Genomic DNA, 72,089 nt, shown 5'->3' on the forward strand with positions numbered 1-72,089 from the left:
CCTGGGCCAAGTGATTTGTCTTGGTGATATTACCATCTCAAGGTGTTGAGAGCTCCTTGAGATAGCAACACAAAGACTAAGACTCTCGGCTGCCCCCCCCCCCCTGTCTCCCAGCTGACCACCCCTCTCTCTCTCTCTCTCTCTCTCTCTCTCTCTCTCTCTCTCTCTCTCTCTCTCTCTCTCTCTCTCTCTCTCTCTCTCTCTCTCTCTCTCTCTCTCTCTCTCTCTCTCTCTCTCTCTCTCTCTCTCTCTCTCTCTCTCTCTCTCTCTCTCTCTCTCTCTCTCTCTCTCTCTCTCTCTCTCTCTCTCTCTCTCTCTCTCTCTCTCTCTCTCTCTCTCTCTCCTCTCTCTCTCTCTCTCTCTCTCTCTCAACTAATCATTCCAAGAGACAATTTCTTGATATCAATATTTATTACAGGTTTGATGACTGATTAAAATGAAGACAAAAAAAAAATTAAAAGAGCAGCGAAAATGATGACTAGACATCTATAATATAGACTTTTTTTGCACATGGATGTAGAATACACAAAACATAAAATATTTTACATATATCAGGACACTTTTCTCTTTTTTTTTTCCACAATAACTTTACATTTAAACCAAACTGTCTCTATCCCTTGTTACATAAACAGCTGAACATAAAGAGCTGCCCTTAAAAAGAAAAATACACGAGATAATCTTTCTTCCAATAATTCTTTTTACAAGAACTTTAAACACTGATTTCAGACAAAAAAGATTAGAGTGAGATTCTTGGCAAAAGTTTATGATTTTTTTTTTCCATATTTCTTTTTTTAAATTTAATCTTTTTTTAATAAAAATGTACGTGGAGAGATAAAGGAAACCATAATGTGTGTAGTGCACTTGCTTTCATAACCACCATCCATCAATAGAGGGGGCTATAAGTGTCTATATTTTTAAAGTGAAAACTGTCGTTCCGAGTACTTCCACAACATCAAAGTCTCTGACTGTTCGACAAATTTCCTCTGAAATGTTGAACTCGGCTGAGAATGAAACTATTGTGCTCTGAATTCATACTCAAAGCAAAGAACATAGTACAAATAAGTTTTTTTTCTCACAATATTCCAGAGCCATAACACTGTACAAAAACTAAAATTTGAGAGAGATGAAAAAATTGCAAATTTCATTTGAAATTATGGTGTTGCACAACACCAAATATATCAACATTGCAAGGGTGTCCACTATTTTCTTGATGAGGTCATAGAACAGAACAGGACAGGTTGCAGGTAGGACAAATTGTTTGTTATATGTAAAGCTATCCAGGTGTACTCCGAACGACAGTACCACTTTTTGAGGTGACCATGTACTGAAAATGATTTTGGCTGAAGCAAAGGATAGTGTGTGTCTTGTATTGTGTAATATATTGTACTGTACTGTATTATATTGTATTGTATTGTATTGTGATGTCTTTGGTTGTTCAAAACTTGTTTTGGTAAACCTACAAACTTTTGGGTGTTTTGCATTTTCCTTTTTACAAGACCCGTATAAATTGTGTATTGGTGCCAAGGAAAGGCAGAAATTACTACTAGAGTCACAACACTGACAAAATTCTCCCTCTTCCCCTACTGTTTGGGTGTGTATGTACACGGTGCAAACCGTCATGGCTGAAGACTAAGAACAAACGAACTATTTACAATGTTACACTTTTTGACATGGGGGGGGGGGGTGTTGTTATGAAGTACATTACTCCGACAGTTGGAGGAAATAATTAACAAAACAAGAAAATTACAAACATAATAGTACTACATGAATAAAATGGGAACATCACCAGTTTTGAAAAGAATATCGTAGCTGCTTAGAAAGTGCTTATTATGTTTTTATTTAATTTTTTTTTTGCTCTTGCCATGAATAAAATTAACAGCAAAAAAAAACAGTAACATGCAAAAAATACATTAGGCATACTCCACATGTTGACAATGAAATATGGAGCACGAAAAAAAATGACAAAATTTGTTTCTGATTGTGAAATATTTACTTGCCTTGAGGCCTTCAAAGGCATGATTGTTTGTTTGGTGTATACCCCCTCCAATGCATCTATAACATTTTTAAAGAAAGTCAGATTTTTTTTTTGGGAGGTTTGGTTTTAAGGTCAGTGATTTTTATAATTTGAATAAAGCTCAATGATTTCATAATTATCTCCATTACATGAAGATCCTATATCTACACAGATTACAGATATTCTATTTTACTGATTCAACACTCTCTCTCATTTTTCAGGGAAACAAATTTCCAACATTCATGAGAAATTTCCACTAATTCTCCGCAGACTTTTTTGATTTCTGATTTCAAGCCCACTCTCTCCCACCCCTCTTTTTAAGGCATCAGCTAACAAAGACGCCATAACAGATGATTACATAAGCTGGAGGAAAAAAAAAATATACAAATACTTTCACTGTCATAGTTAAAAATCCCTTTAATCAGGGACAAAGCTTCTGACTGAATTTTTAACTTCAATCAATACAGATCTGTACATAGAATGTTTCTAGTGGCGGTGATGAAAACTCAGCTCTTTGACACTTTTTCTCATATATACCACTCACTGAACATGCATCTTAAAAGTCGCTCCAAATAGTAGCCCTTCTTTTGAGCACTTTACATTAGTCTTCAATAGAACACAATATAGCAAGGGGTAGTTTTTGTATTAAAACCTTATTTTGACTCCCAATCCTACCCCTGTCCCGCATCCTACCCCCCCCCCCCCCAAAAAAAAAAAAAAACCCTCAGTCAAAATTCAAATCCCCACTATAGTTCATTTCTGATTAGTCTCTGTGAATGCTAGGTAAATGGTGATCAAACAAGTGATACTTCTTTGCTTCTTTGCCATATTTGTTGTCAGGTGCAGGCGATACATTTGTTACATTAAGTGGATTTCCCGTCAGTTGTGGCAATGTACTATGATGATTGGTCAGCTGTTGAGATAAAACAAAGAAAGACACCACTTAACAAACTGTATTTTCATTTCTACAAATTTTAACACATATAATTTTTTTCAGACAATCAAGGCAAAAATTTTATACCACACAAATCTACTGTCCACATTTCTTACAACATCTTGACAGTACTCAGACATTCTGCATCATATTGTTACACTTTCATTCATTTTCCTCGCAGCTCCAAATGCACTTGCCCATATTTATAAGTTCAAAGTTTCTTGTGTGTAGACAATGTGCCAAATACTGCATATTATTAGAAGTACAATACACACAAATATGACATCTCTTTTGTACATCTATTTCCTTGCAGTTATATAAGGTGCTAGCCACACATAGTAAATTTCCAGTGGCAAATTTCAGTAAGAAGGCTGTGCCTAACAATAACAATGTGGTACAATCATTGTACAAAGTGATCTACTGAAAGCATTTATGAACTGTGTCTTGGTCTTTGCTTGGGACACTGCTATATCAAATACTCAAGCTATATCGCCAACTTGACAACAGATTGAACAAATCTAGTTAAGATTCAATTTCAAGATGACAGTCATTGACTAAACTGTATGAATCAATATAAAGCATGCTCTCTGTCTAGAATGGTAGACAACCCATGACCACTACCTGTTTTGTTTTTTTGACAGATGCTATAAACATGCATCAAATACTTACTCTAGAACGGTCTCTTCTGGTGGGTCTCCTTCTTTCTCTCACTTCTTCCACATCTTCTCTGTAATACTCAAAGTATCGATGGTCTATCAGTTCTTCACAACTCAGCCTTGCATCAGGATCCATTTGTAGGCAGCCCTGTAAATAATGTATCGCATAAATAAGTATTTTGAGTAACTAGAGAAAGGTCAAAGTGTGGCTGACTAGTCAGATTGCTTCTGTTTTCATTTGTCAGATATTTTGACAATTGCCCCTTGTTCGTTACTGTGTTCATGGTGGTGGTGGGGGTGGGGGTGTTGTTTGTATGTTCCTTGTAATCTTGTATCCTATGTTTACACTACCATAGCATAGTATTGATGCTGTGTTTGTATGTGGTGGGGGGGGGGGAGGGGGAGATTGTTGTATGTGTATCTCCCTTGTAATCATATTTTCTCTGTCTTCCATTTAAACTACCACAGCATTATTCTACACTCGTAAGATGTACAACTTATACAATCTAACAATGTACGCACCATGAAAGCAAATACCACCACATTTATACTGCCTTGAAATAGACAGACAAGGTATAGAGAAAAAAAATAAATATACAATTGTAAACATACCTTCATAAAACTGAGTGCTTGAACAGATATGCCCTGAAATTTCACTTCTAAGGGTTCCTACAACACATCAAAACATAAACAACATTCTTCAGCAAATAATCTCTAAATTAAACATCATCAAGGAAAAATGCGAACTATCTTCTGTTTTTTCCCCCTCAGGGAAATTCCCCAAAAAGACCTAATGATCTCTTCCTCCCCCTTCTTTACAGAGGAGATTACTGCAGAACAGGTGTATGACAAATGAAGCAAAAGACAGCAACAAAAGACTCTTTTACACTGCCTTGTTAGTAGAGAGTGATAATCCGACAATAGAAATCGGTGAGATGGGATTGATCTACTAACCTTAGGCTAGAGATTTAGAGATAGCAAAACATAGTAGTGAGCACAAATGGAATAATAAGACAAAACATGAGATTTTTGTTAGTTGACTAATTAGATTAATTCAACAAATGATTTAAGTCTCTTGATAATGTTTTCAACTGTGCATTGTTTATTTAATGGGCCATAGCATGCTACATGCATTGAAACTTTTGACAAATGGTTTTCTTTTTTTACGCTATGTTTACTTTCCAGGTGTTTCATGTCCAGCTATTTACCATCTAGATAGCATTCCGTGTTGTTTTCCCATCACCGATTATTTGGGGTACAAATATTATGAGCTTATATGATGCATGCACTCGGGGACATAGTTAATCATTCGTGGTCGGTTTGTTAATATACATTTGGATGCCATGCAATTGTCATTAACGAGTGATGTATGATAATTGCATTCATAACAGTATACCAATCACGCTCCATTAAAAAAATGTTGTGCTGACCAGGTTTTAGGACCGTATACAAACATTGTTCCATTACATTTAACAGCAGGCATTACAAAAACATGAAATCCTGTGAGGCAAATTCCGTAATAAAATACAACCAGCCAACACCCTTAAACTTGAAATCTACACCCCTGGTAATGTACACTGTAATTACATTTCAAACTTTATAGTACAGTTCAAATTTGAGGAAGAAATTAACAACAGTTTTACAACCAAAACAGAGTGACTATAGACTTTCAATTAGGTGGCACAACCTTTTTTATGTCTCACACTATGTTTTTTGTTTCAAATTACACTGTAAACAAACTGCAGTCACTGATAGTGTTTTGCACATGAAATGTTATATTTTATCTCACTGTGAACACAAATAAATAGTTTTAAGTTTGAATCTTCCTTGTTTCATCCGACAGTGATGTTGATTTCTGTTTACGCTGAGATAAAATGTATCAGTTCATATGCTTGCTTGTTATCAGTTTATGTATTTTGTTTTTATGTAAACTGCAACAAAAAATGTGTAAGTTGTAAAAAAAAAAAAATATCTTGCTGCCCAACTGAAACTCTATGGTCACTCTGATTTGGTAGTATTTACCCTGTGAAAGAAATAATCGTGCAAGAATGATTTTTTTTCTCTTTGTCTTTACAGATCGTACCAAGAGAGCTGTGATTAAACTTACAGATTTAGAAAGTCTGATTTAATATTTAGGTGTTGTGTGGTGAGGTAGTCACCCAATCATATATCTTATAGCAAACACTGAATTAACAAGTTATCCAAAAAAAAAAATGATGCAAATTTTTTTGATCATCGTGAGTTGTTTCGGTATTTACCACAATGACGAATCGTTTGGCTGCACAACGGGTACTGTATTTGGCTTTCTGTATGAATAGCAACAATTTTTATCAGTTTTTCAAATCATCTTCTCTCTTATTTTTTTTTTTTTTTTTTTTGACGAACCATGCCATTATTATTTATTTATCATTTAAAGTAGTGTTATTGTTTTTAGTGTTTACCTTCTATCTCCTCTTAAAAGTGAATTTTGTTAATTTTTTATTATTTATCCAGAAACGTTGAGATTAATAAGTCTATACACCAGAAGTAGTACAAGTAGAAAGTATATGTCAAAGGTTATAGGCAACAGAGAAAAGAATGCTTATCAAGAAATCCGAGAATGGTAATTTTTGTTTAGCTATAGAGTACATTACAATAACACCTAAATCAGTTCTTATGTGAACATTGCCTCCTTAACTCCTGTGGACACTTATCTGATTTTTTTTCTTGGAATAAAAAAGTAAAAAAAAAACCTTTTAACTTGTATCCCAATACACCTTATGTGAAATAGATTTTTTTTTTATGTGATAATCTTTTGAACATTATTGATTGTGTTTATTTATTAATTTACTTGTTTATTTATGTTTGTTTGTTTTGTTTGTTCGTTTGTTTGCGATATCTTGATTTTACAACTCACCATTATATCTGGTTCTGGAATCGTCAAACCCTGAAAGAACTGATTTTGACTGAATATCTGTTGATGGCGTGCTATCAAGTCACCTAGAAATAAACAACACAAACAGAATATACAGGATGTATTAACAAGACTTTTGTTTGTGTGTGTGTGCGTGCGTGTGCCGTGAAATCTCTTTACGAAATCTACACCTGTCAAAGTCTCACACAACATCCTTGCATTCTAGATATATGTAAAGACATTAAGCGTCAATATGAGAGATAGAGACTACGAGATTAGGAATACAGAAATGTCTGGTTGAGTGACTGACTGCTTCAATACATTACTTATACAATTTGTACAGTGCACTTCCAAGGTGACATCGATTACATCAAATTGCTTTATTTCCTCGCTGATTATTCCATGGCCATACTTCTTCACCCACTGTCATTTCACTAACTGTATTAATACAGAAGGGCAGTAATGCTGAAAACGCATCCATTTTCAGAACTGTCATTTGTTTCAAATCGCCCCAATAAGGAACATCATTTTGTCTGAACTTCCACAAGCAGTAACTTATCGTCTTGACTGAATGAGGACCTATCAGTTATCCCATTAACTATATTAAATACACAAATTAAAAGAAAACTTTTGTGCCTACTAATCAATTTATAGGCCTTGGTGAACATTTTATAACTGATTAGATGTTGCCAAGCGTCTCCAAATGACAGTTTTAAGGCACCCCATTCATCACCAAGCAGTTGCCTTGCCAACAATCGTATTTACCTCTAAAGAGCACAGATGGTGCTTCATTCAAAATAACTAGTTAAGCATCAAACGTACTCACTACTTGCTAATTTGGTTTCTTGTTGCGACATGAAAAGGGTGGCAAACCTAGCGTCTCTCAACACCTCAGACCTGTATAGTATCTCAATGAGTATATGTGACAAATTTCCATCTGATCTGATCATCTAGTATTGATAATATCAGTCACATCACGACACGCAAATATCTCGTATTGTTCACACCTCCGTGTATGACACAAACATTTATCTCCTTTCAGTGACACCTACACCCATACTTTGATATCTCCTTACAATCACAGCTGAGAGAAAAATATTATGATATCTCGTGACTCTGTTCTCACCTAAAGTCTTCCTTATTAGGTATAGCTGGTCGACATCTGACTTGCCAGGCCACAAAGCTAGCCCAGTTAACAACTCTGCAAAAACACAGCCAATTGCCCACACATCGACTGGTGGACCGTACTGCGTGTCGCCAACTAGCAGTTCTGGAGCACGATACCATCTTGTTGCCACATAATCTGTATAATCATCACCTGGACCTGCAATAAACAAGGAAAAAAAATACATCAGATTCCACTTGTGACTTCACTCTTTATTTTGTCTTTTCCCAATACAAATAAGGAATACCATGCACAACCAAGTTGAAAAAAAAAATACAGAATTTATACCCTGGCCATTCTGCATCACGACAATGTGTGTCTATGTCACAACAACCCATGTCTATGTCATTGGTTCGGCTGTGTTCGAAATATGAGTCAAAACATTCAAAATTGCCATTTCTTTCCCCGATTTTTCTTTAATATATAGGTGCTGATATAATTATATTATTCTCCAAGTTCTTCATTCATCCGGAAAATACTTGTGACCTACGGATTTTGTCACTATGAGCCGCTAGACAACGTGTAGTGACAAAAGCCCCTTTCGGCTTCTCATATTTTCCTTTGGCTGAATGGAAATAACATCTAAGTGTGGCTCTTTCAAATTGTGATTCTAGATTTTTTGGGGGACATGATTATCCATTTTGGGTTTGAAAAAAACACAAATGTTGCATGTTATTAAGAAAAGATATTCATTACCAACAAATTTATAAACTTTAAATACTATATGCGTAAAATCAAATATAAAAAAAATAAACATCTGCAAATCTTTCCTTCAAAAAACACTTAAGCATAAGATTGAATTTAGACAGATCAAAAAATTCCATTATGTTCAAATCTTGGCTGATCTCAGTAAAAAAAAAGATGCATGAATCATACCGACACTAGAGATATACATTTCAATTTTGAAATGTACACTACTTTAACTGATAATTCTACAAGCCGAAATCACATACCGAAGAATTTTCTTATCTTAAACATCACTTGTATAACAATTTATTTAGTTTGGCTGTCAAGTGCAGCTGTTACAAATCAAGATCCATATCAAATCCTCTTTGCACATAATTCACCTACTTCTCAGTGAGGTATTCTGTTACAAATGCTATGCAAAGTATGAAAACTTTTATTTGTCACAAACACATTTCCTTGTAACTAAGGAGTGGGAGGGGGGGGGGGTGACTGATGGTAGTATTTTCATGTACAATTAACGATTCTTTTTGTCAGATAGGACAGCAGTGATGAATCATGACAATTTTTTTCTCATCACTAGTCTGTCCGTAATCTAGGTCTTTTGTTGACATTTCCGCTTTCCTAAACTAAAGCTGGTAATGACATTTGGAAATTACAGGTTGATGAAGCAAAACTCTATCTTAAAAAGCAGAAGCCTATCTTAGATTCTGATTGGCGAGAATGATTACGTACATTCCTTTTAAGTCAAACTGATAGAAAAAAGAATGCTATCCAGAATCTTACTAGCCATAAAAAGGTAAAACAGAACCCACAATCTGATTGGTCAAAAGATGAAACAGAATGTTATCCCAAATCCTATTGGTCGGATAATGAAGCAGAATGTTCTCCACAGTCTTATTGGTCAAATGTTATCCCAAAATCTTATTTGTCAAATGTTATCAAAAATCTAATTGATCAAGCAATGCAGCAAAATGCTACCCCAAATTTTATTGCCCAAACGATAAAACACAATCTTTATAACAAAATATGGCAGCACATGTCGCAACTAATTTTTGAATGCGAGAGAAAAAGTGGCAGAGACAGTAAACAAAATGGTCATAACTTCTTTTTTATCTAATTTTTCAAATGATAGTCTTTTTAGTTGTAAGTTTATCACCTCCTAGTCAAGAATGACATCTGTTACAGTTTGTAAACAAAGACTAAAAAATTCCTGTCTCATACAATGACCCTGGTGAGATCAGAGGTTATCAACATCACTAGTTGCCACTGAGGTTATCAACATCACTAGTTGCCACTGTCGACCGGACCAAGGAATTACTGCAGCGTTGTCACGCTATTTTTCTACAAATCATACTCCCACATATGTGCCTCTAACAATAATAACTTGCAGTGGTTTTGTTAGCTAACGAATTAAAAGATTAAGTGAAGATTACTTGCCCGGGTGGCTGTTGTTATTGGAGCACAGATGGCACTACAAGCGATGGTTGAGAATAGTGGCAATATTAAATTTCCTGGCAATTTTTCTTTCTGCCTTTTTCATTCAAATGAAACATTCTAATCTACTGATACTCGCAAGGTTGCCATGGTAACATCACAAAACAAAAATACACACTGAAGAGAAAATGAGTCGTGTGTGTATAGATTCTAACGTTATAAATGCTACACAAACACAGCTGTAACATATGTTTGTTTTTTTTGGTACAATAATCGAAACGTAAAAAAAAAAAACAATCGCAAAATTGTAGCAATATAAAATATGGTGCAAAGCAAACACGAAATCTGTTCATACGCAAACTTTTACACCGATTCATCATTTTCTGGTCGACCTGCCTTCTTCTTCAGTAATGTGTTGCCATGGCAATGTTAGCGATAACAAACCGAGCAAAATGTCCCTCTCAGAACACATCTACCAATTATCTTTACAAGGTTACTACTAGGTTTATGTCTAACTAACAAACTCTGGTTTTTCACATAGGATTGTGTAACTGTTACATTACAATACAATGTTGACATAACTGAAAAGGAGGGATGCAAAGTGATTTTACACTCTTAAGCTTACAGAGGCCGTCACTGAATTTCTATGCAACCCTTACTTTACACAACTGATGCTAACCTTCTAAAATAAACATAACAACTGATGCTTCTAAGACCCCCGTATATACGCTACAAAAACCTCCCTGACCCTTTACCCCCTGATTAACTTGCCGAGACCACTTCACTGCGTTCCTCACCATTGCAGGAAACTCTCCATTGTTGTTAGTAGTCCGTTATTTTTCACTAGGTTTCCATTTTTAATGAGCTCTATGTTTCTGTTAGATGGCTCGAGCTGCTGGTCATTGTGAAGAATCATCCAAACGGAACAGGAGACCTATTCACAAACAACCCTTTGTTGACTCAGACAGTATCATATCACATCAAACTACTGCATAGAGGCAAATTTTACAAATGAGAGAACAGACACCTCTAAAAAAAAAAAAAAAAAAACACTCATTCTTTCACTTGTTTCATTCTATTCTTTACACCTTAGTACCTACTTTGTTTGTGTTGCTGTTCTTTTCGGATTCTCATAGTTACTGAAACTTTGTTTTTAATCTAACCTGGCAGGAGCATAAAAACAGTATATTTCCTTTAAGAGAATGAACAGGGAAGGTGGTGGCCAAACCAATGCCAAGAATAAAACAAAGGTAAACCTCACAAAGGAATTGACTTTACATATGCATAAATTTCTATACGAATGAGACAGGCTAACGGCTTGAGTGTGCTTTTAATAGGTTTTAGAAGGGTTTATTTATGATAACTAAATGCCTAACTCCTGTTCATAATGCTCGCAACGCCATCCACTAACCCATTCTCTATTCTTCTTGTTTGATTTGTGAGACACTGTATTCTTTAGAAATTGGACGGTGAAAAGAAACGGCTATATCCAAGCTGCCAATGCAATTCTAAAAACCATGGCGATAACATCAAAGGGGTGAAGAAAAGGCCACAGCAACTAATGACAATGTCGGCTCTCGACGAAACGAACCATAAGTTGCGTATAAATTGAATCAATGACTCAAAGGTTACACTTTGAATACTTTTAACTGCTTTGAAATGAATGTACGTTCATGAATGTTGATTTCAGTGTCTATTGCACTCGCCAGATCTTTGTGTTGACTGAGTAAAATCAATATTTTGACAAATACCAGTGCACTGCGTCTATGTTTGTTTTTTTGAGTGTCTGCTTGTTTCTTTTGTTCGCCCTCACCTTCCATGATATAACTTTGATATGGTTGTATTTCTAATTTATGGAACAAACAGTGCATCTTCAATGTCATCAAGTGTGAAAATCTCATAGGAATAGCCACACAACCAAGTATAGACTCTATCTAAAATGAAACATTTCATTTTTGCCTTTTACACCTGGTCAGTTCAAACAAATGAACCTTTGAGGACCTACAGGTCTTGTCTATTCCCTGGGGTCGTCGTCCCCACAGTCTCATCTATTCCCTGAGGACGTCCGCACGTATACAATTATGACCTTTCGTGTCACGACCGTTGGATGTTAGAGTATACTCTTATTACGTATTACTTTGTTACATAAACGCTGTCAAGAGCGCAAAATGACGTACACATTCCTGTTACTAGGCAAACACACCATGTGTGGCACTTTCAAATCAACATTACGATTGAGAACAGTGATTTCTAGTGTAATGGACTAAAACTAACAAATCATACAATTTACTCATCTTCGCAGTGTGCATTAAAATTTCTTTCCCCGCCCCCTCTCTCCATCCCTCCCTCTCTCTTTCTCTCTCTCGCTCTTAATTTTCATAATTATCAGACGTTTTCTATAACCTTACAGAACCCCCCCTGTCCCCCAAAAATGGAAGAAATATCTTAAAACTGCCCCTAGACATTGTTCATACATGTCTGTGTACTGAAACGATCTACCTTCCCTTTCTAAATAACAGACATTCAAAATAGAATTAGTATATTTTATTTTTCGATTAAAACCTCACAAGTCAAAGATTCCAGAGATGTTTCCATGTTGACTACCTTTTGTCTATCTTTTACTAATGGATAGCTTTATTTTAATTGTTTGAAGTTCTAGCTACAATATAGAGCCATTTGTGACCACAGTTATGTTCCGGAATCTATGCAAGCCATGGATTAAGGAGAGAACTGTGTACATTTTAAAACTGTCTGGGTGAATTCGTGCCTGCTAGTAGCGCACAGACACAGACACACACACACATAGCAAATACCTGGTTACTATGGCAACTATGTCATTAGATTAAAAGGATGTTACATGGCTTGATCAAATTTTTGGTGATTTTTCACCTATGCTCTGTTGTATTTTCTGACAAAATTTGGTCCTTTTTTTTTCCACATTACAGTGAATGTTAGCACAAAATCAAATTATCACAAATTTAATTACATTATTTACACACAAGTAATGATTTCAGTGGTGGCCGTTTCATTTTTTTACCCATCAACACACTCTATTTATAGCCCTGAATTATTCTGAGTAAAAATGTAACAAAAGACGTCACCCCCACAATTTTGGAAGATCTTTTTTTTTTATTATCATCGTATGAACGATTCGCTCCCGGCAATGTTCCTTGAAATGTATACTTCACCTGAATTGCATTTCACAGAAAATATGACAGGAAAACGCTAATCCAATTTCTAGTGAAGAGTGCTTGGTTATACATGGCAGAGAGCAAAGCAAACTATCAGAGGCAGATTAGAACCCATTAAGCAATTCATACATGCTGTTAAATCTGTTTGTAAAATATACTTGCTGTGTGGGAGCCTTGGCAACAATTTTCCATCACGTACACGGACGACTTATTTTACGCATAAAGTGATGCAAATACATGCCATAGATCAAAAGGTGATAGATAAACCAAAAATCGTACACTGCTTTGTGGACTGTGCAATATTGGATGAAAAGTGTAAACTTGGTAGAATATTGCTGTAAAATGTTATTTTGGCAGCACTGGTTTTATAAATTCTCTGGTAAACCAACTCAATTTAAGATGTCATGAAAAAGTCTACCTGTGCTGAATGCTAAGATTGCTGTTAACTGTCGCTTATTAGGAATCATCAAAGCGTGGGACCACCAGGTAGATTCTGACAAACCGATTTGTGGATAAAGTGTCGAACAGTGTTTACATCAGGAAACAAGAACAATGAAGGTCAGGAAAGGACAAAATGAGGATATCATAAAAAAAAAGAAACACTTACTGAGTATCCTTGCAAAACCAAAGTCACACAGTTTTACTTGCCCTGACTTGGTGATAAGTATGTTTTCTGGTTTGACATCACGGTGAATACACTGCAGAAAGAAGAAAAATATGGTAAATTTTTTAAATTGTCAGAATTTTTACAAATTTCTTCTTTTTTTCTTTTTTTTTTGCAAATTTTTGTTATGACTCAACTTTATTTAAGATTGGAAGCATAGAATTCATATTAATAAATGATTGTACATCACAATTTTCTTTAAAATATCTGACAGAATAAAACAAGCCAAGTCCCTCCTTGAACTATGGGGTGTCCAGGTAATGTGTATTTAGTTACCATACCATCAAGTTGATAGCAAGTTGCCCCTACGTTTCTAAGCAACTACACGTTTTTTTTTAGACTTTCTATAGTACTAGAACAAATACCAAAGCTTTCACTTCAAACCATAAACTATCTGACTGATGTCTCAGAAAATTTGCAGTGCCAAACTCTGCAAGTAGAATCACGTATATTCCCTGCTTTCACCAAAACAAAAGATGACCCGATGCTTGGACACTGTCACATCTGGAGTAGAAACACGAATTTTGTCTCTCTACTTTCATTTTGTGAGAGAGTCAGACTGCAAGTCTACTACATTCTTTCAAGTTGTTTTTTCCCCCTCAGACATCTTATAACATGTATCATACAGTCATCCTAAAGATGACAACTGCGTGACATCTTGGAAACTTTACTACACATTTCTAGTAGTGGTGATAAGATTGTAGAGTGCACGCAGAGTTCATCTACTGGGCACTGACACATGTTGTACATACGGAGTTGAACAGACTGTCCTCTCTCATGGAACGGAAAAACTAAAATGTGCAGAAAAGTTAATTCTCATCTGGACTGAGCACGTGGTATTCACCAGACATGAAACAATGATGACGTCTACACTGTCAAATTTGTACAAAACAACATTTCAAGTCAGTCCAGTATACTTACATTGTGTTGATGGCAGAAATTCACAGCATGAAGAGTTTGCCAAATGATTCTTTTTGTGTCTGACTCTGGTACACTACAACAAGACAGAAAAGACAAATATTGGTTATTTTCAAACTTTACTGATCTTTTTTTTTTCTAGTAGTCCTAAAACTCAAAAGCATAAATAATTTATCTCATGTAAATATATCAAGAAGGTTGAGTGATTTAGCCAAAATATTCTAGGTAAATTATTTGCGCCCTTAGTTCGGAACTACTACAAGATATGATTCCTGAGCAAAGGTAACAACATTTTTTGGTTCATTTATCATGTTCAATCATAAAGTGTATCTCTCCACATCTGAAGAAAATCATCTTCAGATATCGAAAACCACCTTCATATATAACTTTTTCAAGCATACTGTCATAACAACCTGAACAACACTACGGCTGTCAAGTAAATTTACCCCAATTGGAAAATTGATTCAAAGTAGATACAAGATGTTACAATGGGTTATCAAATTTTCTAAAATCATCATATCACCATCGAGGCAAAGTTTCTACATACCTAAAAAACTAGAAGTACGGCATACAAAGTTGGGTTACATGTACAGAAATATATTATCATATCAGTCAGTAGTTGCTGTTCTACAATATTTTGTGCTTTTAAGCAAATTTGATTCATTACTAATGAACACCATTCTTGTGACTCCACAAAAATTTAGTGATTCCTATCCTTTTAACTAAGGGGGGTGGGGGTGGGGGTGGGGGTGACCCACAAGAAAATCCAGTTTGTAGCATTTTCATCCACAAATTCAAAATTTTGTTGTCAGTTATTAGAGACACTGGTGTGCTACATAAATAAACACATGAACTTCATATAAGTAAATAGTGTTTTTGCTAAGGGTGGTAAGTAGGCAAAATCTACTGGGGTTCCCATGTCATTTTACCAGGGTTCCAAAACAAAATTATCACAGACTCTATGGAAGAATCGTCAGTTTTACCCCTTTCTCTCTTTCTGTTACCGAGGTTCCCCAACCTTAGCAAAAACACTGTAATAATAGTAGACAAATACGTTGTTTTTGGTTTTTTTATTAATATACTGTTCAGACCAGAGCTTACCCTCTTGGATGATATTTTTCTAGTTCATTCAAAACTGTGCGGTCACAATATTCAAACACTAAATGTAGTTTACGCTTTCTTCGAAAGACCTCCAATAAATTAACCAAATTTGAGTGTTTCAGTTGCTGTGAAAAGAGAAAAGAGATAGAAAAAAAGTCAGTTATGATGCATAAAATGCTGCTATCAAAGTCAACTAAAAATAGAACCTTTGTGGTGCAATTAAATAAAAAACAATGTGGAACTACTCTAGAGAGCCATTTGTGACTGGTATTTGCAGTCCATACTGCTATTTGGGGGGTGGGGGGTGGGGGGTGGGGGTATTTTTAATTTGTTTGTTTTGTTTTCTTTTGTGGGGTTGTTCTGTTTTGTTTCTTTTCCAAAGTAACAGATAACAGAAAATCTGATAAACTTGGTGTTATTTACTATACATTCAATTGGACTTCTGGTAGGAGACATTGAAAAAATCTTTTAATAGATTTTTTCTCTTTGCTCTCCCCACGCTAAACCCTGAAAGAAAACAATGGTTTGGAATCTGGTATGTGGATAAATAGTTTTTTGGGGACAGATACAATGGCACCAGCAGTAACCCTTTAATGGTGTCAGTACCACAATCTTCTTTGCATTGCTTGGGTGTGTATTCATAATCGTTTCCTCAAATAGACACATTTCATTTACCTTTGCTAAAATCACTAAACAAAAGCCTTTGTTATGGATACACATCAAATCTGACGCACTACAAATTTCGTGACATGTTTTCTAGATAAAAATAGTACTACTGTCTTGCAGTTAGTCTATATTTGGGCAAGAAGATGAAATTAGCAGTCTATCTTTAAGGTTTGTATTCATCGAGTGTTTCTCATTGTATATCAAACTGTTGTAGTAACCAGGTCACAACATTACAAAAACTCCGCAAGGGAGGCTTTTGCTTTTCAATTTCTAGTTTGTTGACTATGAACTTTCTTTCAAAATGGCCAACACACAAATGACAATGCACTTGGATTAAAAAATTCTGAACAAAAAAAAAAGGTGCTGAGCCGGATGTAAAGAAATAAAAGTACAGAAAATTAGCCATTGTTTACAACTTTACCACACACTATCTTGTGATTGTTATTGTTTGAAATCAGCCAGAGAACAGAGAACGCAGTAGTAGAAGTTGATACTTTGAAAATTCTGGACATTTTCGACTTCTTGATGTTACGATCATATTACAAGTACTACACATCGACGAAATGTAATAAACACTTGAAATCAACATGGATATTTTAGTTGTAGAACAAAGATGAGCTCATTTCGAAGTGAAAAAAAAACTCGCAAAAAATCAATACAACCACAATTGTGACTTGAGCAAAGCTATTTGTGAAATCTCAAAATCAATAACACTTCATTGCATTATGATGCGTCGCAACTCCACAGAGTACATGTACAGTACAAGGACATGCTATATCCCTACATAGGAGTAGAACGAGAAACACAGAGAAACAGTTTCACACTCAAAGACTAAAAGGCACAGAGGACAAAAGACTTGTTGCTATTCGGCAAAACCGGTACCTGAACACTACTATCACATTACAAACTGGTATTGATGTTTCTTGTTTATCAAATGGTTGTGGGGTGGGGAGTTGTTTCTATGCAAGCGACCAGGGAATGTAGAACGGCGGCGGTCACTGTAATGTGGCCCCAGACCAAGCTATGTCAAGAGGGATAAAATGGCAATGACTGTGATTAATTACTGTCCTGGCAGCTGAGCAAAGTTGTGTCAACAGCAAACCTCCATACCTTTTTACATACACTTGAAATAGCTACCCGAGAACCAAGTTTTTCCACCAACTCACTTTTCGGTGAAAAAAAAAAAAAAAATTTCAAATCAACTACACTATTTAGATAATAACGAAAACAAAGACATCATTTACGAACCATATATTAACCGACAGATGTGGGAAATCTCGAAACTATGATGTCCGACATAGCTTTGTTTACTAGATTACACTTAGCTAGGATGTCATTTTTGTTGCAAATCAAATAAGACTATTATCTTTTACCATGACGGTTGATAAAATATGCCTGGCTACGACAAACAATGTTCAGCCTTGATCTCATTTGCCCATTATAAAATTCATGGGGAGTTAGTTAGCAGGAATGGATTCTTGAAGACAGAGATTTTGGCCGTGCATCAAAAACTGTACCAGGTACGTTGCATCACGCCTTGGTACACTGCCAAAATCAAAACACACACAGTGATAACAACACTATACTTAAACCCGGTGACGACAGCCATAAAAACATTCATAGTACAAATTTAGATATTAAAGTTTCACATACAGTTATTTTTGTCAAATTTATAGTCTACTCAGTTCAAGTGAAAAAAGACCAAAATTTATACATGAATACAACATTTGTATCTGGATCAAATTGTTTGTTAAAGAATGGTGGGTTTTTTTTGAAGATTAATTTTCAACATCATATTTCAAATAATAACCAAGTTGTTGATAACACATGAACTGTATTTTACCATTCCATCCAAAACCTGCTCACTGCCATTTTCTGACGACAACGACCGACATTAATGAACAACCTAATGAACTATAACCTACGTTTTTCATTCACATATTTAAGATCTCCATGGTGAAATAATCATCGTTGTCAACAAATGCCTCCAGCCCACCCCAACATTTTTTTTTTCAATTTTACAAAGTATATCACTATATTATTGTATCAATAGAATATCGTGTTGATTAGGTCTGTGGGAACACACACCAACACCATGACAACAAAATGATTCCCCAAATCCCCTCCTGCGACTCAATACATACAACTCTGCTTCATCAGGTCACTGATTATCAGTAATAATTTAGTTGAGATTTTCGTACACAACTCCCACTGGGTCCAATTTAGATGAGCTATACAAAATATTGCTGTTACACACAAAGACCATATGGGCATAGTTGAATCATTTTATGGAACGAGAGTAGCGGTGCTTTGAATTGAATCATCAAGCTCTCATTCTACGGATTCTGTTGATATTTTTCACCGAACAAACCTTGTCAAACTGATAAAAAAAGAGAGTTAATAACTTGCAAATTTCACAACCTACGTTATACAGGAGGCCTTTCACACAAAAGGAAAGACACGCAATGAAAATGAAAAGCATACGGGAAGTCTTTTCTTTTTGACTCTAAAAATATGCTGAGCTTTCAAAAAGAAGGAAAATGGTTGTGAGAGAGTGTAATATGCATTGCAAATGTCAAAAATAAAAACTGACACATCAATCTATACCGTTCCAATGATTTAATTCAAAAATCTGATATATCATATTTCATGTAGCTCAGCTGAATAAATTCATCCTGGTGGGTTACAGAACATTTCAATACTTTGTTTTATGAGCCCGGGCTATAAAAATCTGTGTTCAAACAAAAAAAAAAAGACTTTTAGCAAGCCAGCACAAAATGCAGCTCTGGCCTATAATCTCCAAGACTTTTCTAGAAATGTACAATGAGAACAAACCGGAAACCAAATCTGCTGGCGATTATGACGAGTTGTAGTAATAATACTAAATAATTTATACTACAATCACAAAATATTGCAATCTTCATTTCCTTGCATGAAATATTAAAGACAATACAAAAGACCTATCAGGAAACGACACGACAGTAAATTTACGTCGTTGCTATAAACCGCACAAATTATACACTGTTCTACTTTCAATGACGACCATGGATCCTTTGAAGTAGAAAATCAAACTTGATAAATCATACCGCTGCTTTATTATATTGCTGACGTCAGTGAATACACCTCAACATTTTGTCAACGTTAAACTAAGTCTAAAAATACACCTTGTCAGGCGAAAATGACTAAAGTATGAGTTTGCTGTTACCATAGTAACCATGATATCACGCCTACAAAAGAACAAAATGTTCCCAGGTGAGGTTTTACACACACAATGCACTGATAATGATATTACCATGACATACAGTCGGGGAATTACATGAACTAAAGTCTATTTTTAACAAATATTGTGAACACTTGGGAAAGACTACTTTGAAACTTGCAAAAGATACTACAAAGCCATTGGATGAAAATGCTCGTTGACTTTCACCAAATCCAAATTTCCTACCTCTAAGAAAGTTTGACAATGTATCCTTCACTGGGCGTCTTTATTCTGTATATAAGACAAAACCAGACGAGGTACACTCTATTTGATGTAACTCGTAAAATGTCTGAAGCCTTGATATCTTTTCTATAGAGTAGACTACTCAATAAACCATCATAACATCACAATACAGCACCACACAAACATACATATACACACCCAGCCTGACTCATTAATTTTCAAGTTCATTTATAACAAAAAGTAATATGTATAATGGGTGGGTAATAGGTGTGTCACACTTGTAGTATTAAACAATTTCTACAATAATTTACGGTCTTCAAACATAACCTTGGTGATAGATTTAGATGAAGTACTAATATAACCTACTTGGGGACTGGGGTTGGGAGAGGGGGCAGGGCTTTGGGCGCAGATGTGTAAATATGCAGGACACAATTCACGACAATTTAAGACCATCTGTAGAATACGTCCTTAAAACCAATCACTTTGAGGTGATTGAATTTTCACTAATTTATGTCTCAATGGACATTTGGGAATGTGCATTGTAAAGATAGTGGCATTACACATTAAACGACTTTGGAACTTCTGTAGACAACATCCTCACTCCATGTAGACCAAAATGACAACCATGATGGAAGTGTTTTTCAAATAAACTGCATTGATGTGTATTGTCTATGATGGCAACGTTAACAAGTAATACATATTTTGTAAAACCTGTCTGATTAAAATGATGGGTTTACCAGTTTTCAAACAAAATTTGAGTTCAAACGTAATGTGTAACAATTTACAATTCATTCCAACCAGGCTTCCCTCTGTCACTTTCAGTAAAATATCTTGAGTTAGCAAAAAAAAAAACAGCTAGGCCAGAATCCGGACCAATTTCAGCACACATAAGTAGAACAGAACAAAATGGTATTTCACAATAGACACAGTTTGCAGCCAAAAAAATGCAATATGTATCAAATCCATACCAATTTTCACCGCACTTCACGTTAAACTCCAGTCACACAGAACAAAGTAGAATTTCAAGCTAGACACAGTTTGCAACCAAAAAATAACCCCAATGGTTTCAAAATATCTCTCAAATCACTCAAACATAAATAATGAAATATTGCGGACATAAAATAAAATTGGTCCTAATTAGACTAAGTAACAAAGACTAATTAGTCTCTTTGTTTTGATAGATTGCCATAAAATCATAATTTATAATGCCAAACGAAATGGCAATTAAGGGCAATTACTTGAGGGACAATTTTGCAGATATCATAAATCTCTCTGACAAACTGAAGAAGTTTGACCTTTTTATCAGATGATGCAATTCATACTCAAGGCCTGTTTTTTTGGAATAAACTGGGGAGAAAAATATGCCATGCCATGCCAATACTACAGATTTTCAACATGGAAATCCAATGTAAATCTAAGCTTCCAAGTGGCCATATGAATGAGGATTTAGTATTTACATATGCCAAGTCCTTGTTTGCAACTCAATAAATTGCAAATGATTAATAAATATGTATCATGTTTGTTATTGTATTACAAACATTTAACACATATTTAAGCATTTTGCAATGTACTGAGTGAAAAACACAGACTTAGTCTATGTTATTTCACATTGATTTTTAAGTATAAACTATTTTTTCATACAAACTAAAACGCCAAAATAAATACCACATCCTCGTCCATTTGGCCACTTTCAAGTACAAGTCTCAGTTATAAAAATATGTCATTTTTTGAGATGCGAGAACTTTTCAAAAAATTTGTCAGCAGAATGTGCTGGAACAACTTATGATTACAACAGAAGTGACCTGTACTAGACTGGTTTTTTGTTGTTGTTGTTTTTGTTTTGTTTTGACGACATTGATAATTACAACATTAAGTTCTAATCTGATTAACCTCAAATATTCCCCAGGTCAGGTTATCTTGTTATTAAGCCCTTCTACTTTACTGTTTCATGGGAGTCTGTTGATTGGTGGTTGAGTTGTTGCTAGCGAAAACACATCATGGCATTCAAAGCCCTTTAGTCAAGGAGCTGTTACAATTTAATTAAATTTTGTGTAATTAATATTAACTGCGTCGTGCAAAAAAAAAGCTGTACGACAAAACTTAAAACACTCACGATTTAAAACAAAACATTGAATTGCAGTGAACAGTTTTTGAGAAATGCTCACAGGTTATGTCGGAACCACTGGTGTTTGCTCAAAATCCACTGAAAAACCATTCACAAAATTTGTGTAATGCCATCCATTATCATACATTCAACGAGAATGATTGTCAATCATCAAATTTGTCCTTTTTTTTCATAAAGCTGTCTATACCATCATAATATGTTCTAGTTGCTTCCTGTATTAACCAAAAGAATCTGTCAGCAAACTCTCTCGGGATTTTTTTTATTCAAGGTTAGCAAATAATTGACTCATGAAACACATCATGGCTTGGCAATGATCTCCAACTTAAGTGCTGATAGAACTAAACACATTCTTAAATCTAATGAGAGGGTTGCCAGGATGCAGCTAATATGGGCAAAGACAATGTGATGACAAATTCCAAGTTAAATAGGCCAACGACATGGCTGGATGAAGTTATCAAGCCCCTAAACATAGCAACATAAACAAAACAACAGTCTTTGAGCTTGACCATAATCAGTTTGAATGAAAGTTTAATTTGACCATCTCAGAGAGCTCGTGGAAACGAGAAGTTTTTTTGCTTTTTTTTTACATAAGATGCATAGATGCATACTTGGACCAGGTTATTATAAACACATTCTGTCACAGAGCCATGAAGCTTTCAAAATGTGTTATCATTAAATAAGGTCATGTCTATGTAAAAGATACTGGCCAAGGCTGCATTAGGGGTTCAAGCAAAACAAAACTGTTCAACTGTCCACAAATGCATTTGCTAACATCCCTTTCAACAATTACCACTTATACTTTCTCAGGTCACCAACATTCACTTGCCATCCTATATAAACCCACAACCCTCCAGCAACTGCTTACTGTTACTACCACTACACAAAATAAAGGCAGACTGCATTGCGAATTTTTTCTCAAGACTTTTTGTGTTCATACAATGGCAAACCACTGAAGTAGGATAGATGTTTATACCTAGCAGGGTTTAGGGCTAGGCAGGTAATGTTATGAAACTCTCCATTCAACAATTTCAATCACTAGGACTCACACTTTTCTCCCACCTGCTGGTTTGAAGTAAGATTATTACCTATGCCTTCCTTGTTGTGTGCAAGTTGGCCATCATCTCATTGGGGGTAAACTGTGACCCAATTAGTGCACCTTTCTTTACTTCTTTGACTAAAATGTCTGCATCAGCAGTTGGTGTCATTTCCTATCAGATGAGAACTCTCTGTGGTTCAGTAGTTTCCCCCCCCCCCCCTCCCTTTGCATTGAATGGAAAACTAGCTGTTGGCACTACTTTCTATACACACTGCGCTTTTCTACTCCTATTTTCCCACACTCTCAACATGTTACAAACTCAGTAATCCTATGAACACGTGTATAAAACCTTTTGTTCAAAATTTTAAAAAAATTCTGATTTTCATAAAAAAAATTTTAAGCACAAATCAAGAATGGATTAACTTGTGTTGCAGAACAGAAGACATCAGAACCCCTGACGTACTTCCTGGAACAAAAAAAAGGTTGGTGTCGTTTCATGTAAAGCAAGCTAACATCCAACAACGCAGTACTCGGTAAATTACTATTGTTCTACAGGTTTATATTTTTTCAGCAATCTCCAGGCAGCTCTGAGGGAACTTTTAGATTTCCATTTCAAAGCATACATACATACATACAGTTACGTCAAAGATAACATAAAATACTTTTTCAACAACCCACAGGAGTAATTCCACCATACAAAGTAAATGAATGCTTCCTAATTAGCAGACAAGTTTACATCTGTCTTAGCTTTTCGACATGTGTAAACATTTATCTTTTAAATTGAAAGAAAAACAACCCAAAGACAACACCAAACACACTTCTCTAAATTTGAAGTAAATACTACAGTACTGGGTACAAAACTGACCACAACTCGCAAGTACCAATTGATCAACCTATTATTCTGACCTCATAATATGCCAACATTTTTCTTCGTTGATCGAATTTTGTAAGCTATAGTACAACCTACTCCATTATGCAGGGCTCAAAATTAGCAGTGCAGTCAACTTCAAGTTCAAGGGCATTATAGACTACTAAACATTGTATTTTGACTAACAAATTTACAAGGTAGTATAATCTGTTAGCCCAATGGAAATCAACGGAAAATTGCAGTTGAAACCGTTCACTTGGATAAATTTGACAACTAAGCCCGAAAGTTAAATTCGCACCATTTATTGACTATGATAATGAGCATTTTCTTCCAGTGAATACAAATGTATGATTCACATATTCGACAAAATTATTACAAAATATGATGTACTTGTAGTTTCAACTGTAAATGACAGTAGGTGCACAAGCAAATCGAAAATATCCTCCAGCAATTCTACCCCTGATTCTTCACCATACATGTATGACTGTCACAGTACCATCCATCATTGCAAGGAATACAAAAATACTAAGTTTATGTTCTCAGCAATCATCTGTGGGTAATAATATACCAATATTTCATGCCCTAATATGAACATTTGGCACAACACAAAACAGGACAATGTGACACTGATTTTTTATCACTCAAGGATATGATGTTGACAGATGACTGAACTCCAGCAAGTTTATTCTATCTTCATACGTTTAACTTAATTTTCATTTTTGGACCCAGAGAAAACAAGTAGTTCATGAAAGTTCATGTTTGATTTTTGATGTGAGTGTTTCTGCTAATGATCAAATGAAGGGGCAAGTGATGTCACATCAGTTTCAATAGTACCCTTCATTATACTCCCCAATATTCTCCACATGTTGCTAAATCATGGTATTACGTAGAAATATACATTGTTGTCATGAGATGAAAATCAGCAACAGTGGATCTGCAGCTATCCAATGTATGATGTAGATTTCAACTATTGCTGATTTTCCTATCCCCTACCCTCTATCCCATCCCCTGGTTTAATCTCACCACCATGCCCATCAATCCCCCGAACAAAAGTCACAACATATTTCTGATACAACACCCGTAGTCGTACAGCCAATGACATTACCACACACCCCAAAATTACACATTTTCTGTTCAGTGAGATCACTATGAGACAAAGTAAAAACAGAAAGTAATCGATACCACTCATGTTTGACAAATTCTCGTCAGATATACGAACTGCATTGCCTTGTAGCAATTGTTTTGCAATTTATACATAGGCAAAAAAAAAAACTTTGCTCTCTGCCTAGGTTGTGATTTACTGCAGAAGGGGGCAAAAATGTGAAACCCTACAACAGCCCATAAAATGGAAACACATTGGAATCATCATTCTCTCAATAAAATGAAATGTGAGCTCATGATGAAACCACAGAGAATACTAAATACATCCAAGTGTATCTTTAGTGTGTGACACCCAAAAGACAATGACTCACACACACATACTCATACAGTGATACACATACATTGTATACTTTGTTCTTGTGACATAAACAGAGGACTGGCTTGCTATAAAACTACACCTATTGTCCAATATTGCAACCTTTGGAACTGGTTACCATCAACTCATAGTATGGCATCGCTTTCTGGAACTGTTTGGAATGTAGAACTTTTGTATATGATACACATACATGTACAACTCGACCTTGCCACTTAGTACCTATTGGGTGACACAAATATGCATGTCACATTGCCAAATGAACAAGTTTGGACAAAATTGCAACAACTATAACTGATAAACTGGATGAATCCATGACAATCAATGTAATTAATTGCAAGCTGGAAGTTTGACTTCCCTAGAGCACTCTACAAAAGAGGGTGGCAACTTAACTCGTATTGAACCTTCTTCATGGGCCATTGGCCACGGTGAATGTCAAAATCTTGTGACGTGAGCAGGTAACATCAAAACAAAATTCTTTGGAATTTCGTTGGATTTTACCTGGCACCCTCTCCAAAATGATGACAAAATGTAAAGGTCCTATTATATTACTTCACTATTGGCCTGAATGTTCCTCCTGCCAGTGCTGGTGTACTCAAGTTTTAACAATTTAATGAAATCCCAGGAAAATGATCCTTTCATTGTGTGAAATACAATATAAATATTGATGCATTCAAAATCTCTTCAGTTGTGATAGTATGTTTGTGTAGTACTACATGTAGTAGAAGTAGTAGTGGGTTGTATGTATGTATGTATGTATGTATGTATGTATGTATGTATGTATGTATGTATGTATGTATGTGTGTGTGTGTGAGTGTGTGTGTGTGTGTGTGTGTGTGTGTGTGTGTGTGTGTGTTTATATCCCAAATTAAATGTTTCATGTTGACCAGATGAAAAAAGTTCAAGTTTTCTAGTCTAATAATTGTTTCAAATATTGTACGACACAGATATCAGATGCACACAAATTGTCGAATTTGACTACCGAAAAATCACGTATCACCGTAGCAACACTTTCTCTAATTTTTTAATTATATTTGTGTATTTACATTTAGGACTGAAAGTGGTGTTTTTCAATAGATATTTTCAATGTCATCAATGCAGTACAGTGTAGTCAAGTTAGCGGGGCGTAATAATTGCTACACCTCGACAATGAATATTCGACTATCCTATGATGTCTGCTTTGTAAAGGACAATTGCAACGAAAACGGTACACAAATGTTTGTCTATTTGATGTGATATTTTCTATAGTTAACAAAAAAAAATCCTGCCCCAACTCACCTTTAACATTCTAATTTCTCTAAGTGCGATCTTCTTTATAAGAGGATCGTCCTCACTTTCCACAAAACGCTTTATTGCGACAACTTGGTGTGTGTCCTTATTCTTGCATTTGAACACCACTCCGTACGACCCCTCGCCAATCTTGCCTAGTTTCTCGTACTTGTCCATGGTTTCAGGAAAAGACAGTCACTGTAGTGTATTGTAAATAGGTGGGGGAAATAGCCTTTCGGTGTTTGGTTCTGAGTAAATCGTCGACTATTATGTCGCACTCGACCAAGTGATCCCAACTACTTCGGTACTGATTGTGCTTGGCTGTTTAGAAATGGCGGACAAATGGTAGAACCCTCGAAGTGGACTGTTGGTACATAGCACAGAACGATGCATCGGCTTTCTAGAATCACTCTTGACCTTGGAAAGTGTAGCCACAGATCGAAAGTTATATACCCCAACAGCAATGATGATGTACTTTTGACGGTAATTTGTGATTTTCAACAGCGATAAAGAACCATTAAAGTTGACAGCTCCGTGTTCGATCAACTCGTCGTCGCGTGCAAATCTATTCACTGACAATATATACCTCTCTTGCACGATCGCTGTACAAAAACGCTGTCGTACGTCAATCCAACCTCAACAATCCGCTATGCTAACTTCACCTGTCGAAGGGAAATCAAAATAAGAGTTCGGATCAGAAGGGGTAGCAGATATGAGCGCTACAAACTGCGTTCTTCACTCCAATTACCGACCATACCTCAACAATTCAACTTCCCACGTATATATTTTCACTACCTTACGTCTATGTGAAATCAACATGTCGTCATATGCAATGTCATATCATTCCGCTAAGTGTGAATATAACATTCGACTTCAATAAATATCAAGTTTTCGCGATGACATCATCAAATAACTAGCCGACCTTACCCATATGACTATTCATTTTCCAATAAGTATGAAAAATTTGAATTTCTATCTCAAAATATCGTGTCTCGAAAACTATGAACGCACTATTTTCTTTACGCAGCATAATATATAACCCCTTGAGCTGTGCACAGTGGTCTGTTGTCATTCAGATTATTTCTATGGAGACAAGGATTCACGTGACCACTCTAATTGCCTCGTAAACGAAGCCTCGCAGTTACCCTAAAATAAACTACACTGCGGTCACGAGAATTAAGTAGGTGCTATCTATATAATATTTGTCAATAAATAGACACAACAACATTATATAAATAAATCAAGGAAATGATAAGTGGGAAAATTTAGAAAATTCGTGCCGGGGAATGAAATAAATGCAGGCCGCGATTGGAAGTTTATTTTTATTGTGTTCGAACTAATAATACAGCGTTGTATCACTGTTTATTTAAATATTTTCATTTTAATATTTTGTAAATGACAATTAAGCCTTAAAGTATACAAACATATAAATATTGACATATATCATTTGTTCAGTTATGAAATAGAAAACACATAAATAAATTGCAAAACAGTAAATGGTAAGCTTAATTGTGTCATCGTCAACTTAGAATTGCACAAAGAAAGTCTAATTTCAAAACAAAAAGGTGTAGGCCTAGCCTGGCCTCTGTATATAGTCACCTTAAAAAAAAGAGGAAAATATTGCCCATTGGTTCTCAAATAGCTAAGAATAAAACCAATCTCCATTTCAAATGGTATACTTTTTTCTGTACAACGTATTTTTTCTCGAATTATTAATTGAATTAATTACGTTGTCACTGAATGATATAGCCGCCATATTTAAGATTCTATCCCATGCCACTTTGTGAATAATATAACATATCATTTTAGAATATGTTCAAATTAAATATAGACATGAAAGTCGTGGAAAGACGCATTGTCACTGTGGCATACAATATACTGATATGCAAATGAAGACATGATTTAAAAATAAAATAGTGCATATATAGTTGTGTAGATCACGAGCAACCTATAGTCGACAATCACTTACACTTATTATTTCTCATTATAATATTGATATTTAGTATTTATACACTTTTATGGAATTTTGACCGCCAAAGTCACGATTTTAGTGACACGGCATGCACTTCGCCACTAATATCGCAACTAATATCATGCACTTCGCCACTAATATCGCGACTTTTTCGTTAAGATTCCATGGAATAATTAAATATTTCATGACCCCCCCCCCAAAAAAAAAAAATGGTACCCGGTAATTATATGTAGCAGCTGTAAATCGCTGCGTTTGTTTCTCGCAAAAAAAGATGTCAGAACAAATACTGTAACATTTTGATCCAAGGTGTTTTGATAAAGCTTACTTATGTACATGTGGTCGTCAATATTTTGAGCATACTCTTTGAGAAATTATTGTTCTGTTAACATGTTTTCACTCATTTTGTCAGATTCTTTATTCGCGCTTAGTTAGATAAATTTAGGCTGTATTTTCTCAATTGACAATGTTTAAGAACCCGAACTTATATTAACAAAAGATTGGCGGCCATCTTTGTTTGTTTTTTAAATGTCAAAAATGTGGAATATATTTGTCTTTTATTGACAACTTTTATAAATTTGTGCTTCGATAAATAAATGATCACGTATGCATTTCCATGACCGTGATTATGTTGAATATTAATAACAAACCTAGTTGTTAATTTCATGTTGTTGATTTCATGATAAAGTGTCAATTTCTTCCGTCGAAACATGAAAGTAATTAAAGCGAAGTAGCATATTTTGTGATCTGTGTAACTCATCACGTAAAGTTCTCATCATTTTGATGGCGGTTCGTCGACGTGTTAATTAATTAATTTGTCAACATCAAAATAACGAGATCTTTTACTTAATTAACACGATGTCGACATGAATATTTAATTCTATTAATTTTTAATTAACGGCTGTATGAAATCACCTACACAGTAGACAAGCTTAGAGCTAGAGAGAGAGATATCAACATATGTAGAGTACTTGGATAATACAGCTAAATTCATTTGTATTTGTATGTGAATCTCAAACTTTAAAAACAGCTGTACCTTACTTGTTTTTTTTTTACCCTTTTAAAGTTCAGCAATGCCCTATTATACAAAATGTAGTATTATTATCATGTTAATTTCAGTAATTAATACCAAATAAGCATCATTAGTAATATACCTGTAGCTATGGCAACTGGAATAAACAAGTGGTCCTGTTGACGTGCCAGTGGTGGTCAATATTCACAGAGACTTTTTACACTGTGTTCCGGGAATGTGATGACAATAATATGATATTGACAATTATTGGGCACTGAAATCCACACAAGGGGTGACGGAAACGTTCAGCGAGTCAAAAAGTTCATCCATGAAAAAATTGCACAGGAAATCATTTATTGTTCTTGTATCACATAAATTTAATTTATCTAATATATTTGTTATGATTCAATTTGTGTGTTTGAGTCAGTCCGCTCGCTTATATTTGACTATAATAGTACTGATTATGGTAGTCATAGCAATAAAAACATATACATGAAAGGGAACATACGTACAGGAACGCATAACGAGGGATGGAAGAGATGTAACCTCGTTTCACGACAACTCGCCACGGTTCATGATCATTCTAATAATGGCTAAATAAAGCACTGACTTACGCAAGCTGAGGAAACACTGGTCTGGACAACACAATGTTGACATAATACATGTATAGACTTCTAAGTAACGTTACAGCCTTACACTCGATAATGTAGGAATTTAATTTTACGAGTGTCATGAAACGTTATTGGCTGTTCAAGCAAATGTACTCCCATCGACTTCATTTGACGAGTTCTGTTTTATAGTTGTTCTAACTTGGCGCCGTTAAAAGTACTTACTAGTACAGAAAAATAGTAAATGTGACTGGGACCTCCAAACGTTGTAACTAGACCCAGTTATTATATCTATCTATCTATCTATCTATCTATCTATCTATCTATCTATCTATCTATCTATCTATCTATCTATCTATCTATCTATCTATCTATCTATCTATCTATCTATCTATCTATCTATCTATCTATCTATCTATCTATATCTATCTATACATACATACATACACACACACATACATACATACACACACACATACATACATACATACATACATACATACATACATACATACATACATACATACATACATACACACATGCATACATACATACATACATACATACATACATACATACATACATACATACATACATACATACATACATACATGTGTAAACCCACCCATTCATACACACACACAAAGGCAGACACATACAGACAGACAGACAGACAGACAGACAGACAGACAGACAGACAGACAGACAGACAGGCAGGCAGGCAGGCAGGCAGGCAGGCAGGCAGGCAGGCAGGCAGGCAGGCAGACAGACAGACAGACAGACAGACAGGCAGGCAGGCAGGCAGACAGACAGACAGACAGACAGACAGACAGACAGACAGACAGACAGACAGACAGACAGACAGATATATATATATTAAAGAGTATCACATGTAACGAATACATAATAATATGTAGAGAATAGCAAAAGTTTTGTTTTTAATCTGAACAACTAAACAGACAATTAGCAGTTTAGTTGGGTCGAGGTAACACACATGATAAATTATAGCCGAATATCCCCAAATTGACCTTTCAATATAGAAACTACATCCAGAAAATTACTAGTAAGGCTTTAGTTCATCTGTGTTTGGTATTGTGCATGACTTAAAGTTCATACTGGTATATATGCATTACCCATCCAGCAGCGGTTGTTATGTGTTGTGTTCATAGAACCTCGTCTCAAAACATCCAAAATATCTATAAAACTCCTTCAGCATAATTTGAAGACAAAAACAGGATTAATATAATCGTGCTGATGTTAATGACGCCGCGCCGAACGAGTTCTAAAAAGTGCGAACTTGTTTTGTGTTAGTATTGATTTCCAATTTTCTTAATTACTATTTTTGTCTTCGCTGTATTGACCACTTCCCGCCTTTCGAAACAGGCTGGCGGAAGAAGTTTATCTATTTGTTATTTTCCCCCACCATTTCAAGGAGCATTTTTTTCCTAAATTCCTCCCCGAACGGAAAAAAAATCGATAGTTGTCACTTTCAGTAGCAATGCGTGTCAGAATAACAAATATATATTGATACGGTTTCCGGGGTGGAAACAAACAGAAATATTTCGTCACCATGAGTCTCTGAATGAATACACTTTAAAAGTCATAGTCTAGAAATGATGACCTTTGAAGAATGATTTCCCCCTTTATATTTCTGTGTATTTAACAGGTAAATATTTCATGACATGACGTGTAAAAGTAAACGGAACGATAGTCGTGACTCCTTGAGATAGACATGAGTAGTTGTTGTCAATATCCCCAATGTAGATTTCTTCTACGGTTTTAATTGGTTCACATATCACGACTTCCCAATCGACTTGTCTGTTTCCAGCCTTAGTGTGGACAACCTGTCATGGTTCGTAGACAATGAAATGTAATATATTCTAGGCTAGACAGTCACATTAGGGTTTCCGGACTGAATCGTTTGCTGATCTCGATACAGTTAGTTTGGCTTGAAGGAGATTTAGGGTAGTGGGAAAAGACAAACCCGTGCTTAGAAAATGCAGTGATGTTGTTCTTACTATGTATGTTATCTACTTTCAAATCATGAGAGGCAGGTAGATGAAGAATGTTACATGATAGTTTACTCACGCAACAAGAAGATTGCTACAGAAAAAAATACAAGTCTATAACATATATATAACTGATGCAGCAAGTTGAAGGAAATGGTATACTGTGAAGACATTTCACAATTATATGAAATCATTGTTGATGTCATGAAAATCGAGTCAACCTAACTTTTGGTTCAAAAACTGTAAAATAGAAACAGAAATACCCCTGTCAAAATATAATGGTTGTCCCATCTATCTATCTATCTATCTATCTATCTATCTATCTATCTATCTATCTATCTATCTATCTATCTATCTATCTATCTATCTATCTATCTATCTATCTATCTATCTATCTATCTATCTATCTATCTATCTATCTATCTATCTATCTATCTATCTATCTAGCTATCTACCTACCTACCTACCTACCTACCTACCTAACTGTCTGTCTGTCTGTCTGTCTGTCTGTCTGTCTGTCTGTCTGTCTGTCTGTCTGTCTGTCTGTCTGTCTGTCTGTCTGTCTGTCTGTCTGTCTGTCTATCTATCTATCTATCTATCTATCTATCTATCGATCTATTCATCTATCTATCTATCTATCTATCTATCTATCTATCTATCTATCTATCTATCTATCTATCTATCTATCTATCTATCTATCTATCTATCTATCTATCTATCTATCTATCTATCTATCTATCTATCTATCTATCTATCTATCTATCTATAGAGGAAATGCAAATTAATAAATAAGTAAATATAGGGATACATATATACATTTAAAAATGAATGAATTAAAAGAACCATAAATAAATGAAGCCGGAGAAGTGTCCGTTACTTCAACGAGGAAGGTCTGGTGTATTTATACCAAGATAGTAATCTTTAATGACTGGTTACCATGGAGACACTAGGTTACGCATTCAACGGCATGTTTCAGCGAGTAAACAACGACAAGAATGCCTACCGGATTTCAAACTCTTGTGTTGTTTGTATGTTTTTTTTGTTTGAGTAGTTAGTTCATAGTGCAAGCCATCTATGACATAATAAAACTACTATGAAGTCAACCCCGTCCCCATAGCTTTTAAAATATTAAATGTTTGCATGACTCGGAGAGCTACACCTTGTTTATCCCTATGTGGAAATACAATATCGATTTTTTCTCAGAACGTTATGATCTGAGACCACCCTGCCACAGACAAAAAGCTACAATGGACAATCGTCTGTATGTATTCTTATTCACATTGCCTTCGTTTTCTCTTGGGGGGAGGGGGGTACAAGTTGGCTACTGTACATACCGGGTTGACATAGAAGACACGACACCGTACAGTTGCACATAATTTGGATGGACTATGTGACGTAGCCGACATCCACCAATATGTGACGCATAGCGCATCGTTCAACTTGAAAACGCGGCATGATGGCAGGGACAGCTTCATGGCATTTGTCAAACAGAAGTCGTGCTTTTATGTATCCGATTCTCAATTGTACTCGAAGTGTAGTGTCCACAAATCACTCGTTACCACCGTATTAAACGTTTAGAGTTTGCTTTATACAGTGACCCCAATTTTAACCATTATGTTGATGCACTGACCAGGTCTTTTTTTGCAATACACTTAAAATGCTGTAAATATATTTGATGTATGGTTAGCTGTTTTCCTACTTTTTTGGGAAGGGGGGGAGTGAATTTGGTTTAAAATTGTGAACGAAATTGGCGAGCATCGTATACCGTATACGTAGAAAATATATGAACGTAAAATTCTATTTCAACATGGACGGCTACATTCAGTGTTCGCCATGCCGTTGTCAACGATAGGTGTACTCGACTCAGCAAGTACAACACAAAGAAATGTACATATAATATACAGTTCTTGGTAAAGTTAATGGAAATCAACAAGTTGTTGCCGTGAGAAACAATTGTAAACAGCTTGGGGAGGGAGTGATTGGAAAGATTTCATCAATTCGAAATTTAAAAAGAAACGATAGCTCATATGGGCCAAATGGACTCGGAAGCATGTACTTTCACATACGAAATACTACATTTCTTCAGTTGATATTTCACGAAATTCTCCTTAGAAATTCACTATTTTTCACCTTTTCACTGGGTTTACTTTTGTGACTATTGTATTATTGACAACAATTTTGGGCCAAAAAAGGCGATTTAACGAACTTACCGATAATCTCATACAAGGAAATCACCGACCACAGTCTGTATGTTCTCTCCTCGCTAGATGTTCTCAGTGTGAACGGTTTGCAAGAATGCACAGTATGTGTACGGAGTTGAATGGCGTCAATGAAAGAACACTGAGTGAGTCCATGTCAACAATACTGGTCAACATAACACGGAAGTGTTATTTGCTGAGGACAACCTTGTCACATATAAAGCCCTCAAGGTTAATGTCAACTACTTCAACTTCAAGGAATCTAGTGTTAGTACTATTGTTATGAGTTTATTTACGTTTGTCATTCTTTTATTAACCGTTCTTGACAAGCGTGTTTTTACTTAAAATGCTAACTTCAGCGACATTCAAAAACCATTGAATCGTCACGGTGACTGGACGTGTAAATGGACGTGTATACTCTGGCACAGTCCCCAACTAAATATTGCTTTTCAAGGTTTAACTTGGTAGATGTAAGCAATACTCGGTGTTGTCTTCTCAGTGGACTATTGTACGTTAAAAATACGTCATAGTGTTCATTCAAGATGTCGTCTGCGTGTGAAATTCGCGTACGGTCAAAAATTGAAAAAAAATATATAAGAAACGGAAGTCTTGGAAAAGACAGTAATATAAAAAAAAAAACCACCTGAGAAACCCCTGGGATTTTTAAACATGCATAACTCATAAAACGAATATTTAAATTTCTCAATTTTTTTTTGCTTTCGAAATTTGTGGAAAATATAATGTGTCTGACATCAGACCTGTCCGTATGACATTTTGAGAGAGTTGTATGTTACTGTTTAGATCAAAATATTGGCGTTGTTAACATCATAAATTATAAACGGCCATGTGTGTGTTTCTTGCTTCTCACGGAAGACAATTATTTCAAGAATCCTAACTTGTATAATCCTAACTTGCAACGTAAAAAGACTAAACTTTTTAAGGTTCATTTTTCTACGTTTTTTGTAAGTCTCGTAGAATACAATACTACATAATGATGTCCAAGTCTGGCTAAAAAACGAGTAGGTTCCGTGACTGTCAGTGACCATAAAAAAGTAAAGTTTCTAACCATATTTGTATGTTGTGCCCTACTTTTTGTCTGTCCTATAGTTCTACATTACTGTGTCGACCCATAAGCTTACATTGTACACAAGCAATTCGTTTGGTAGATTTAACATATTTCATATACTATGATGACCAAAGCTGTTCATCAACGTGTCTATTGGATTGAATGAATTACAAAAGTTACCGAGAGATCAGCCGTGACTATGGAATTCGTCATTCCGATGAGGATCGTCGACCAACACAGTTTGAAATTAAGTCTATTTACTAGTAAAAATGAACTGCATGTATGTTATAATGTTCGTAATGCATACAATGTGATATTTGGATATAATACCTTACATTCTAAGCTAAGCAATGTTGTATGTTGTTCACAGAAGCATTTTACTAATAATTTGGTGGTAGTATTAATTATAATAATCATTTGGCCTTCTTGTGTTGTGCTGTTCAGGCCCGTGTGCAGGTCGTCTCAAGAATGTTTGAAATCCAAATACTGACCTAGTCTATCTAATACCCATACATGATACATATGCTCTGTACCACCATACATGTTAGATATGTGAATCGTTCGAGAATAGTGTGTGTCATTGTAACGACCTATTAACATGATATGTTGTGATATTTATACTTTGAACTTGGAGACTAGACAACACATATCAGAACAATCCTAGATAGCAAGGTAACTGACTGATACTTCGTTAGTGTGTGGAAGGGGTAGGGGTAGTTAGGGTAGGGGCGTTCTTTATCGATATGAGTAATAAGCATACATATCAACACAGTTGATGTTTTTACGACACCTTCTTTCCCAGGTGCTCTTTTCCATAAAAGTTATGTCTCGTTTTACATCATTTTTAGTGTTCATCTCAACGGAACACTTTATTTCTACTAGCAATTTATTTCCGCTCAAGATCGAATATATATGATAAAATTTTCTAGTTCCTAAATTAGAATCATCTTTTTTTTTTAGAAATGATAATGGTATAATATTATAACAACGGGACAAAGAAGACGTCGATTAAATTGAAATGCACCAAGGCAACTCTATTTGTCAACACATTTTTGTCAACCTGTATAATGTAGATAAATATCATTTCCGAGCCGAAAAAAAAATTTCCGGTTACCCGACCCCACCTAGTTTTTCACGCCAACCCTAAACTTTTTTCAGCGTATTCAAGAAAGAAAAAAAAATAAAATCGCGAAAATTGTGAAGTCTCGTAAGAAATAGTGGATGCGGAAACTGACATCAACTTAAAAAAATATAAAAATGTTCTTCCAATCTGTAATGGCTGTACTTCTGATGAGAAGAAACCAATAAGACAGAGATCAAATGGAAATCAACAGAAAATATAACTACCTGGACTAGACACTCACATATGAAAAAAAAATATATAAAAAATAAAATAAAAAATCTACCTACCCCATCTATTCTAAAATTGAGCGTAATCGGAACAACACAATTTTTGTTTGTTAGGTCTTAAATACATGTGAAGTTTAGATACGCCAAAAAAAATTACAGAGAAACAAATTATTTATAAAGATATTTTGTTCGGGCGTTTAGTACTAGTTTCGCCGTCGTTCCATGCGAGAAGATCCGCTGTCACAGTAGCAGAAATCCGCAAGAGAAAAATATAGATCACGTATTAAAGTTAAAGAAACAGACAACTGTGACCGCATAAATTAACACCTCTTGAAGGTTGTGATCCGATTTGAAAAGCACAAAGTAATCTAGTCAGGAACTCTCATCTTAGCGGAATGACCCGGAGGCTTTACACCTTTGTCGTTTGTGTGTTACTGCATGATATAAGTCGGATTAAATTTGTCACTTCGCTGAATTCTTGACGCTGTTGTAGCTTTACAGTGTAATTATACAGTAAATCAAACGTACCAGATGATTATCTAGACCTCACTGGTTGACTACAATAAACAGTTTTTCTTGTATCCGTTGGCAACCTATCCTATTCTAAAAAAAATATCAAAATGGACGTGAATAACCCTTTTTGCAACTTGTTCTCTGACTCAGGTCGGAGCCATATTATAATATATTATCATTGTCATGGTCATAATCATTTATTCATAGACATTGATTTCGTATCAGTAAATTTTCTGTTCGAACACACACAACTTGGCTTGCGTGATATTATTCCCAAGTCGTCCAGCGAAGAAAACTACGAGCGACCTATTAAAGGGGCCTAGTCACGACGAGTTGCTAGACGAGGAGTGACAAATACTTAGGTTACCAATATTTTATGCTGAATGAAGAAAATATTGGGGAATAATATAATTATGAAAGTAGGGAATAATAAAAATTATGAAAGTAGGGAAAAATAATTGCGATTTGGAACGTTGAGGTTCATATTCCAAGCACCGCAGAACCAGTGACGTAGACACGGGTTGTCATGACGTAAAACGACTAGGTATATATAAGCCATATTTTTGTTCGCACACGTACTTGTGACTTACAAACAAATACATGAGACAATGTATTTAGAGCGTTCAGTAAATTTGCATATACTTAGCCCAAACTTACGATGTCTTCCCACGTCCTTGGTAAATCAATACTAATTATCCGAAAGACAATTACTAAGTACTAAGTTCATGACTGTGCAGTTCAAGGAAATATTACATCGATTTTACCTCGATTCTGTGTTAGACAAACAAACATGATAACTAGCTGACGTACAACTGAACATCGAGTAATTAAAAGAAGAAACACCCATCAAGCACGCAATGACGACTCGAAGGCAGACTTGATCGGGCTATACTATATTATATGACCGATACATTTATTTCTTTTTTGCAGAAAACTGGCTGTTATTTTAACGACTGTGAATTTTTTGTGGTTAAATATATATTTTTTCATCATCCAAATCGGCTCTGATAAGTTTACTTTAATACAAGTTACAAAACTAGAAACGTATTTTTAAAAAAAAATTGGTGTACATTGAGCGGCTTTACCCCAGCCGTTTATAAACGCTATAGTTAACGAAATTTGGTCGTCAGGAAATTAGGGAATACTCGGAATTGGTGACGCAACTTTTATAGCCTTTGTCTGCGTTTTTTTGTCTCAAAAAGTTTACATCTATAATTATTTGAAGTCAGTGTACATCAAGAAACATAATTGTTTTTATTTTTTTTACAATTAAAAATATTCTTCACGCGATAAGACAAATTTAACCCCGTGTGGTATTTTTTTTTCTAAATTGACTTAAATTGTCGATGATCTTGAGATTTTGCTTAGAAATTAATGAAAATGTTTGATATGAAATATTGAATACATAATTTTCTCAAATTTTAGATTGAATGGTTTCAAATATTGCTGAGTAACGCTGTGTAAACTATGCTATGCTGTAAGCTCATATATACGCCATATGTGTTCGTGGCACCAACGTCAAAACAGACTATGCCAGTTTGAATTCCTGTATTTGCAAATCTTTTGGGGAAAAGATCAATAACAGATAAAATCCTACCGGAAAATTCTGCCAAATTTCTTGAAAATAACCGCAACACCTGCTGGCGGTTATATGGACGTCAGTACGAAATAACCAAATCGATAGGCCAAGCAACCGTTCGACACTAACATACCCAGTACGCTGCTAGTGCGTGTTTGTGTAGGGAGATTCTACATGCAGTAAATTGCCGTCTGTGACGTCATTCCCCAGTAAGAGATGGAGCGACCCCTGGTTGCCATGGCGTGTGCCTAAACATGATATAAACACACGGATCACCGCATGATTTCACAGAAACTCGTCAATCCCGTTCACGTGACGTTTTGACAGGCCGCTTTTCTACTCGACGTTCTATTGATAACCCAAGATAATTACCATCGCACACACGTTCACCGACTTGTTTGCTTCGAGGACTTCGAGGTCATGGCGAGTTTTCACTTTTAGTAAAAGGTTGGAAGGTATTACAGTAATTCATGAATGCTAATATTTCCAGTTCGATTGACAAATTAAAATCAAGCTGTAGTCCACACCTTCACTGATATTTTCCTTACACAAGTTATAACTTGATTGTGAACTTGATCATGAATGCAAGACGATGGGAGAATGAATAAACGAATTCGAAGTCTGTTTTTAGAAATAATGTATGTAAAAGTACATCAGAAAGCAAGCTGATCACATTGGTATCCATTCATTCTATTTCTGTATATATGTGTATCACACGGGAAAGTGAAATTTACAACCGAAATATGGTGTCTGTTACAATATATAGCTTTCCATTGCACTAGAAAACATATCAATTAATTCTTCGTTTTATGAATATGATGAATAATGAAACGTACACAATATAGTTGTATGAATTAGTAGAGCTCCCTTTGTCATAAGTGAAATGTACAATAGAACATTTAGCCAGTTTGAGTATGCTACAGCATCAACATACATGTCGATTGCACCAGTTTAACTTGGTTGTCAGGTGTGTCCAGTGAGTATCAAAACAGTTCTAAATAAACAACTAGAGAACGACGAGATCTGAGAGTTCCGGGTGAATACAAAAGACGTCAGTACCCTAAAAATAACCTCAGACCACTATAGAGACTCTATAGTGGTCTGATAAATAACTATCGGATGATACGGGTAATAGACATAACAATGGCATAGTTGGAGTTTATACCCCTGTGGCTGTGAACGCACTGTTGACTGTTTTCGTGGCGCTGCGCTATTCATAACTGTCCATAAATTACATGTACATGAGCGACGAAGCAAATCTTGTTTTAGTTTGAAAAGTCTAAAGTATATTGCAAAGTCATTTCATCGACGTGTTTTGCCCATAAATCATGCTACACATACATACGCACGCACGCATGCACGCACAAACACATACATACATACATACATACATACATACATACATACATACATACATACATACATACATACATACGCGCATATACACACAGACACATACATACACAGACACAGACACACACGTACGTACACGTGTGTGTGTGTGTGTGTATGTATGTGTGTGTGTGTGTGTGTGTGTGTGTGCGTGTGCGTGCGCGCGCTCGCGCGCGCCCACCCTTGTGGTTGAGTTGACCTATACCCTATTTCGTCCAAACCCAGAAGCCATGCACTTTCTTTTCACAGCAACCAATTATATTTCAACACATTTCCGGATATATTTCTTTTCTACTTGTTTCTGTCAGTGTATGATTTACATGATTCCGGTGAAAGGGGTTTTTATTCTTGAATAGAAACAACCTTGAATTGGCAACCACAAGCTTCCAGTGCACGTATGTTGGTTTGATAAGAGTGCCTTTATCAACCAAACTGAAGGGGAAATTAAAGATTTTGTATTGTGTGGTTATATACGAGTTCTTTATTTCTATATATTTATATAATATATTTTGTTAAAATACAAGAAAATTAGATTTTTTTGTCGCAATGTGGATATGTTGTCGACCAAACATAACCGACGAATGACCCTGAGCAATTTGAATATGATAATTTGAAATAGACATGCGTCCGAGAAGTGTGTTAATTATGATAGAGCATTGTGCTCGCGAAGGTCGAGGCCTGTCAGCTATTAAAAATGCAAAGCGTTTTGGAAGCGTCCCAATTACTTGAAATGAGTTCAAGTCGTTTTCAATCATATATATTCATTTGCATAACAATGTGAACTTGATTGACAAGTTTACGAACAAATAAGGTTATCTTATTAATGCTTGATCTCATCATATCCAAAGTCATTAAAAAAAAGTTCACGTACGGAGTTCAGTAGTGTAATATGATTTTCGGGGGATAACCGGATTACTAATTTCATTTCTAAAGTCATAATGGATTTATTGCAAATGAATCAGCGAAAGTCGTTCAACTCAAAAGTGCCAAAAATGTGATTAATTCGATTGCGTGCAAATTAGAAGTTATAGCGTAATATGCTTTGATATAAACTATACGTCATGACGTCACATTACGCAGTCGAACCTTTTGAAGCTAGTGTGTTTATTGAGGGATATTCGTAAGAAATCCAATCAAAGGCGATGGTAAATCTGAATGAATGGCAGGCAAATACTCAGAATGACTCGCATTGACTGTTGAAGAGATAACTCAGCTATTCTACGCTACACAGCTTGCGATGTGTGATTGCACTCAATGTCAAATCGATGTACTCAGGGTATGTTGATTGGCAACCATGGAAACGAACAGTCATGTAAACATTGTCGTTGTCACGCGTGTCAATGTCAAGATGCCGTGTGTCGTCATTATCACGTCACTAGAAGCTTTCGTTGCATATTTAAATATAAAAGGAAAGATAGAGTGTTCATACATTTCTTGTTTATTTAACACTTATCATGTATATAGGTTGTTGCACACATTAATATATTGTGATTTGTATAACTTCTATAATATCATTTAGTACACAACTTATAAAAATCATAATTTGTATTGCAGTCTATCTGAGGTAGAAATATATAAATGTTGAAATCTATTATACCCACCATGAATGTTCACATACATACATACATACATACATACATACATACATACATACATACATACATACATACATACATGCATGCATGCATGCATGACATACACACACACACACATACATACATACATACATACATACATACATACATACATACATATGTTGGGTGTCGTAGAGTGGAACGGTATAAGTATGGATAGTTCAGACGTTACACTCTAGCACTCACACTCTCATACTCTCGTACGGGATCGTTCAGGTCCAAGTCGGGAATTAGTCACGACTGAGAAGATATTTCGGCTTGCCAGAATCACCTAACCGAGAGCTCGTCTCTCTTGAGCTCCTCTCCTGATTCTGGATGTTTTATTCTCCTCTTAAGTATACTTCGAATACAATGGAATTTACACAACGACTATATAAATAGCAAGTCACACCCTAAGATCATGCCATCATAAAAGTTATTATATACCTTTCTCTAACCAATCATGTGAATTACAGTTACATCATGTTTGCCCAGCTTCGTCATCGCCAGTCTATTTCTGACCTATGGCCTACAATGCCGAAAAGTAGAATTTATTCCCATAATTCCGAAATACGATATTTTGGATCGTAACACCACCCCCCGTTTTCCTAAAGGAGCGACCCGCGACTTCAGAACTGGAGAAACATGACGAGTGGCATAGCCAAAGCTTTCTTGTAAATTTGTTTTTGTGTTTTTCTTTGTATAACAACTAAGTAGCACCGTTGCATAGATACAATATGTAATCGTTAATCAGGTGAAATCGTCTCAAGGAATGTTAAATACAGAGTATATAAATATATATGAGATAAATACATGTATACATAGAATAAATTACAATGTAAACCAATTATGAAATCAAAGAAGTGATCAAAATAGCATAGTAACTTTGATATATATCTTGAATAAACATGAAAGTAAACATAGCACTTGATGTAGTCTAATATAAATATTGATTATGGAACACAGTAATTGATAGTAATTGACAGTAGTGATCAGTCCTGTAAATATATGAAAAAAATATCAAGAGAATAAAATGTCACGAACAAAAAAATCCGAAAAGACGACAGCATAAGTCGTAAAACATGATAAAAGTTCAAATGTTCGTCTCAAAACCATGCCTTCAATACCCGTAAAATAAAAGTAAATACACACAATCAAATGAAAATAATTGTAAATCATATATGCAACGGATTGTTCTACAAAAGTACAGTAAAATATAGCATCCTGCAATTAGAATGCAAGTCAAGTCCGTAGTCAAAAATCGTAGTCAATATCCAAAAAGAAATCCAAAATTCAATGTCAGCGAAGCAAGACCTAAAATAATGACCATGAGGGAGTATCGTCTTCAGGGGAGGCCGCAACACTAGCAGGGCGAATAAGGGGCGTGTCGGGGATGTCTGAATGAACATCGGCTACCACTACGCTGCTATTCGCATTCACTGCAAGCAAACTATCTTCGCTAAGCGGCTCTATAATAATTTCGCGCATATCTAAACAATCGCTATCAGCCTGTGTACCAAAGTCAGTTTGACACCCCTTAGAATTAGTCAAGAACAAAAGTTTTGCGTCTATGTAGGTACTTTAACTGGACAAAAACATTTCTTCCAAAATCTAAAACATTTAAAGCTACACTTATAACACAATACGACAATCAGTCCCAGTCCAACTACCGCAATAGCATTAAGTAGGATATCGCTGGTTCCGCCGCTAACAACAGTGCCGGCTTCTGTCGTCAACACGGAGCCAACTGAATCCCACGGTATATTTTGTGCACGTATAGGACTGGCACTCAGAATCGCAAGAGTTATAGAAAGCTGTCTAACCCTAAAAAATAAGTATATCACAGCTGAAATGGTTATAACGTTGAAGATGACACCTACATATCCTGGTATATCGAACCAATCAAACCAAGAATCACCCTTAACTAAGGTACTATCCACATAATTACTAAATTCATCCATGGGAGTTAAGTATATATCGGAATGGTTTCTCAATACCTGTGAAACCCTATTCAATTCCAATTTTAATCTACTATCCCTGAACAAAGACTTATTCCAACTTTCTGTGAACAACTTAACTTGAGGTAGTTGCATAGTTAGAGTGTCATTGAAAGTATAGTCAAACAGTGCCGTGTCAAATTCCTTGTTATACAACGTAGATAAAACAGGAACATTCAAAATATGTTCATAAGTAATCGTCTTATTAGGCTGGCAATTAGCATCTAGCGACTCAAAATAATAATAAGTGGACATGAAAATGTGTGAGCGACTTTTATAAGGCTGGTGAAAACAAATATAAATCCCTTAAACTAACCATAAAAAACGAAAGATTCTGAAGCCGCTAAGCTATTAAGTAGAGCGTTGTTTACCTGTAATTACTACCGGATTATCGCGTAAAGATTTAATCGCTTCATCGTTCAAATAAGATTCCGGTATCCATGAATTGTCTGAACTTGGATACCCCTCCCATTTCACTAAATACTCCAAAATACCGTTTTTGTGGCGTCTGCGTAAAATCTTATCAATGCGATAATATGTATCGTCCCCAGCAGGCTCGTTTTCTCCTGCTAAACTATCACTGTCATAATCAATAGGTACCCGTGAAGACGGCTTATTTCGCCTACGTCGATATCTATATCGATTATCGTTCGAGTTCCGAATCGAAGCGCTTACAGAAGCTGAGTCGCTATTTTGACTTTCTGCGCTCACAGAAGACGAGTCGCTATTTCGACTTTCTGTGCTCTCGGTTTCTGTTGATGTTGACGTGGGCGCCTGCGAACGGCGAGGGGGAACGAAACCACCCGAATTTTGTGGTGATTCCGTGTCCGTGTCTGTGTCTGTGTCACCGAGATCGACATCCGGGGTACTACCTTCTAAGGACGTAGATCGGAGCGAACCCTTCTTTAGTCTGTTATGGTGTACTAATTTAGGATATAACTTTCCTGAATGAACGTAACGCAATCGATAATTGAGTGGCGGTATGAAATCAGCAATTCGATATGGACCCCTATAATATTTGTGAAACTTTCTAGCTCTCCCTGGTTTCACTGCTGGGTTATATAAATAAACTATATCCCCTATTGTGAATTCGTGTTGTACAGCTCTCTTGTCATAGTGCTCTTTCATTTTTTCCTGTGCGACTTTAATGTTGTCCATTGCCATCTTTATTGCAATATTTCGTTTTGATGCTAATTCTTTCAGATGAAAATTGATACTTGCCGATTTGCTAACCGCGGGAAGCAAGGTAACGTCTAGCGGTAGGCGTGGCTCCATTCCAAACAGAACCGAAAATGGCGAAACACCCGTGGAATGATGTGGCGCTACTCTATACGCGAACAAAACTGCCGCTAAGTATGAGTCCCAGTCATCTCCCCGGTCGGCAACAAACATGGAAAGCATTCCAAGTAACGTCGAATTAAACTTTTCGACGATACCCTGGGTTTGAGGCCTATATGCCGTTCCAAAACGCTTGGAAACGTAAATAGACTGGCGATGACGAAGCTGGGCAAACATGATGTAACTGTAATTCACATGATTGGTTAGAGAAAGGTATATAATAACTTTTATGATGGCATGATCTTAGGGTGTGACTTGCTATTTATATAGTCGTTGTGTAAATTCCATTGTATTCGAAGTATACTTAAGAGGAGAATAAAACATCCAGAATCAGGAGAGGAGCTCAAGAGAGACGAGCTCTCGGTTAGGTGATTCTGGCAAGCCGAAATATCTTCTCAGTCGTGACTAATTCCCGACTTGGACCTGAACGATCCCGTACGAGAGTATGAGAGTGTGAGTGCTAGAGTGTAACGTCTGAACTATCCATACTTATACCGTTCCCCTCTACGACACCCAACACTGGTGGAGAATCCGGGCACGGTATAAGTATGGATAGTTCAGACGTTACACTCTAGCACTCACACTCTCATACTCTCGTACGGGATCGTTCAGGTCCAAGTCGGGAATTAGTCACGACTGAGAAGATATTTCGGCTTGCCAGAATCACCTAACCGAGAGCTCGTCTCTCTTGAGCTCCTCTCCTGATTCTGGATGTTTTATTCTCCTCTTAAGTATACTTCGAATACAATGGAATTTACACAACGACTATATAAATAGCAAGTCACACCCTAAGATCATGCCATCATAAAAGTTATTATATACCTTTCTCTAACCAATCATGTGAATTACAGTTACATCATGTTTGCCCAGCTTCGTCATCGCCAGTCTATTTCTGACCTATGGCCTACAATGCCGAAAAGTAGAATTTATTCCCATAATTCCGAAATACGATATTTTGGATCGTAACACATACATACATACATACATACATACATACATACATACATACATACATACATACATATATACATATGAGAGAGAGAGAGAGAGAGAGAGAGAGAGAGAGAGAGAGAGAGAGAGAGAGAGAGAGAGAGAGAGAGAGAGAGAGAGAGAGAGAGAGAGAGAGAGAGAGAGAGATCATTGTATTTGTCTTAATATATGTACATAGGACTGTACCTGAGGATTGTACAAAATGAAACCGAAGTCGAACACCTCAACCGTTATAACACAATTCACCCTACATATCAACAATTTTCCGGACAATAGGATTTTAAAAAACACAGACAATAAATAACACTGTAAATTTGTCAAGTAGATGCACCCAAAGTCCAGGAATTACTGTACCAGGTTTATTTTTTACCTAACAAACCTTAACGCAGTTTAATACTTTGTAAAATATACAGGGTCAAGATAGCAATTCATTTGTTACTAGGAGATCGTGTTCGCTCGTCTCTACAGACGCTGACGCTGCAGTCATCTCAGACAACAAACATGTGATCATTCTCGTAAGCCAGAGCACATATTTCTGTTGAAGCAACGAAATATTTACGTGAGTCTTGGGACGGTGCCGCAAAAGAAGCTGTACTTTACGACGACGCACATGCTCGGATCAAGCACTGAGTTCGCGATGCTTCAAATTTAGGTGAAATAATACAACGAACTTGCACTTCGGAAATTAAAAAAAAGAAGAAAATCGATAAAACAAACTTAACATATAAGAACAAACAAGAAAGCAGATAAAAGCGGTGTGCAATGAAAAAGAAAACGAATTGCTTACTCGAACCGGATCTATACCTCGAAATCGTTATTTTTCTCTGTTTGACTTTTCAGTGTCTGGTCGCTTAATATCATTGCTAGTGACGTCATCCGACTGTTGCCAGTGAGTTGTATCTAAGGATGTATATTCCATGTATGCACTTGAAACAAAAACGGATCCATTTTAATCGAGTGCCATAATTACAAATTATAATTATAAATTGTTAGGCAGTCCTTAATATACTTAGCATTGCACAGTTTTTGTACCAAAGTTTTAAAAGGGTAAATCGTGTAAAAAAAATCCTGTTGAAGTTTGATTTAAAAAAAAAATATTGTATCGTGTAGGCATACATTTACTCTGTTCGTCGCATTGAAACGGACATGGGAAAAAAACATTTGTAAATTTCAGCACATAATCACCGTGGAATGTACACATCGACAAACGGATACTACAGAAACGGAACTTTGTACCGAGAGATTTACAACTGATTTCTACGATACAGTCAACAAGGTGAATAATGTACCCGGATTTCAAACAGGCATAAATATATATTCAATGTGGTCGCTGATGTATTGAGCAATGTAATATAATGTTCTAAAGTCATACACGTCAAGTGTAGATGTTGTAAAACAACATGGAATGCGTACACAGATCTGGGGGAAAGGTCGCTATTGAAGTCGTGGTATAAGCTAATCGTCATATTGAACAAAGACCGGCCAATATTTTGTTGTAAAATGCATTGTAAATGCAGGGCTCATTAGTATTTCGGGTCAATCGGTGGATATCAAAGTGGGCAATATAGTTAATAGTTCCGCCGTCAAACTGTTCTCACACACTAGTAGTCTAGATTATTAATTCGATGAGAACAATTCGTTGATCAAACACAGAATTTCTCCCATTAAACCATGATGATGGCAATTTGTTGTTGTCAACAGTGTGTTTGATAGCACTTAGAAATTGTAAGGCAAGGTAAAGTTTGTACAATTTGTAAAAAAGTTGATTTCGTTATTTTTTACTTTACATCATAAGACAGCCTTTATAAAATGCCCCCTCCCCCCGCAACAAATGGGATGAGATAAAAATATGAAAAATATATAGAAATAAATATACAAATGAAAAAGTAAAGTGATCACTGATCCTTGTTCACATTTACTATACTGATTATTTTGTCCATATGAAAAATCTGACCGAAATTCCAACGTTGAGAAGAGTTTCTCTGGATGCGGAACCCACGTCACAGAATTATTGTTCACAGGAGATTAAGCGGGAGACGTATTTGCGGAAACGCCCGAGCCCCGAGGCATGCCGAACCTGGGCAACGGAGATAAACAGTTGCCGAAACAGTATGCGCTCCATATTATATGCAAATCATGAAATTGGCGACACAGTTTTGGTATTAAAACAACATGTAATTAAATAATCAATTTTCAATTTCATTCTAATCCCCCACTTTTGTAAATTACATTGAGTGAACCGCAATAATTAGGGTGGAATTGACATGAAATTGAAGTACATCGTATCGCCGACATGCTGCGTCCCTCCGGTGTTACTACTATATATAGACGCACTGCTGCCTTCTTGGGCGTTGCTAATTAAATGTCTCCGCAACAGTTGCCATGACAATTTTCCAAAATACATCGTTTATGTCTGTAATGACTTTGTTCACTTTACAAATAGCCTGAAACAGTCTGTATGAAAATACACATACGTGGAACGGTGAACAACAACAACAACAACAACAACAACAACAACAACAACAACAACAACTACTACTACTACTACTACTACTACTACTACTACTACTACTACTACTACTACTACTACTACTACTACTAGTACTACTACTACTACTACTACTACTACTACTACTACTACAACATGTATATTTTTGTATAGCATTATAAATCTCTGAAGGGGTACGTGGAAACAGTCGAACAATAATCATAAAAAGTTAAGCTTGCATTATAGTGTTTCATAGTAACAAGTTAACCTTTTTTATTATCATATTATTTTGTACTTCCCTTTATTTTCCAAATTAAGCCCAGAGTCACTAAAGTTACCATCTAGTTACGCGTTCAAAAAACTTTGAAAGATTGAATATTTTAAAATGAGAACTGTACAGTTCTGAATCAGCATTTAATATGATAATATTAAAAATTTCTGAGCCGTACGTTTGATAGCCACTTAGCAATGTGTTTTATTTAAGAACTCAGACAGTGTATGTATTTTTTTGTCTGAGTTGGTTACGCCTTCGTACGTGACAGTGAGTGTTATCGATGAATATGCGTGATCTCTCCAAGATTACTAATAACTAATGTAATCTTAGAAGTTTAATTTCCCAACATTCTTTTAAAAAGGTAATTGAAAAGATCTTATACACACCAATGAGTCTATCAGGTACTCGCAAAACAAACCATTTCTACGTTTAAGGAAAAGAAGAATTTTTTTTCTCTTTTAAAAAAAAACAGCCCCCCTTTTTTTCAATTCTCCAGTTCAGCAATATTTTTACACATAAATCTATCATACGTAGTCAACTTGAGTACGAACTTTCACATTTTATATGACGGCGCAATTATTTAATTTTTATCGACGGAAACATTTGTGTCGATTTAGCTGTACGTATTGAAAATATATATGCCTAACGTCATATCATATGAACATTTACACCGTAAACACACATCACAATAATATCCATGTTTATTATTAGACCATTGCCATGGCAACACTCCTTATGGTTGATTAGTAGACGAGGGTGTTTCGTGATATTCATCATGTTTTTTTATTTTCTCAAAAACTATGTTCTTAAGCGGTCACGTCACCACACTTAAAGGGTAAGCTTAATCTTACATCATCTCCGTGAATCTGTTTTTCTCCTGTAGTCAGACTCCTTGTTTTTCCTCATGTACTTCAGTTTGAAATCTGTTTAAGTACTTGTTCATATATATATATATATATATATATATATATATATATATATATATATATATATATATATATATATATATATATATATATATATATATATATATATATATATATATATATATATATATATGTTGAGGGTAGAAGAAAATCAAGTCGGGTTTTTCGTCTCTACAAGCCTGTTTCGTGAGTAAATCACTCGTCAGGAGATGTTGATGTACTGAATATACCTCGGATAAATCGTGTGGTGTAAGGCGGGATATATATATATATATATATATTCAACATTTATTATTTGAATTATTTTTATTTAGAAAACTTCATAAATGAATAAAGATAATTTTTTATTTTCGAAATTGACATACATACGCGAGAGATATGATATAATTGCGTGCACTGAAATCGTAATAAATGGCACGTTAGATCTTCCATCAAACGATTTTTTTTTAGGAAGTCTGTGCATATGACAGAATAGATAGACATTCCTTAGTTATAAAACACTATACAAGACAAAACAAACAGGTACATCAATCAAACTTCCAAAACTAATCTTTCGACAATGTGTAGTGTACATAGCTTGAGGCTGAACGAATGGCGTTGTGAATTTAGTTGACTGATGTTACACATGTAATATTTCATATTTCGATTATCATGAATTTTTTAAAATCGCTTCTAAATATTTTATATTTATGTATGATGCCACACTCTGTGACGTCACACTGACTGATCGTTGTGCAAAACGCTGCTCATTCCACAGATGGTATATTTACCAATGTTAGAATCGCTAAGTGCAGCGTTCGATACATTCATCAAATTCTGTACTGTAACATTAAAAAATACTGCAATTTACGGTGTGTAACTCTCATTGGATGGTATATACTTTATAAGGGGAGAGAGGGAAGAACGGAGAACGCACGGAAAAAAAGTACAATACTGTAACATTATTTCTCACTTTTGCGTTCAATAATCTGCGACAAGAATTTTGTCATAAACGACAAGTTGACTAAACTTCATAAAGGTCATGCGAATACTTACGGTGGCCACTAGTACGTGAATAATAATGTTTGGACCAACAAAAGTTTGTGTTGAAAACATTCCCCGATGTACGACATTATTCTGGGACCCAAACTTAAAAAAGTGGACGTGTATGGATGAAAAATGTACATATTTGTAAACCAGGTTTCTCGTATCATGTCAACCATTATTGAGTTCAAAATTATATATAACGGGATATGCGTTACTACCTTGTATTTATACATGTAGTAATGCAGTGTGGAGAACACCCAATGCTGTAGAAACTCAAAAACTTAAAGGTGCTTGCTATAACGCCTCAGGCAACTGTGGATTCTCATATATTTTCCTTGGCTATGAGTTTCTTTGACATAGAACTTGTCCACGTCTACACAGAACAAACCCTACACTCTCCTTGCCCGTCCTGTAAAACGAGGTGTTGAGATATTGCTAGGTGTATTTTAGATGCGAGATCAATAGTTCAATATAGGATAAAACACTAAATCCTTTTAGTTAGACCTCAGAACCCCCACCCTCCTCCTTCTAACTTAATTGGCCAAAACCAAAAATTGTTTTAGGCAATCAATTTCAAATAAGTACGTAGTAGTATGTAGTGCTGTGAATACAAAGTCAGTACAATGAGGAAAAAAATAACTCTTTTATTGACACTTTATTGTATTTTAGTGTAATGCATTTACAATGTCGAAAATTCCTCCATTTCTCAAGGTGACATTTTTAAAAATAGAAACGTGTGTATTTAGGGGTACAAAACAGATTCCATTAAAAGTAAAATCATTTTTGCAGGAAGAGAACTAAAATGGTTCAACCCCCGTGCGCCCCCACCCCAAAAACTAAGAGAAGTAACTTTTTTTTAATCCAACATTGAGCTATTGTTGGGTGACTCAGAATCCGTGCTCGTGTTGCACGTTATAGTATCTTCATCAGTTGCGTATTTCGTGACTCAAACCGTAACCGTCAATATTGACATACATTTACATATACTATCATAAGAACAGTCCACATTCTGAGCACAACCAATATAACTAGGAGCTATGCAATAAAACACTTTTAATTGGAAGCCATATCGTATTTCATGTCATCCTGTGAAACCATATATCATCTTATCCTGTGTATGACAGTTATTTTCCAATATCCATATACCAATAAATCGTGCGTACAATCGAGGAAGATATCAAATGTCCGAGATAGCGTGTAAACAAAGGGAAGATTTATAGCTTCAATTAGTACTAGAAAATAGTCGACGCAAGAAAAAAAAATTACTTTCAATTTTGCATCCGAGAATTCCTTTCTACGAGGTTTGGTTTTTTCTCGAAAATTTATCTTTTGTTGCATTATTGATATTCTCTGTATAAAGTAAAATAATGAGGATAAAAGGGACACTTTTCTACCAGGAATTGGTATTTCTTTCTGCCATCCTGTCATCCTCGGGAACAGTCAGTCACAGGGGACAGGATGAATATTTGCAATTTACAAGTTTTTGACTACATTTATTTTCAATAAATATGATAAAGGTGGTGTATTAAATATGCTTAGTGTAATTAATCTCGATGCTTGTCTCCAGCTGTTAATATTATGCTAATTCTTTTTAAAAAAAGATTTAAGATAAAGTAGGCGTTAATTTATCCAGCACACCACTGTCAAGGTCTAGTCTTCCTTCGACACCATATGTTTAACAAACATTGGGAATGAATCACGCTCAACAATTTTAGTATCGTCTTTATTGAACTTAAAATTAGTCATAAAAAAAATGCGCACATTTTCGCATTAATTCATCCTGCTCCCTGTGGTACAGTCCTAAGCTGGAATAATTACAATTTCAATTTAAAGGCAACCAGGACATGGCAATAATCTATATCTCCGTTGAATAGTTCATCGGATAAACATAATGTAGAATCGGAACGACGATGGCACGTAACGTCTCAGTTGTACAAGAACACCTGCTACTTAGGTGCCTGGATACGGGATGAAGTGGCAGTCACGCATACTAATGTAATTATGTAGTGAGCAGTGCCTTTAGTGTTCATGTTATGTTTATATGTAGAGGTGACGGTAAATATAAATAGGGCATATCATAATTGATGACTGCATATGGACCTTCATGGCAAGAGCGCCAAAAATACAAACTGCTTTTTTTCTCTCTCCATTTGCGGAACGTTGGGAACATCACTGGGAATGCACGAGTTTTTACTTTTTAGCACCGCAGACGTTTTACAAGCGAATAACTAGTGATTCTAGCCTGTTTACGGCGCTGAATAACTGACTCCGAGAGCACTCGTGTTATGAATAAGATGAGTGTTATCGGAGTCTATCACTTAGCGCCGTAAACAGGCTACTGCGATTCAGATCGACCGCCATGCATGAACATGAATGCCAGGTCTGGATAGCGTTGCGTTGGAGAACATTGGAAACGCACACATTCATCATGGTAATATTATTTCCTTCTGCAGTACATGTCAGGTTGACTCCAGAGTTTGGCAAGGAACAATCGGTGCTTGTACTACTGAAAATGACAACTTAAAACTAATTTGTGCGACTTTTCATATTTTCGTCTTTCAGTTACATTCCTTTTCACATTCCATCGTAGATGGCGCTCTCACCCGTCAGGACAGAACACAAACTACACGTTATCAAATACCCATACGAGGTTTGCTGTTTTTACTTCATTACATTAATATACAAAAGAAATCATAAAAATAATACTGTGATGAGAAAGAAATTACCTCAAAATATGTCTAAACCATTTACATATGACTTTTACAGCGACAATAACATATATAAAAGGATGAGCGCTGGTCAAGTTGTGTCACACTTCGCCATTTTCTGTTACTCTCTTTCTCTGTGTGTGATAATGACCGTGGGTCTGAATGGTAAACGCACACAACGGATATCGCGACACCTGTTTGTACAGCATTGTACACGTAAATACAATTCACATAATAAACAACTTTGTACTTGTTATGGTAGAAAAAAAACCTAATGTACTAAATGAACAAAGCTGGGATTTCTATCAAAGGTACATGGGGGGGGGGGGGGGTCTCAATGTATTTATTTCTAGAATTGGCAAAATTGATTGATGTTTCTATGTTTATTATTTATATTTCTGTCATTTTTTAAAGATTTTATTTCTTCATTTGAGGTTTTCTCTGGATACACTTTGTTAGAAGGAAAGAAGAAAAAGAAAGTGCAGCTTTTTCAAAGTTGTGAAAAAATCAAAAAGTAGCAAGTGTGATATACAACAGAATAAGTTACAGGTGTGAAAAAGAAATTACAGTTGGTACTGAAGTATGGTTGTGATAGATGGATGCTGAATATATTTACCAACTATTTACTTCACACAAAGGTATATTTTGTGATAATTGAAAGGCTCTACATTGAATTCCTGACAAATGGTACGTTTCAAGTAGGCAGAGATTTTCTATTTCAAAATGGTATAATTGTAGAAGCAAGATTGTTACACATGCACTGAAGAGGGCGCTAGTCAGAATGCAAGTTCCTGATCCAGTGCTGAAAGGCTGCGTTGGGTAATCGAGACTGCATTTTGATGTTTTTACATCAAAATTACTAGACATCATGTAACTGGCCAAGGTGGATCCACGCTGTCGACATTTTTATAATATTACATGTACTTCTTCAGTCCTGTGGATTCTTGACATTTGTTGTTTTTTGTTTTATTTTATCAAAAACTAACGTTGAGACAGAAACAAAATCAGTGAGGTAATGTTGGAATCTGCATAATTTTCACTTTCAACAACGGCTGCCTTTACTTCAAAACAAGCTGAACTTGATTTGTCAGTGTTATGACACTCTGATCTACACTTGAGTTGAAAAGTGAGTCATGTATAGCGCCCTCTGTGATACAAATTTGTGATGAAAAACACTGTTGTCAAATAGCGCCACCTAAGGTCTAAACAGGAGATGAAAATGGACTTGAATTTTCCCTTTTGACACAGCTAACAGTTCTGGTACTTGACCAATCCCACAATTCAGGCCCTCTAACTCGAATTCCAAAAGCTAGCTATCAGGAGCTCGGCATATTTTTTTCAAACAATGTATTTGTGTAAATTGTAACGCTGAGAACATTTTCTGGCTTGCAAAGAATCATACAAAAATCAGAATACAAAGCTTACATCAATTACAGAACAGACAATCATAAAAAAAAAACACAAACAGAATTGCATGATAAGTTTGTCTTTCAAATAAATGCATTTGTCTAATTCGTAACAAAAAAGCATAGTTTACAGAAATTGAACCCCTTAACTCGATGGTAGTATGTTCAACAAGTTACATGGCATTATGGGTAGCATGATCCACTGCTACATAAAACCCTGGTCGAACAATTTTATTTGAAAAAAAAAAAAGTGAGATAAATCTACTAACACATAAACTGATAGTATGTGGAACTGATTGTTTCTGAATGCAAAAATCTACATAGTTCTATAGTCAAATTTCTACACCAAAAGAGAATCTGTTTTCACTTTCCACATGAACAGTCGAGAGGTTTTGTAAGTACAGTACAAAATAAATTATTTTCCTGTAATAAAAATATTGCATACAATATCAAGAAAAAAAAATTCCACTGCTATAAATATTCCTGGAGCATTGTCATAGCTTTTTTCTTGTATTTGATGCTACTAATACTATTTTTTTGAATGTTTCAAGTATGGTAATACATGAAACAATAGTTATACTGCCCTCTACGGGTTCAACTACAGACCTTTCATAAATTGGTCGTTGAGGGCAGTACATTCCTGACTGGTAACGTGCATGATTCATTCTCAAAATAGTCACAAATTACAGATGTCAGTCCATGTTTTAGCGTAGGCACAACATGGGTGAATAGTGGGAGGGAAAAAAAATAGATGCTGAAATAGGAGAATTTTATGTGGACTTGAAAATGACAACTTCTTTAAACTAGAATACCATTGAAACACAAAAACTGTCTTTTTTTGTTGGCCAGTGGAGTTAGAATAGAAGAGCACTCTATTCTGCAAAGAAAACTTTTTTTGTGTCAAATGTTCACAAAAATTGTTTTCTATTCAAAGAACTCTTTATACTAAAGCAACATAAGATTTTCATGCCTGATGGTGGTAGGGTGAAAAGTTATGTATGTGGTACAGTGTATAATGTTACATAAAGTCAAAAAATCCACGGTGGAATTCTAACAAACATCAGGGCCAGTTGGTGCAGAAGTTCAATTTTTATGCTGTCAAAAAAGCCACACCCTGCACTTCGCTGATTTTTACAATTTGCTGACCAGCAAATTTGCAGGCACACAGCGATATACAGCAGCCATTTTTTGAAGTACCCATGCACGAGACAACTTTAAAACCTGCCCTCAGCAAGCTTCGTAACAAAAATCTCTACATTTCTGGTATACAACAGATTCCCTCCTTGTCAATTACCAGCTGTGATATACAATATCATTTACCTATACATTCACATCTCCTACATCCACATTCTTATATATTTCATTTTTAAAAAAAAAACTATTTGTGAAAACATGGAGCAAACTTTTTATGACAAAGAATTCTGAAGATTATATTTTTCATTGCAAATTCTTTTAAGTTGACACCATCCAGGGGAACGTGGACTTCAATCGAACAATTTGAAGACAACGATTTGCTACCAGGTTCATATTGGAATTTACAAAATATCACATCACAGATTCGGCATATTAATTTAAACTTTCAGTTACGTTTAAAGTGATAGAATTTAGATTTTTGGGGGGGTTTTAATGCAATACTACTGTAGATCAAAAACTGTGATACACAAAACGTCGTTGATGTACCGGCAAAATATCAAATTTTTGCCAGCAAACATCAGTTTGTTATATAATTCCATTTTTAACTGTAAATGTGTTTCAATGGTGTCTTGAAAGGGGGGCAAATATATCTATTGCACTTTCCTAAAACAGATAGAAGTACCACAGTTTTGTGGCTGGTCATGTTTTAAAATACATACTTGGGGGGAGATATATTATCAGCGTCATCCCCTACACTCTATGCTGTACTTGTAATAGAATATATTAGAAAAAAACAAAACAGAGGTAAACAATCTGCTTATAAATGTCACTTATGAAAACAAGGTTGATGTCTGGACACATTCGCAAAAGAGAAAACCAAAAGAGGAAGTTGGAACACGACAGTCTTTCATTTGGGCAAAAAAAAAAAAATCATCCCAAACTGAAAACTTCATCTTGTACAAACATGTTCCCAACCAACTGTAAAATAATGAGTTCAGATCAGGCAGTTGATGACAAAATGTCTGTTTTCTTTTCTTCTCGCACAGTTAAGTTAAACTTTTGTCATTATGTCCATTCATGTAAGTAATTAGGACACAAGATGGTGGCAAATCACCACAGTCCAAATTTCAGGCGTAAAATCCACAGAATACAGCTTGATACTTCTTTGCCACTGGAGGGCGGTATTCACATGGATCTGCACAGTATCTCTAGAACACGAGACATTTGCTGGCAAGCATATCAGTTTTGCTAGTAGGTATTTTCATGGCCAGCTAGGATGTAAAGGTTAGAGGTTGCTGTAGGATCATCTGTTGGTGTGCTTTCTAAGATAATGACTTTGTCAGATCCGAGGAGTCGGAACATTCTGGACTTGTCACATATCTCCTGTGTCACCTGGGAAAAAAAACAAAAATATAGAGGAACAACTTATCAACTTCTGGTTATCAAAACACTCCCTACCCCTCCCTGATATTGTAATGCCTGGGATCTTCTAGTGCATAATACATATTACCTGGATCATACTAGTATGGTAAATGGGGGTGTTTAGTTGGAGGGGCAATGATGTGTGAACTTTGTAATTTCCATTGTTGTAACATGACATCCAAATCAGTGAAAAATATCTGCTTTTCTTGAGCTTGATTCTTTCATATAAAGAAATCAGTGCAAAGGTAGTACATACTGAAAACACAGCAATAAAGTTACATTGGTATTTTAAAGATTACATCCAAACCAACTTACCTCATTGGCTTTGAAGTTTCTGCCTTGCATACCATGTTTGTGAAATGCAAGTACACTGTCTTGTAACACCACAACTGATTCAACTGGGAAGTCAAAGTGAAGCTCTGCTGCCTGTTTTCGACTTGATTTCAGTCTTCCTTGCAAATTGACAACCTTTACCTCTCCTGCGAGAAATCAACACAAAGTTATCAGTAATCACAAATCAACACCTGATCAACACCCTTTCCAATCTCCCCATGATAATCTTCACAAGCAATTCTTGATATATCACGCAAGTATTTCTTCTTGTCCTTTCCTTTGAACCATCATTGTTCTTTCTTGATCTCTTTCTATGCTGACATTTTTTAAGCTTGCAAATACTGGCATAGTCTAGATCTAACTATGGTATCGAATTCTCTTTACTCAAAAAATGGGATCTTGAGATTTGATGGCCACAGATAGTACTAGACTGTATACAGCTGGCAAGATTTGAGACCATATTTTACCAGCTGATGTTGAAAAGAAATATGTTATTTTAAATACATGCGGGTCATAATTCCAAAGATGTCCTCCATCATGCCTCCTACGTTTCCATACACATTGTCAAGAGACTGCTGATACACTGTCTGTTGTTTATTCATAGTATACTGGAGAGTTGATGTGTGTTAATTCATTGCATACTAGGGTGACTGTGGGTATTAATTCACATCAAGCTGGGGAGTTGTGTGCATTAATGCAGGGGGGGGGGGGTATTGTGTTTTTATTCATGCACTGAAGAGTTATATAGGGTTTTCACACTGTGCAGGGGAGCTATGTTGATTCACTAATGGGATGCTAGGGAGTTGTGTGGAATCGATCACAGCATGCTATGGAGTTGAATGAATGTTGCAAGTGAATCTATTGGATTTTGTCTAAAGAAGAGAACTTACTGTCGTAGCATACAAGCACCGTATCTCTCTCCAACTGTGCTACATGTACGACTTCTAGTAGCCTGTCTGGTGGTGGATGTTCTGAATACCAGTTAGATGATGAGTTAAGATTCACCAAATCTAACTGTACTTGATTTTTCTCAACCCTACAGGAAATAAAAATTAGTGAAAATATCCGGTCATACTGTATGAAAATCAAAAGCTGTTAGACTTTGCATTTGGATCTCTCAAATTTGCCTGTTAGTTTAGCAAATATGGTAATTCTGTAAACTATGCTAAATGACAAGTACATACTCAGTAAGAGTGACAACTGGAAAAAAAAAAAAACATCTTCTTTTATGGCAGGAGTTCATTTTCTTTCACTGTTTACCTAAAAGACAACTCATTTGACATGTTCCATTCCTCAGCAGTCTTAGGGAAAAAAAGTCTTAATGTTTGTTTTGTATGTATGAAACTCCTTGACACTTTAACATTAAAATGTACCTACGACATATTTGTCTGAAGAGGTTGAAATATTTTTGAAGTAGAGACATTGAAAGACTGCTATTACTGGCATAAACCTTAAAAAAACATGGCACAGTTACAGAGTAAACTACTGCAAAAAATCATCACAAAAAAGTTTGGTTTCGTACTTTTGTTGGGCTTTCAATTCTCGGTACAATTTTCAGTGAATATATTGTTGGTTGTCTGACTGACAAAATAATACCTAGTTACAGCTAATGCAGCTTTAAACAATCCATAAAGTTAACTGAGAGACACACACTGTCTACTGATTTCCTACTTTATACTTACCCCTTTGCAACTCCAGTGCATATCATAGGGAACTCGTACGTTGTGTTAATGATGAGAGAAAATATTCCTAGAGGTAAGGGCATTGGACATTCTATAACCTGTGGAAAAGTCAATGCAAAATTCAAATTTATGTTAATGAGCACGGAATAACTTGAGAGCATGTCAATAAATGTGTGATAGCGTACACAAAGGAAACCACTACTAATAATTATGTCTCACTTTAACTTTTATACTTTTGAAGTACTAGTATTTTAAAGTCACCTATCATCTCTCACATTAATACACACTGCTCACTTCCATTTAGTGTTCACTGGCTTTGTTACAGCCCATTCATGTTACTGTTCACCGGCTCTGTTTGATATAATCATGCAGGAACCAGTAAGAAACTGCACATGGTACACTTGAGATACTAAAATTGAATGGACAGTTTTTTGCAACAATTTGTCTGAAATGAAACGAACTAACATGTCACCATGCAGAAATCAAATACAGACATCAAAACATTGGCGCCTGCATGTCTGGCATCTAGTTGCAGTATGTTTAACTGGTTTATTTCATTCAGACAAAATGTAGCAAGAAATTGCTTTCTTGCTGTCATAAAGTGTACAGTGTGCAGTTTTATGAGAGCCAGTGTACACTAACATGTAATGGGGTTGTACATCCCATGATTTTAACATTGCTATGGACATTATTCTAGCAATGAAACAGCGAAATTTTATTTCTGTATGAAAACATGCCTCACTTTCAAAGGTATTTTGAAATACAGAAGACAGAAGAGTGTGAGAGTGTACTTGTACATACAACTCCAACTATTAAAGTCAACACTGACCAGATTGTGCCTGTTATATACAAAGACATACCTTAATTAGCATAAATTTATTGAGGGGTTGGTACCACTGTAACAATACCACTCCATGTGGAAGGGCACCACATAGGTATTTGTGACCATTGTAAGGGTTCCGTGCTGCAAGAAATGATAAAAGTATAAAGCCATGAATTCATAGAAGTCACCGTGTTATACACACAGAAGTCTACAACTGTTGGCGTATCCACTGAGAATGAATTGCAGTCCAACTAAACAATGGAGAATCACACCTCAAACTGTATTGCTTTGGCAATGTGTAAGTGTACTCTGTGTGTGTGTGTGTGTGTGTGTGTGTGTGTGTGTGTGTGTGTGTGTGTGTGTGTGTGTGTGTGTGTGTGTGTGTGTGTGTGTGTGTGTGTGTGTGTGTGTGTGTACACTCTGTGTGTGTGTGTGTGTGGATTGTAACTAAAGAATTGTACATGTGTTTATGATTGAAATTTTAGATGAAAGATTTCGGTGAATTTGTTTTAATGATACATGTCTAATTGTTATTCTATCAAGTTCTATTCTGGTCTTCTTTTGAATTGGACCAAACAAACATACAAACAAACAAACAAACAAATAAACACGGACACTCACATCAATCTCCTGAAAACTTTATGTCATACAATGTTACACTAACCATCCTATGTAATAGCTGTACAGCTCTCTCCATTTCTCATTAGTGTTCTACATAAAACTACTAGGTATATATGTGTGCACTCTTTTACCTTTTCTTTAACTGTAACCAACATCAGTGAATCCCTACTATACAATTTTAAAGAATGACTTACCTACGCAGCACTTGACACAACCCTTGGTTTCTGGCACTTTTACTGAGATAGCGTATTTCCTGGGAAGTAACCTGTCTGGAATCTTATGTAGTTTGTGACTTATAGGAGAAGGGATGTGAAACTTGGGGTTCTTGTCCAACATGACTTGGAGATTATGGGAGTACAGTTGTGGGGTTTTACCTACAGGGTTGGACAAACATCAACAAGATAAGGGAACAAATAATACTCTGGTGAGATCACTTTTGACAAGTTAAGATGGAAATAAACTGAAACTATTTCATGATTTCACTCACAGTAGTTTTTTTCCATTTGTGTAGATTTTCGGTGTACACTTTTATGGATTACTGATGTTTGTACTATCTTGATGATGGTGTGATTATACACTGGCTGAGTGGATAACTATAGAGTTTCAATTCAGAGACACAATGTTTTTTTTTATGTCTCACACAACATTTTTCGATTACAAATTACATTGAACAAAATACAGACACTGATAGTGTGTAAGCATATAAAATTTTACATTTTATATCTCACTGTGAACACAGATTAACATCACCAGTGCTTCTATTTTGTTTATGTAATTTCAATTAAAAACGTTGCGTTGTGTGAGTGTAAAAAAACATTCTGCCACCTAATTGAAACTCTGTAGTCACTCTGACTTGGTAGTAATTGAAACTCTATGGTCAGTCTGGCTTGGTAGTAATTGAAATTCTATAGTCATTCTTGTTTGGTAGTAATTGAAACTCTATAGTCACTCTCGTTTGGTAGTAATTGAAACTCTATAGTCACTCAGGTTTGGAAGTATGTATTCTACTATATGTGGATAATGCCACAATAATAGTTTTAGTTTATGCCTGTCTTGGCTTGTCGAAAGTACGGGAGCCACAACTGTAGAGTTGTTCAATTGGGTATATCGGCATTCTAAAACAATGGCTTTTAGTGCACAATCGACGTCTAAAAAAAACTTTCAATTTGTTGGTAAAGTTTCAACACTGATCAACCATGATTTCAAGTGTACCTCTGGCACCACTTTACAAAGGTTAATAAAAACACAGAATACAGAACATTAATTACGTATCAGCAGCATATACACATGCAGATTACTTTTCAATTCACACACACAACGAACACACTACACAACAAAGAGCGTGCACTGAGAAAGCAAACATTGAGAGAAAAAAGAATGAATGAAAAACAAAGCGTACACAAAGATGACCCCAGATGAACCTCAATGCGACCTTTGACCTTGAAAATTATGACCCTTATTGTTATTCGTTTTGTTTCTCTTTTAAATTAACATTTAATAGTTGTTTTATTTCTAATTTTAAATTAATGTTTAGTATTTGTGTTTGAAAGATCTACACCATTCATGTTTATACACAGGGAGCCTAGGAACCATTTAACAAACAAACAAATAAACAAATGCATGAGTAAATGAAGTATCGTTTTAAACTCATGGATAACTACTAGTATCTATATACATGTATATATGTATATACAGGCCTGTATACTATAGTCTATTTTTCTATGTCATTTCAATAGTATACAGTTCAGTATACACATATTGATAGATAGTTATCCATGAGTTTACGGTGATATTTCATTTACCCATGCATATTTGTTTGTAACATATTTATTGGTCTCCCTGTGGTTTATATACTAAATGTAAGAGCTGGCAGATTATATTATTGGCAAGTATTGCTTGTCTTTTGGTATGTGCTACAGTTTTAGACACTGGTAACAGAGGCCTGGCATGGGGGTTAAATCTAAACCAAATTTTCCATTTTTTCCTTATCTATTATAATTTTGTTCTGGTCTGGGAATCCAGGTACGGCTGATTGTCATCCTAGCTGAATTTCTTGAGTTTAGGAAACATAGAAAAGTTATTTCTACCAGTCTGTATTGTGTGGCCTACATGTATCTACACTAAAGCTGTAAACACTCTCAAATCTGGCTTCAAAAAGACTTGCTGTACACTGGGGCAAGGCATCATGGGAAGTACAGTATACAAAGTTAGGAGCTTCACATGTCTTGAATTGTAGCCCCCCCCCCCCCCCCCCCAACAACAACAATGCTGTGGCATGCATTGACATTAACAGTAGTATACTAGAATAGTTTACTAAAGGTTCATGTACTTTTGACCCAAGTAAAAAACTTAAAAAATGTACCACTTCAATCAGATTCTATGGCCCTTTTTTAGAGGTCTCCACCATAAATGTTACACAACATCTATTGAAAACTATTATAGTAAACACCAGAGAATCCCTAACCCTAATTCACTCACTGCAAGGATGGCCATGACTGATCATTTTTGGTAAGTACTGACTAAACTGTGCATACCAATGAAAATTGTCTATGTATACTTAGTATAAACATAATGAATTAATAGATCTTTCAAAGTGGTGGTAAAAAAAGTCATGACTATACAAGACTATGTTATAATGTATGTGCAACATCAACACATAGTAGTGTAAACATAATTATGTTAATTGAACATCAATACTCAGAGGTTAACAAACTACACACATACAAGTGTTGATGTTGGTATATAGTCATTGAGAGGGGGAAGTAAACAGACTTTCTTGCAAAATATCATTTGTTTTGGATAGGTACTTGTCATACAAAGAACTGTACAGGATCAATGTCTGACCTTTGACCCCAAATACTTTCTAGGAAACGAAATAATTTGGTTTTGTTTTGATAGTTCTCATGCAGACAGATGTATGGGATTGCCATGGCAACAACAAGTTTTGACCTTTGGCCCACATAGGAAATATAATATTTTAGTTTACTGGTATGGTTTGTAGCTACTGTGTTTTGAAGTTTTGCAGATACTTCTAAGGCTGAAGTGAGTAAGACAAAGACTAAATGTTACATTATTCATTCTATGGATGGCTATTTGTCTACTTGTACCAGTATGAAAGTGATTCAAATCTAAATTGATCAGATCAATCACTCAATGCCAAAAAAACTTGACAAAGGTTTTTGCTAAGGATTGGGAACCCTAATAACAAGGGGGTTGGAGGTGAGGGAATGAGGTTTTCCATAATATTGGCAGGGAATCCAGATAAAACTCCTGGGGAAACTCGGGTAGATTTGATGTATTTACCACCCTTAATAATAAAACCACTGGCGTCACACAGAAATTTATGACTCAAATTGCAAGAAAGTCTGTTGTTGAATATGCATAGAAGTAGGACAGAATACTACTAAGCTAAAAGAACGTGACTTCAACAATAGTGTGACAAAATGACAAGTTTAACGACAACAATCAGAGAGAGAAAAAACCAGAGAAAGACGTGATTACAATAAAGGTCATACCTTCTGCACTCATCAAATACAGCATACGTGTGAAAGCAACGGGAAAACAAAAAAAAAGGCAGGTGAAAGACAAAAATAGTTAACATGGTGCAGGACGACATGACAAAAAATGCCAAACATGATTTTAATGACATGGTTGGTACTACAAGAGTCTGTGGTATTAGTGTCACATTCAATGAACGGTGGTTTGACGTCAAACTGACAGCATTGGAAAGCTGGATGATAATATGGCAGCCAATTATAACACTATAGCATTTCACAGACACTATTCATTTGGTGATGGCTGTAATCCAAGTTTCCAATCAGCCGCTTCTATTTCAGCTTTTCTATACAATGCACATTACATTTTCTAACGTACGCAATACAATTGTGTTAATATCAACAAAAGTAAACACAAACAAACCAATCTTCGAGAGAACAAAGTTCAAAATTGGATCAGATTCATACAAGTATATTTGAATGATACAGATCTAAAATGGTCAGGTTTGGGAATACTCTACTACAAAATTCAGATTTCAATGTTAAATTCAGGGACTAATTGTTACAAATAATTATCATCATCTAAATCTAAACAAGCTTTGGTGAGAGCTCAACCTCAGGGATTGATATGCTGTGATTCAAAAAAATTGGATGCTGGCCAGTTGGGATATTTTAGAACTGAAATTCAGTAAGGACATGTGGTTTACACAGAAGCAGCATGATGTATTTAAAACTTGTCTTGCTAATTAGGTGGGCTTACAGTACAATACATTACATGGGACATTATTTTGTAACATCCCTGGATCTCACTTTTGTAACATTATTTACACTTATAATTTTTAACACAAGTCAGTACCAGGAGCTCTTGACAGTTTTAAACACTGCTCTGGTACTCGCCAAAACCGTAGGGCTACATTTTCTGAAACACATCAGATAGAGCCAGGCTCCACTTCAAATAGGATCACGCAAAGTTTTTATATATTCAGAAGTCACTGTTCTTGTTCTAGGACACAATTCCTGGGGAATGCTTAATGCTTGACTGAATGTTAAATATCTAGATTTGTACTCCCTAACTATTTCCTATTTATCAAGATGGCTGAATTCAAGCTTTCTACTCGACTGTGTTGAGTACCTGTGAATACAAAACTAAGTATATTCCTTACCGTTCAATGACATCATTGTGTTATTAATGACATATAACCAGTAACATCTTCTGGGGAATATCTGATGAGGTTAAAAGAAGAATACACAATTACTTCTATCTTCAGGTCATATATTTCCTCTGAATACTGAAATGATGAAAACATGTCCAAACTGAAAGCACTCAGGACTGTAGTGTTATTCAGGTTGTACAACTAGTTTTCAATACCATACCTAGCTTAGTACATTTCTGATTTTAGATTTAATTATTTGGCAGTAAAATACTGTTACATGTAAACATTTAAAAATACTGCCGAGGATAGCACAAGGCAGCAAACATCACAGACAGGAGAACTCAATGAATTTGTGGTGCATAGTGATAAAAGATTCAGATTTTGTTTTCAGAGTTTTTAGTGCACATTGGTATTCAATTTGTCTCTTCTGCAAGGATGAAAACAAAGTAGAATATACTCATCAATTCTGAACATAGAGGGCAGTGTTTACTACCCATGGTGCTACATATGCAGAGATAAAACACTCACCTGGTCCATTGTTGCTTCATGAAGCATGGTCATGTCAAGTGCATAAATACCTTCATCACAACCAAGTAACAAAATCTGAGCTGTAACAGAATTTCAAATGAACAATAAGTAATTCATTTCTCTACCTCTAAATATCAAACAAGTGAAAAGCTTTGATTTCTCAAGTTAAACACAGAGGGTGCTATTTCCTGTTAGGCTGGGTCTCACTGTATAAATTTGAAGTTCTCCCAATGTGATGAGACACTTCACAAACTGACTCCTTATATTAATGCACACAACCAGTGAAGTTCAGTGGGTTGGCTGCTTGTACAGAAAATTTTTTAAGATGGACTTGTGGAGTTTACTAGTTCTACAAAGGTAATCTCGGAATGAGTGAATGATCTACATTGTAACAGCTACCCACAGTACAGATGAAATTTGGTTTAGGGACAATGTGTAGCCAAGGTATCCAAGTTATAAAACCTTGAGAAAAAGTGATAACAAACAAAATGTAAACAACCTACCCCGAGTTTCTGAATTAACCCAACTTGACGCACAGTTTATCTTCAGTGGACAGCCATTGAAAACTTTGGAAAAACAAGCTCCCATCTTTGAAAGGAAAAGAGGAAACCCATTACTAGAACAGATCAATTACCAAACTTTTGACACGAGACTCTTGCATGCCCCACAAAGAGGTAGAACTTGGATTAAGTATTTGGTTCAGTGTTTAGCATATAGCAGCATACTGAACGTACTGACAGCCAATGTATATGCTAAAAGATCTGGTGGTATCAGTTTCACAGATTGCTCACATTACCTTTCCTTGCAAGATGTTTGCACATGAAATAGTGGTTACCCTTGCTTATGTTAAGAGTGCAGTATCCACTGCACTCCATATTGTGGTGACCAAAGTTTCAGTAATTTTGTGTCCAAGTACCACTACAAGGCCGCTACCCCACCCCTCTCCCCCCCGACAGATACAAGACAGATACTTGGAAGACTGAATCAGTCTAGTATTTCAATGAAATCTTGTATCTTTATTTCTCAGTTAGCCATAATTTTCACTGCCATACTATTAATACTGATATACACATACTGTAAATACAAAACATACTATTTCATTGCAATTGTGGATGACATGATGGTGCTATGAGTGTACAAAGAACCTTTACAAGGAATGCAGACTTGCTGGTTGGTATTCAATTGTATTTATTACACTGGCCTTTGGTCATAGAAAAGTAATGCATTAGGGTCATACATCATCACAGTCAGTGCAAAAGGGGTGGAATCAACACATATACTTACGTGTACTTTGGGAGTTGGTGGAAGACCATTGCTAGCTGGACCAGGTTCTTTCTTGACAAATTCATTTTTGGGTTTCCTGGGAGGCACCTGTGGCGGCTTGTCATCAACTGGTGGTCTGTTCTCCCTTTCCGTTTCTCCATTTGTTGTCACTGGTGGTATACTCTCAGCTGTGTTTGTGCCTCTTGATCGTCTGGACTGGTCTGGTGATTCGGATCCCTGTGATCCGTTCTCTTCCCCTGGCACTCTAAACTGGACGCTCTGTAAAGACATACACACATTGGTGAGACACGTATCACCCTGGGCAACAGAAATATAGGCTTCTGATACTGAAATACATTACAGTATCAATACACAATACAACCCATAACACCAGAGTAAAGCGTCTTCTGTATGTACCACAATCGTTTCTAGCATCCATATCAAGTGTAAAATTATACTGTTTCATTTGGTAATTGACCACTGACATTAGAAAGGCCACATGCTAGGTTTGTAAATAAACCAATTGAAACAATACACTTTTACATATTGATATGAATGCCATAAACAAGTGTAGCACACAGAGAAAGTGCTTTACTTCAGTGTTACTCTTTGTAATTACACTGTAGTCTGGTAGCACTGATTTTTACATATTTTTGTTCTTGTCCGACACTTGTCATCAGTACCAATGAAAATTTCTAATCATGGAGTCAAAAAACATTTCTTGGAAGTGAATACTACATTTTTGTTGACATCTAGTCAGCATCATCAGGAGTTGACTGCAATGGGCTATTGCCATGGAGTATAAACTTGATGATGTCGATGAGATGTTGGTGAGAATTTGGGATTCGTTTCCGAATCAGAACAGAATTGTTGACATCAAAACATCATTGCAGGTACAATATAGCCTGTATGCACAGATTGGGCACTAGTATTTAACAAGGAAATGAAGCTATGTCAGAAGGCAAGTACAGCAATACTACAACATGACAAATATTGACCAATAGTAACAGCTTATGTCCAAATATAGTCAACCACTAATCAGACTGGCCATAGAGGGCAGTCTACAGTATATCAATGTGAACACTGAGGGCAGTCTACTGTTCTGTGGAATTCACAAACCTACCTTTGGAGGAAGCGGTGGAGGTTTCTGAGGTAATGTTTCCCTGAAATAAAAGATAAACAGAAGTCACGCATTTGAAAAATATATCGTCTTTCAAAACACACATTACACTAACATATATATCACTGTCACTTCACGGCATCATGTTCATAGCAACTCTACACTCTTCAAACTAAGGAAACAGTTTTCATGCATGCATTCCATACCACACTACAAGTACAACCATGACGATGAGAGACAGGGATGTAGGTGTCATAAAAATAACAAGTGCAAGACTTCATTACTATCTATACTGTGAGAATCGCAGTGCATGTTACAAAAGAACAATCCTCACAACAGAAACTGGAAAAAAAAAATATGTAAATTCAAATAAAACTTTGTGATTTGCTTCACTGAGGCATTGGGGAAAAACGGTGTTAGTGCAATGGTTTGCTGCGATGTGTACGCCATTTCACAATGTTGAGTGTTAAAATGGGGGAAAAGATGACGTGACAACCATCACCATTACCATCACCAGCCATGCAACTTTTGCTCAACGAACTTTGAAAACCTTAAAACTCAAATACTGAAAAGTAACCATACGCTTAAAAAAAAAAAAAAATATCACCACACAGACTTTCTGCCACACTTCAAGTAAAATACATTGTCTAATTCAAGGTGTTAGCATACATTCATTTCATGAAACCTGTTACATATTACATAATTTAGAAGTTAACAACATTGATTAAAATGAGGAGGTAAATTTAGATACCACACGGTCCTAGAAAAAAAAATCTTGGAAACAAAAGAAAGGGAGGAGGTTATGGGAGGCCAGTAAAGTCAACAGTTAGGCAGTCATGATCAAAATACTGACGGAAATGTAGATTAAAAGTATGCTGCAACCTGAATGTGTGCTAGCAACCTATCATAGTGTGCATACCCAAAAGTGTACTAAGTAAACCTGTCACATTATGTGGGTACCAGTATACATGAACTACTGTGTCAGAGAGCGAGTACCCACATGCATGTACGTATACAGGCAACCTGTCATAGCACAGAAATATACCCGTATGTGTACCAACAACATAAAACCATGTCTGCTAGTACCCATATGTGCACTTTAAACCTGTTTGTTTGAACTATAACTGACAGTATTAGGAAAACGTCATAGTATATTAGAACACATATGTGTATGAGCAGTCCAAGGCATGTATACCACTACCCATATTAGTGCTAGCAATTCATGAATGTATACTAGTACCCACATGTGTACTAGCACCCCTGGCATATATGCTATTACCCATATGTGTACGAGACTTGGTTTTGTCTGCTGGTATCCATATGTCTATATATAGCAGCCCTAACATGTACGATATGCTGGTAAATATTTGGGTGCTAGCAACTCAAGTGCCCAATTGTGTACCAGATACCCTGACATGTCTGCTCGTACCCACATGAGAGTTAGCAATTAATTACCCCCCGAATGTGGGTGTTAGTACCCATTTGTGTACTAGCAACTTGGGCAAGTCTGTTGGTACCCATATGAGTGCAACCCTGGTATGTCTGCTGGTACCCACATGGGTGCTAGCAATCTATCGCAATTTGCCAGCACTAAAAACCGTGTGCTAGTAACCTATCACATCAGCTAGAAACCCATATTTGTACTAGCAACCCAGGCATGTATGCTGGTACCCGTATATGGGGTGCTAGCATGCATCAGCGTATGCTAGTACCCATATGTGCCTTAAAAACAACCCAGGTGCTTTTTTATACTAACTAACCCACCTAGGTGTGTATGCAGGTGTGTCTCATTTCACTACTTACATTTGGCCTACTTCATAGTCCAATTCTAGATCAGCCAAATTATTGGTGTCATGACCCCTACACCATGCAAACAATGAACAATGAACAAAATGACATGGAATGGTTCATGCACACAATCAGTGCCGACACACAAATGACGAATGGAATGACAGAAAGAGAAAGAAAAAAAAAGAGAAATGGTATAAGTCTGTGGTTATGTGGATAATTGTTTGGAAAAGCTCAGGGTAAAAGCAGAACTAAAACACTGAAACAACTCCCAGAACATCAGAGTGTTAGATTTGGTATTAATATTTTGAAACCAAAATCACATGCAATAGATACATATACACAGACAAATACGGTACATAATCTGCCAGAATCGGGAACAAAATTTTCTACAAACTTGTCATTTTTGAAAAAAAAAAAAAAAAAATGTAGAAACTCACTACAAGAATCATTACCGTGTCAACTACATACTGATTCATAGCACTAAAACCTACAGCAAGCTTTGCGTGGTGTACAAAAAGTTTCTGTGGTTGAACAAATTTAGGGTTAGGGATTATGAGAATTTTCTTTCTTTCTTATTAAAACTACATCAGTATGCAGAAACACGTAGTGACTGTGCTGCATACCGTTTTTGTAATTCCTCTTCTACAGATGCCAACAGACTCCTGATGATGCAATACCATAGTAACAGGAGAGAAAAAAAAAATTTGGAAAAAAAAAATGATCAGAATGCAGTGATCTGAAATCTGAATACGATGGAGTGTAACAAACGTGTGTATAAACTTGACAAAAGTGAAATGCAAGTGGAGTGAGGCAAAAAATTATCATGACTGCCTTGTACTGTATACCTTTATTTGGTCTTCGTCCAATCTTGGTTGCCGATACATCTCAGTTGTTTTTATCTGACTGACTTTACAACCCGTACCATACAAGTAAAGCATTTCCACAATGTGAAAGAATGCTATACATTTGTACATGATTGTAGCACAGTGAAATCGCTTTACTTGGATGTTACAGGTTGTAAATTCAATTTTCTTTAATACCAAATGATGATTGAATAATACATAATTATGAGTACATGTCCAACTTTCAACAAGTGTCTTTTTTCGAATGGTGATGTGTTTCTAGATGTATACACTTGCAATGTACACTAAGTACATTACCGAAATTATTACCATACACATTGTGTAACAACCAGTTGGTTTCTCATTTTACAAATATCGCTTACCTTTGACCCCATAATATTGAAAAGATAAGTTATATTATATATTTATATATATATATATATATATATATATATATATATATATATATATATATATATATATATATATATATATATATATATATATATATATATATATATATATATATATATATATATATATATATATATATATATATATATATATATATATATATGAGTTACTCTGGTACATGGTAATATTAAGCCTTTGGTTTACTAAAGATAGACACAAACTAAAACTATTGTTGCAACATATTGATACAACAGTGATATGCTTGATGTTGGTTTTATTATAGTGAAAGAAGGAAGGCGTCAGGCAGAGGTTTATTGACAGAGTTCCATGAACTTGCAATTTACTGGTTTAGTACTTCCAACGTTTACACTATCTAGATCACAGGGTGATTAGAATCACACAATAGAGGAACCACTATCATCCACTTGTGTAATCTATGACATTGAAGAACAATAGATTTCGTCAGCAC

At 35.8% G+C, this 72,089-nt stretch overlaps 2 protein-coding genes across 4 annotated transcripts in view; both read right to left on the reverse strand.

The window, feature by feature from the left end:
* Positions 1 to 1,684: 1,684 nt before the first annotated feature.
* Positions 1,685 to 27,324, reverse strand: LOC144448661 (cyclin-dependent kinase-like 1). The gene is made up of 9 exons (XM_078138942.1): positions 26,547 to 27,324; positions 15,658 to 15,782; positions 14,560 to 14,632; positions 13,582 to 13,672; positions 7,624 to 7,821; positions 6,501 to 6,583; positions 4,217 to 4,273; positions 3,618 to 3,752; positions 1,685 to 2,927 (listed from the first exon to the last, which is right to left on the reverse strand). The coding sequence occupies exons 1-9, from the start codon at positions 26,712 to 26,714 to the stop codon at positions 2,778 to 2,780; spliced, it is 1,080 nt and encodes a 359-aa protein (XP_077995068.1). The 5' UTR covers positions 26,715 to 27,324; the 3' UTR covers positions 1,685 to 2,777.
* A 26,092-nt stretch (positions 27,325 to 53,416) lies between these two features.
* The window catches only part of LOC144453546 (mitogen-activated protein kinase kinase kinase kinase 3-like), a 62,379-nt gene continuing 43,706 nt past the window's right edge, over positions 53,417 to 72,089 (reverse strand). The window contains exons 12-24 of one of the 3 annotated variants that reach the window (XM_078144860.1): positions 70,988 to 71,026; positions 70,377 to 70,433; positions 68,577 to 68,616; positions 67,475 to 67,732; positions 66,694 to 66,778; positions 66,191 to 66,270; positions 65,672 to 65,732; positions 61,209 to 61,388; positions 60,431 to 60,534; positions 59,571 to 59,668; positions 58,779 to 58,924; positions 57,871 to 58,034; positions 53,417 to 57,525 (exon numbers count right to left, since the gene is read on the reverse strand). In XM_078144860.1, coding sequence (XP_078000986.1) covers positions 57,382 to 57,525; positions 57,871 to 58,034; positions 58,779 to 58,924; positions 59,571 to 59,668; positions 60,431 to 60,534; positions 61,209 to 61,388; positions 65,672 to 65,732; positions 66,191 to 66,270; positions 66,694 to 66,778; positions 67,475 to 67,732; positions 68,577 to 68,616; positions 70,377 to 70,433; positions 70,988 to 71,026 — 1,456 coding nt within the window. In that variant the 3' untranslated portion in view covers positions 53,417 to 57,381. The remainder of the gene's footprint in view (positions 57,526 to 57,870; positions 58,035 to 58,778; positions 58,925 to 59,570; positions 59,669 to 60,430; positions 60,535 to 61,208; positions 61,389 to 65,671; positions 65,733 to 66,190; positions 66,271 to 66,693; positions 66,779 to 67,474; positions 67,733 to 68,576; positions 68,617 to 70,376; positions 70,434 to 70,987; positions 71,027 to 72,089) is intronic. The other 2 variants (XM_078144861.1, XM_078144862.1) reach the window with 2 other exon arrangements.

This window comes from Glandiceps talaboti, chromosome 2 (assembly GCF_964340395.1).
Source record: "Glandiceps talaboti chromosome 2, keGlaTala1.1, whole genome shotgun sequence".
Taxonomy (NCBI): domain Eukaryota; kingdom Metazoa; phylum Hemichordata; class Enteropneusta; family Spengelidae; genus Glandiceps; species Glandiceps talaboti.

Coding starts and splice junctions, on each gene's coding strand:
- LOC144448661 (XM_078138942.1), bottom strand. CDS start 26,714: ATGGACAAGTACGAGAAACTAGGCAAGATTGGCGAGGGGTCGTACGGA. Junction 14,633..15,657: donor GAAAAATATCATCCAAGAGG/GTAAGCTCTGGT, acceptor GTCTTGTTGTAG/TGTACCAGAGTCAGACACAA. Junction 2,928..3,617: donor CCAGAAGAGACCGTTCTAGA/GTAAGTATTTGA, acceptor TTATCTCAACAG/CTGACCAATCATCATAGTAC.